Source organism: Scardinius erythrophthalmus (assembly GCF_964197995.2).
Source record: "Scardinius erythrophthalmus genome assembly, chromosome: 4".
In the NCBI taxonomy this organism is placed as follows: Eukaryota; Metazoa; Chordata; class Actinopteri; order Cypriniformes; family Leuciscidae; genus Scardinius; species Scardinius erythrophthalmus.
This window is the reverse complement of record NC_138224.1, coordinates 44000719-44072807: the sequence shown is the minus strand read 5'-3', so window position 1 is coordinate 44072807 and position 72089 is coordinate 44000719. Positions and strand designations below refer to the sequence as shown.

Below are 72089 nucleotides of genomic sequence, written 5' to 3'. Positions count from 1 at the left end.
GTTGCAATTTATAGGATGATGCACCAGGGTCCAATGAAGAGATTGATGTGCAACTTTGCCATAAAAACCCGTGCAAATTCAAGAAAATGCTTTTTTAATAGCTGTCCACTGTAGTGACCACTATGCGTGAGTTAATATACCGTTTTCATTGAAGCACACACACACATGCATACGTCACTCTGAGATCGTGCTGCATACAAACATAAACATTTGGGATCACAGAAACTTGTATTAATAAAATAGGTTTACTATTGAATTGCTACATAATATTTCTCAATAACTAGGGGATAAAATCACTGGTTTTGAAGTAATTAAACAGGTACGCATCTCAAACCCTGGTGCATCCTGGCTATATATATCAAGTGTCCTTGGGCAAGACACTGAACCCCTAATTGTTCCCAGTAGTTAGGATAGGACACATGGCATGGTAGCCTCCACCACTGGTAGGTAGATATGACTTGTTAGTTGCTTTGGATAAAAGCATCTGCTAAATGATTATGTGCAAAATAACCCAAATAATGAGCATTAAGTATCCTTCCTGTTTTTCTGTGTGCTGTTTTAGGAAGCCATCAGTCGTCAGTTTGATGCGTATCTCTGGGACAATGAGAAGACTTCTGAGGCAAAATGTGAAAGTCTTATGTCAGTTCTCTCTGACCCAATGACAGAAAGAATCAATCAAGGATTTTATGCCAAAGCTGGTGGTTACGATCTCTTCTGCCAGGACCTGGAGGACATTGTGAATCAGTACAATACACTGGCCTTCAAAGAAGTCAAGGTCATAAATGTTAAATCATACAAATTATGACAATCGTATTTTCAATATTATTTATTAGTTCAAATGCAGCAAAGCCATAATTATGCAATAACAATATTGTGGTATATATTTTGAATGTAAAGTGATATTATATTTTTAACACCACTTTTACTCTTCCCTTGTGTGTCCTCATAGATTGCTGAGGTGTTGGAGAAGTTTCTACAGGAAAAGGTTGCAGTGACCACAGCCATTCTGCAAGCTGATGATAAACTAACTGAAAATGAAAGAAGGATTTGTGGTAAAAGCTTTGTGTTTTCAACATAGTAGACACACATGATGTGATGAATAGCACCATCCCAGTTGTACAGTTGTTGTTTTCAATAAAAAACTGCTCTAAGTAAAAACAGTAAGCTATATAAGCTATTCATGCATCTAGTAGAAAGGGGAAGATGCCAGTCAATGGCCAAGAGAATCTCGGGCAATCTCGTTCCATATCCACAATGTTTTGAGTTCTGCAGTTTTCAGTGTACTCATTGTAAACATGTGGGATGACACTGTAGAGTTTATCTATGTTAGATTGTCTCCATGATTGGACTCTTGTCTCTTCTCCATCTTTAATTCACCTGTTTCCTTCCTTCTTTTTTGGCTCCCAGAGGAGAGAGAAAGGGCAGTCCTTCTGGAACAGGAAATTATAGCCCAGGAAGAGAGGCAGCGTCAACTGGAGGAGAAGATGGAGACTGAACAACAGAATAATGAAGAGAGGGTGAGACAGGTTATTGAAAGGATGGAAGAGGAGATGTCCCGCCAACAACAGGAGACAAAGCGTGCAATGGAGAGTAAGCTGAGGGAGCAGTCTTCCCTGATGGAGAAGGGCTTTCAGGAGAAAGCTGACAGGATGACCTGGGAGATAAATGAGTTGAAGAGAAAGAATGCAGAGGTAGAGGAGAGTGCATCGAGAAAGTATGCACAGATGATATCAGATCAGCAGAGAAGAAATGAACAGAACATGGAAGTACTGAGGCAGCAGCACAATCAGCAGATGCAAGCAATAAATAGCAGACCCAGACCCGCATCTCGATCCCGCTGTTCTATACAGTGAAATGTGTTGAAAGATGTAGATCAGGGGTGCCCAACCCTGCTGCTGCCGATCATCGACTGTCCTGCACAGTTTATCTCCAACCCTAATCAAACACACCTAAAGCAACTAATTAAAGGTCCCGTTGCATGCGATTCCATGTTTCAAACTTTAGTTAGTGTGTAATGTTGCTGTTAGAGCATAAATAATATCTGTAAAATTATAAAGCTCAAAGTTCAATGCCAAGCGAGATATTTTATTTAACAGAAGTTGACTACAAAAAAACGGCTCGATTGGACTACATCCCTCTACATCCTGCATTAGTGACATCACCAGAACCGTTTCTTGACTAACCTCCGCCCACAGGAATGCTCCCTCAACTCTACTGGCTACTTGCGCACTTCTTATAACTTAGCCTACTGTGTTTACTCAGCTCTTACGGTGATTTTCTGAAGTAAAACTGACGCTTGATCTTTTGTGTGATGTACAATAAACTTTATTAAACTCATCAGTACATGTTTGATCATCATTCAGACAGCAGACTTGTAGGCTATTAATAAATAATGGATACATAGCCTACAAGCAGATGACAAATACGTTATAATAACCGTAATTAAACTACTAAACCATACCTGTTTCATCTCTATACAGCACTCTGACTCTGTAGGCATTATTGTCCGACTCGAAATGAACGCCGTTACTGAGAGTTTCTGATATTATCATCATTCCGTGAGATGAATTTTTCCTGACAGACTGAGCGCGAGCTCATGAAGCTCCGCCCCCTGTGTCGTCCAGCAGCACCTCATTTGCATTTAAAGGGGACACACTGAAACGGCTCGTTTTTCTGAGCCCCAAAAAATGTCAATTTAAACATGCTGTAAAAAATGATCTGTTGGGTATTTTGAGCTCAAACTTCACATACACACTCTGGGGACATCAGAGACTTATTTTACATCTTGTGAAAAGGGGCATAGAACGGGACCTTTAACGTCTTCAGGATCGCTTGAAATTAACGTCTTCAGGATCGCTTGAAAATTAAAGGCAGGTGTGTTTGATTAGGGTTGGAGATGACGTGTGCAGGACAGTCAATCGGCAGGAGCAGGGTTGGGCACACCTGATGTATATCACTGCTTTTACAGATTTCTGATTTTGTAATTACTATAATCTCACTGCATTTGATGTGACTTTTTGTTGTTTTGAAATCATAGCTATAAACTTTTAGCTGTTTCAAGTTCTGCGTTTTGTCAATTTAATACGGTAATGTTTTATAGCTGATCATCCATTTATGTAAATTACATAGTCTGTTAGGCTGATTTTGGAATTTAGAATCTGACAGAAACATATTTGATAGCATTGGCATTGTAGCCACTGTCTAAATGATTACGTTTAGCTTGATAAGTATTAGATGTATTAGATTTAATTTAGCAGTGAAAACTTCATAGACAGAACCCTCACATTCAGCCTAGTTTATATGTTGGTTTGGTGACAGAGCTCTGACACTCCCGGGCCCGGTTTTTCAAAAGGTTTAATCCGGATAAAATTGATCCGGATTTAGTAATCCTTTTTTTTGCGATCCGTGATCACGTAATCCAGCTTACTTTTGAGCCAGTTTTTCAAAGCAACATCGGATTGGATCAATCTGATCCGGATAGGAACTTTTCAGGATCACCAAATCTGGATAACCAGTGCTCAAACAGGATAGGAAATCACAATGTAGAACTATAGATATGTAAAGAGCAACAAGTAGAATAGCCAGTGTGGGGTCAATATAAGTTTATTTTTATTTGAAATGAAAACACACACATTTAAAAAAAACTAAAAACAAGAAAAACCCCACCCCATCCTCTTCCAGCAGTCCGCTCATCTGAGACCTACAACACAAACACTGTACATTGAGGATATTTATAACAAGTTTCAAATATAGATGTATTGAATTAAAAAAAAGACTTAATGTCAAATACTCCACAATAATTTCAGACTTCCTCATCTGATGTGGAGAGACCAGCTTGTCTGAGCGTAGCCTTTAGGAGGCGGATCTCAAGTCTGGCCTTGGTTTGCTGCAGTTTGGTCAGAGTCAGTTGTTCCTCTGCCAGACGAAGCTGTGCTTCTGCCCTTTCAGTCTCTTTTTGCAGAAGTGCCTTGTAATCATCATCTTTGTTTGATGAAGGGCGCTTCAAGCCTTTCCTGTGAGATCCTGTGGCAACTACCACTGGCTCAACCAATGAGGATCCAGCTCCTTCCTCAGGAACAGAGCTGAGATTCAATATAAATACGCTCTCTGGATCAGCCTCAGGAGGAACGGGCAGAATCTCCTCCTCCTCCTCAATCCAAGGCTCGCCATCCCCTACAACACCTTGAATACCATGGAGAGCTTGCGACTTCTCACCTCCAATGATGTCGAGGACCACATCTGTGTAATCTCCCCTCTTAAATGGCTTGTTGCCTGTTTGTGGGTTTTTGGCTTCAGCATGGTCCTTTGTTGCCCTGGCCTTAAGATTCTTCCACCGCAATTTGATTTGGTCTGTGGTCCTCCTCTGGCCAGACCCTATGGCATTCACATTTTCTGTGATTAAAATCCAAACATCATTTTTCTTTTTGTTGGTATCCTTAGCACAATTAAAACTTCCCACTATTGTTCCATAATGGCACCAAACACCCTCTAGTAGTGCATTGGTTTCAGCAGCAGTGAAGTTACAGCTTCTTGAGTCCATGGTTCCGTTGCTTTACTATAGTGAACATTGTTCATCACAGCATCAATGTCCAACTTGTGTGTGATGCTGACCTCATCATCACCAACTGCGTTGTCAAGTGGCCTGGGTCTGTCCATGATGCACGCATCCTGAGGGAGAGCGCTCTATATAGAGACCTCCAAACCAACCGACCGGATGGCATAATATTAGGAGACAGTGCCTACCCACTCCTACCATGGCTGATGATGCAGAGCAAGATGTGCAATTGAGCGTTTAAATGGAGTTCTTAAGAGGCGCTTTGCATGCCTTAACTACCTGAGAGCGGAACCACAGAAAGCATGCAACATAACCCTTGCCTGTATTGTCCTCCACAACATCGCTACTAAGCGCAATGTCCCTCTCTGTGCTGACAATGATGCACCTGAGCCCCTTGGAGACCCTAACCAATATCCTGCATTCTGCCAGAACGAGCAAACAGGACGTGCAACAAGGGACGCAATAGTTAGACACTATTTCTGATTTGGATTTGTTTTGGATTTCAAAAATCAGTGATTGCCATTCTTTGCATTTTTTTTGGTTATTCTGTAATCATTGCATGCATCACTAATAAATTTTCTAAAAACAAAAATATTTTCGATTGTGATGAATATATATATCAATTAGTGACAGAATAAAATGTATTGTTTTTGGTCAATTTTGACAGCTGTTTGGGGGATTATTTTATGAGGCCAAACTCTTTCTACTTTGCTGTAGGCCTATACTGAAAGGCTGAATACGTTAAAGCCTACCTAATCACTGTAGCCAGACGGATGAACAAATAAAATTAAAACCTTATGAATAAATAGGATATCTTGTAAGATACTGCATGATCCAAATATAGTATTATTTGATACATTTTTAAAGTTTTCATTACATTTTGGGCATGAAATACACGCTGAATCCACCCTTCTGATGGGATCAGATTTTTTGGTCAAAGTGATCCAAATCCTACAAAAAAGTTCTGAAAAACCCAAACTAAAGGTTTGATCCGGATCAAAACCAAGATTGGATTACGTGATCTAATCCGATTATGTAATCCGTTTTTTCTTTTGAAAAACCCATTTTCAAGATTTGATCCAATCCGTTATCCAAAATCCTAGTGGATTACTTTTGAAAAACCGGGCCCCGGTTTGTCATGTGCTTGTGTTATAGTCCTGTTGGTTGTGAGCACATGGCTTGTCTTGTGTTTCCTTGTGCCATGTGCTCTCTTGTCGATTGTCTTACCCTTTCCATCTAGTTACCTGATTATTTATTAAATTGCCCCACCTGCCTTCCCTCGTTACCCTCTTTTGTTTGCTTCCCTATTTATTCTCCCTGTGTTTGCAGTCTTGGGCTGCGTTCCAGTCCACTTTTAGACACGCACTTGCAAACTTCCCTAAGCACTTCCCCTCGGGGGAATCCCCGCCACCATTTTGAAGTGCGTTCCACTTTGTGAAGTGGATGAGGGAAGTTTATATGGACAGACCCTCGTTCCCTCGATTTTGACAGAGGGAGCGAGTCTACTTCACATGTACACTTCAGGCACGTATATGTCCCACAATGCAGTACGATTGTGACGTCCCCACAGATCTCATCTAATCACCACCACAACAAAAAACTCTATGATATATTAATTCAAATTTTTTTTATTTAAAAAAACACACCTATAAACATTTGGATGCTGCATTAAACAAATTCTTAAAGGGAAAAATAAATAAATCAATCAACTCCATAGCTGATTCCAAGTGATCAAGGGCTTAGGACGTTCCATTTCAGCAGTTTTTTGCAATTTCTGCCAGTAGTGGGCACTCGCAACGTAAGCAATGACGTACATCCGAGTGAACGAGACGGAGGGAAGTTAGCGAGTGAAGGGCATGACAATTTTGGACTGGAACGCAGCACTGTGCTGGTTCGATGTCTATGTTTCCCTCCTGTTTCCTGCCATAGTTCTGTTGAGCTTGATGCCTGCCTTGTTTTCCCCCACGGGGAGTTTTTGTTTGTATTTTTGTTTTATTTTTACCACTCAATAAATACCCATTGTTCCTGCACTTGAGTCCTCGTTCCTTTCATCAACCCAGAACGTATCACAGGGGGTGCTTCTCAATTCTTATTTGTGCATCCTTGTTTCCTTTCCTCGCGTCACAAGGAGGAATTGAATGAAAGCTTTTTTTATACATTGGAATAATTGATCACTCGAGCGTCACTTCACAGCGTCATCAGCAGGATGAAAAGGATCTGCCCCATGTTGTTGAAGTTTAGTTATTTAAGAAATTCATAATAAATAACAGTAAATCAAGATACCCTGCTGAAATATGTGAGATGTGTGGTTTATATAAACTGCAAAGGTAAAGTATAAATGAAAAAGATTGTGACCGATGTGAAGTGGGAGGAGAATGTATATGTGCGTCACGTTTAGTGGATAAAACTCTTCCGCATAGGATTCACCTGTGTATCCTTGTTCATGACTCCTCGGGAAGCCTCCTCACTCCTCGATCCTCGAGGTGCAATTAGAGAATTGAGATGTCCTTCAAGATGGCTGAGCTCGATCAGTTTCCGGGTCATAGGATGGAGGACGGAGGAGCGAGGAGACGAGGAGGAATATTGAGAAGCACCCTGAATGTCTCAGATCCTCACTGAAGTGAGCATGTGAAGCCTTTGCCAGCTGCAGCCAACCTTCGTCCTGGATCAGTGAATCACAGCAGTTGTTTGGGGGAATGTTGCCTAGATCTTCAATGTTCTGTAAACATTAGATTAGACTGATCAGAGCAACATGATGCTTATGATAATCAGAGGTAAGGTTGTAAAGGTGGAATAATAATATAATATGAGCAGGAGGAGAGGACATTTCTGTGAGTTTCTGTGGTGATATTTTGCTGCAAGTGATTTAATTATATGGTGCTTTATACAATACAGATTGTTTCAAAGCAGCTTCATAGTAATAAAGTAATGTCAATGTTGCAAAAGTTAAGCAATTATGAAAAAAGTAAAGTTCAGCTATAAAGCCAGCCCGATCTGCTGGCGATTTGATTTCGCCCTGCAGCTCAGGCTGGAAACCTGTACATTTATTTCTCCTGCTTCGGTTACAAATTTGTGGGAACCAATCACAAACTGGCTAATCCACCTGGCGCGCTATTGGCGGGTTTAACCCAATGACGATAGAGAAGCGCACACTCTATCTGATTTACCTGTCTCTCGCACTACGAACGTCAATCCAATTCCTTTTAACCTCTTGACGATGCTCATGGCTTCTTTAGTTTAGCAAACAAATCGCTCGATTGGATGTAAATACCACTCACTTTCATGTTTTTTTTTTTTTGCCGTGGCTTTTAAAAGCCCAGACCCGATGTAACCCGACACATCAACATGAATTATCTGCCCGAACCCGGCCCGAGGGCCCAACGCTGCGGCGGAATTTTTTTTTCTCATACATGTATTATCATGACCAGCAGACGGGAATCCAAATCAACCTTTAATGTTCACGCCTTTTAACAATACAAACAATACAAACAACTGGAACAATAAACTTTAAATATATAAATAGGCTGTAGTAGCGACGGTGAATTCACCTGCGGCAAGTTTACTTTTCACCAACTCCATCTTCTTCTCCAGGCTAAAGGCGTGCACGCAGCGGCATCAGGTCTGCCCCCGCCCCTCCCCATGATGCACGTTGCACGCAGCAGCCAGACTTTCTTTACGGTGAACAGCAGCGATGATTAATTAATGTTTATTTTTATGTTTTTCACTGAGCGGAAAAGATTAAGCCCGAGGTCCGACCCGAGTCATTTGCTTATATTTTCGACCCGAACCCGCGGGTCCCATCGGGTTTGTCGGGCCGACCCGACCCGTTGAGAACTCCACTATCCAATTGCGTACAGTCATTTGAACTATGCCCGTTGATCACGCCTCTTGTGCAGTAGAAAATACAGAGCAGATTCCCCAGACTGTTTAATTTAAAAGATTGAGCGTAGTCTGGTGATAGCCAGACTATGTAGGAGGAGCACACACTAACTAAACTACCTACTTATCAAAGTTTCATGTTTAGTTTAAAGAAACAAAAAGTTCATATATTGCTTCTACAAAGTGATATTAGTTAACATTTGTGCTACATATGATGCAGGCAAACATATGATGTTTAATAATCAGAGGCCCAGATGATTGGTAATGTTGTAAAGCTGGTATAATAATATAATATGAGCAGGAGGAGTGGACATTTCTGTGAGTTTATGTGTGGATGTTTTGCTAAGAGATATTTGCCTAATCACATGTATTTATATGGTGCTCTATAAAATACAGATTGTTTCAAAGCAGCTTCACAGTAATAAAATGCCAATGTTGCAAAGGTTTAGCAATTATGAAGTTAAGCTATAAAGCAAGTAAAGTCATATGGCGCTGTAATACTGTTTATACGGTGATAAAGTTATGCATGGTATCCAAAGAGCCCTGATTTTTTTAGTGACAGTAAAATAAAATACATTACATATTCTAAAGATGATCTTCTTTACTGGTGCTGACACACGTCTCACGGTCAATGACTGTCACAATCCTCTACAAGCCTTTATAACAAAACTCCCCCACTGCCTGTAGGAGGAGCACACACTAACTAAACTACACTAAACAAGAAACTTTGATAGTAGTTAAAGAAACAAAAAGTGTATATATTGCTTCTACAAAGTGATATTAGTTAACATTTGTACTAATATCTACTCAGTTGGACTGCTCCCTAATGTAAATCACTTACATTAGCTTTAATTTGATATCTTCTTGAACAGTTGTATGTGATTTTTTCAATATGTCAACACTGCTGAAATCACAGAAAATTCCCTTATACCTTTCTAGAGGAAGAATCTGACAGAGAATGAGTCATTCCCTCACTTACTTTTGACCATTAAAAGGATCTGCTATCATGAGTTGCTACAGGCACGGTTTATTTACTCTTTCATATGTTTTTTTATCCAAACTATCTAATAATTTTTTTCTGGTAGAAAGTGTTTGAGTATAAGAGCTTCCTGGACATTGGACTCTTGACCTTTGCATTGTTTTAGCATCAGGCTCTCCTGATTGAGTCACAGAGGTAAACATATTTCCCCAATGTTTTCATGATGTCTGATACCCAGGAGAAAGTCAGATATTGTTGGGAATTCCCAGTCAGTTTCATTTGGAGGGAGAAAAATAAAAACACCACAGATTAACAATGAGAATGTGGTTGCACATTCTGGGAAGACTCCAAGTTCTTGTATTTGCTAACACATGTTGCAGTTGAAACATGTTTTGTAACTTATTTTGAAAGTGAAACCAAGTGTTAAACTGCACATTGTTATTTGCTCAGTCAATAAAAGTGGATGTAAGTCAGTCAGGGAATAACCAGAGATAAACTGAGAGACCAGGGAAATCCCCTAACTTACTCTAGACCAATTAGCCTTAAGAGGCCGGACCTGAAGGAGTGTCTAGGATATACAGATATAATGTGAGGAAGCTACAACATGTATACAACTCAGATCGAGCTGCTGAAGTCAAGTAAAGCAAAAGAGTAAGTGATGTTCCTTCGGAAATATCGTTAGCTCAGGTTAAAAGCTATTACACATAGGAAGAGTCACCATAAGCCATATATACATTTGTGTGTGTGTGTGTGTGTACTTTAAAATTTGTGTTTTAACTATACACTCTGACATGTCTTGATAAAGTTTAGGACCATATCTTGTTACAGCTTCAGATTACCTTGTTCATGAACTAAACCCAGTAAAGTTATAGACCAGAGGAGTTTGAATTGGGGCTGATATTTTAGCTGGACACAAACAAAGCTTACAGCATTTTAGTCTCATTCAGTGTGCTTGTGTCATTTGTGGTGAACGTGTGTATGTGTGCATTATGTGATTGTGGATGTCTGGATGTGTTAAAAGATGTGGTTTATATTGGACTGTTTATAAATGTTTATAAGTCAGTATATTCTGTGGCTTTTGTCTGTTTCTCTTTCCACATGTGTTTGTGTGTGTTAAGATGACATGAGGAACACTTTTACACAAACTTTCCCAAACAGAAAAAAGGAAAAAGCTGCTCATCTGGGGAATCACTGTATTGTGTACTGTAGATTTACTAAAATATTTCTCAACCTACCTTAATATTTTACTTCAAGTACACTGCAGTTATTTATTTATTTATTTATTTATTGGCATTTTAAATGTGTGTATCTGTTGTACAGCTGTACTCTCCAGTGATCATGGATACACCAGTCTGCTTGATTGACACTGGGTCAGAAGGGAAGCTGTGTGTGCAGGAGTCAGCACTACAGATCCTGCAGCAGATCCAGGAGCCAGTGGTGGTGGTGGCCGTGGTGGGTCTCTACCGCACCGGGAAGTCCTACCTGATGAATCGCCTCGCAGGGAAACAAACAGGTTAGAACTATACAGTGCTGAGAGCATCCTGAAGCTCAAGATAAACATTGTGCAGTTATATGCATATAAGTCTTTGTTTTTTATCAGGATTTGCGCTGGGCAGCACCATCGAGTCCAAGACGAAGGGCATCTGGATGTGGTGTGTGTCTCACCCCACTAAAGCAGGAACCACTCTGGTGTTGCTGGACACAGAGGGACTCGGAGATGTGGACAAGGTGACGTAAAAACCAAAATACTGAACAATGTTGGACAAAACATGATTTTCGCATAATAAGTCAGGATACTAAAAATAGAGCTGAAATATGGTAGTGTCCCGGGAATAATGGGGCGTCTGGTCACCCAACTTAAAGACTAATTTGCACTGATTTAACACTGTTAAATAGACCAGCTTTCTTTTAGATTAATCTCCAGTGATTGTATTTCTCTTTCTCAGGGAGACTCAAAGCATGACACTAACATCTTCTGTCTGGCTGTGTTACTGAGCAGCACTCTGGTCTACAACAGTCGAGGGACGATTGACAACAGGGCTGTAGAGGAACTACAGTATCCTTCTGACAGTCTAGATAACTATTATGTCATTTAGCTGATGTTTTTACAAATGAAAACAAATACAGCACAACTTAGTAGTCAAAACAAGGAGACGTCCCTTTTTGTAAGGTGCTAAAATACATTTTATTTTCATCTACTTACCTATATCTACACCTACTTATCTACATCTAACTGCTTCCTTCATAGCTAGGCTATGAATACATAGATATTAAAGTATTTAGCACCGTTGTTGAGAATTTGCTTAGTACTTCATTGAATGACAAACTTTTGTTAGTTTGTAAATTGTGTTGTTTGACAGTCTCTTTGTGTTCATACCTAAACAAACTGTCAGATATGTTACTGAACTAACAGAGTGCATTAAGGTCAAATCATCAGATGCCGATGAGGATGCCGACGATTCAAGCGAGTTTGTGAAGTTCTTCCCTAGTTTCATCTGGGCTGTGAGGGACTTCACCCTTGAGCGAAAGATCGATGGCAAAGACGCAACAGAGAATGAGTACCTAGAGTTTGCTCTGAAGCTCAAACATGGTAATTTAATAATAGTACAAAAATATTATTTTAAGAGTCCTCACAATCACTATCATAATGAGTTTGTGTGACTAGATTTTGTCAACAGATCTTTTGTTTTACTCTCTTAAAATTCATAATTTTTTGGATAATACTTATGGTTTAATTATACTTGAATTGAGAGGAGCTACAGCATGTGCTTATTTGTTTCAGGCACATCAAAAAAAGTGATGGAGTTCAACTTGCCCAGGGAGTGCATCCAAAAATTCTTCCCTTCCAGGACGTGTTTCACTTTCCCGTTTCCAACCGCCCCAGAGAATGTGTCTCGTTTGGAGAGCTTGGATCCTGCTGATCTTTCCTCTGAGTTCCTGGAGGTCACAGATCGTTTCTGCAAGTTTGTCTTTCACGAGAGCCATGTGAAGAAGCTGAAGGATGGAATCACAGTCACTGGCAGAGGTTACTCAAAAATAAATCTGTTTAGAGTTTGCATGTACTTACAGATGACTGTCTGTTGTTCAATACCTTTCCCATATCATGTTGTTTGAATTCTTTCCTTTTCTGAAGTTCTAAGTCATTTGGTGAAAATGTATGTGGACACCATCTCCAGTGGGGCTGTGCCGTGTCTGGAGAATGCTGTGATCGCCATGGCAATGATTGAGAATGAGGCTGCAGTGAAGGAGGGTCTTGAGGTTTACAAGAGTGTAATGGAGAAGCTGAAGGGATCCTTCCCTCTGGAACTGAAGGATGTGTCTTCAGAACACCAACGTCTCAGCAATATGGCGACACAAACCTTCATGAAGCGTTCCTTCAGGGACACTGACGGGAAGTACCTGAAATGTCTAGAGGTAGACCGAATCTCTTCACGGATTTTCAGTTTCAGTTAATTTAGGATGATGTGGTGAACTGTTGACTCAGTAACACTGGGTAACCAACTTAACAATGCAATCTCTCTTCTGGCCCTTTGTTGGTTCTGAATACAAACCCAATAATCAGTGTGATTATTTCACTGTCCTCTCCTGGGGTTCAATGGTATGAAGAGATGTCAGAGTATACGTAGATGAAATCTCCTCTGGTGCATGTTGTGTTTTTTAGGAAAACATTAATAAACTCTTTGATGGATACCTGTGCCAAAACGAGCAAGCTTCAAAGAGACGATGCGAGGATTTCTTGTCATCGCTCTCTGAAACAATGACAGAAAAACTCAAGCAGGGTTTCTATGCCAAACCTGGTGGCTATGATCTCTTCTGCAAGGATCTGGAGGACATTGTGAAGAATTATAAAAATCAGGCCAATAAAGAAGTCAAGGTCTTGCCCATATTACACTTCTATACACATACTGCACAGTACAGACATATGATCATCGTCATAATTATCTTTTTTTTTTCTATATGTGTCTGTATGTAATAGGCTGAAGAGGTCCTGGAGGAGTTTCTGAAGCAGAAGTCTGTGGAATCAAAAGCAATTCTGCAGGCTGACAAAAAACTGACCGAGAAGGAAAAAATTATTAAGGGTGAGAGTCTTAAGCCTTTAAATCCCATTTTCCATGTTTGTAAGCTCACACCAGAGTCCTTGTGAAAGAGGTGCTCAAAGATTTAGGTACTTGTGAGAGTGCTGCTGGACACTGAAGGACACATGGACAAGATAAAGTAACAGCCTCTTATTTTGGTACAAGCTGTTTCAAGGGTCCAAGAATTGCACCCTGCAATAACAACTGCAGCCCATGTTTTTGAAAAGAGTGCAACTTAGATGAAAATAATCTCTTTGGAAGTTGAAAGTGGAATGAAGTGTTCCTCTTAAAAGGAGTATTTGTATGTGAATCATATATTAAAACAATATCTTATGTCTTACACCAGAATACACTCTTAATCACATAGTTTGAGTCTCTATAATACATCTCTTTCCCTTTTTTTCTTTTTGTCAATGAATGACCAGAGGAAACAGAGAAAGCGACCCTCCTGAAGCAGGAAATCAAAGCTAAAGAGGAGAAGCAGCGACAACTTGAAGAGAAGATGGAAGCAGAGAGACGGAGTAACGAAGAGAGGATGATACAGATGAAGGAGAAGATGGATAAAGAGATCAGGCTCCAGAGAGAGGAGGCTGAGCGGGCCATGGACAGTAAACTGAGGGAGCAGGCTGATCTGCTGGAGAAGGGCTTTAAGGAGAAGGCAGACAGAATGAGCCAGGAGATGGAAGAGTTCAAGAGACAGAATGCTGAAGCTGAGAGTAATAGAGCTAGAGAGTTTGCAGAGATGTTAGAAAACTCCAACAAGAGACATGAGGAGTCTATGGCTATGATGATGCAGCAAAGCAGACAACAGATGGAGGCCATCCAGCGGATGAATGCACGCTCTCCAGGCGGATGTTGTATCTTGTGAAATGCTTAAATTCTGTGATCACTCATCAGAATTTACTTATCAGAGGCATATAATTGCTCAGTGAAATCACAGTATATATAGAGCAGGGGTCGGTCTTTGCGGTTGGTCTTTTTGACCAAAGAGCCATTTTTTTCATTTTTGGTTAATGCATTTTTCCAAAAGAGCCACAGTAAAAAAAAATATATATATATAATTTTAGGTAACACTTTATATTACGACCCGCAAACAACTGCGTAAGTAAACCGAAATTACGGTGTACGTTTCTGTAATTATAGTGTACTTCCGTGTAGGTATAAGGGAACAATATGTTAAGTTTTGGGTAATAAAGGGGTACAACCAGATATACAAGCAAATTATTTATAATGTAATTATTTTAAAACTAACAGGTACCTATTCTTTTAATATATTCCAGGCAAAATTTGTACGTCTGTTGTATATAAAAGGTTTTATCACATTTCTGGCAAAATATGTTCTTGTGCAATGTAGTTACAGGGTAATTTTGACATTGGTGGGTTGTAAATTAAACTTATATATATATATATATATATATATATATATATGGCTGTATGTAAGCACAGTATGATAAAAATGTAATCTGAAACAATTTTATAAACACCTGATTTCGAAAAAATATATATAATGGGTGGATATAATGTGTTACGTTGTTGTTTGAGTATACTGTAGAAAAGACGATGTTTTATTAAGATGAATAAGTGTTTTGAATTTTTTTTGTAAAATAAAAGTCAGAAATTAAATGGGATCCTTTATTGTATATTTACTGCACTTACCCTGTAACTACACAGAACAAGGGGGTAAAAAGCGCCACTTTTAATTTACAGCCCGCAGGAGTTACACTTACCCTGTAAATACACAGTTGAAACGGGTAACAAACACTACTTACTATGTAACAATACGAAACAACACTATTTGCACAGTAATTACAGAGAAAGGTACTCTTATTAAAAAAACTAAACAAAAAAACTTTTAATTACACAGTATATTTGCCCTGACATTTAAGTGTCATTGCAATACAATGTGATAAGGTAAGTACTAAGTACTACATGGTACGTTCTAAATTAAAATCATAGCAGAAACAAATATTTTTGGCTTAACGTTAAGTAGTTTAGTAAGAAAAGCCAATAAATAGCATTGCCCATGTTTTTCGAAATCAGGTGTTTATAAAATTGTTTTAGATTAAATTTTTATCATACTGTGCATATATATATATATATATATATATATATATATATATATATATATATATATATATATATATATTTATATTTATTTTTTTAATTTACAACCCACAGATGTCAAAATTACCCTGTAACTACATTGCACAAGAACATATTTTGCCAGAAATGTGATAAAAACTTTTATATACAACAGACGTACAATTTTTGCCTGGAATATATTAACAGAATAGGTACCTGTTAGTTTCAAAATAATTACATCATAAATAATTTGCTTGTATATCTGGTTGTACCCCTTTAGTACCCAAAACTTAACATATTGTTCCCTTATACCTACACGGAAGTATACTATAATTACAGAAACGTACACCGTAATTTCGGTTTACTTACGGTGTGCTTTTTTTCAATAAAATTTCAACAGTAGTAATTATTAGGTCCATAGACAACTAAAAACAAACAAATATTCAGCAAATAATAAATAAGTTGCAATATGGAATTAATTGTGCACGGCTTTCACTGTGAGGTTGAGTTACCAACTGATGAGCATAAATCCTCTTTAGTGTGCGTGAGAGAGAGAGAGACAGAGAGAGAGTGAATGCACACAGTACTTACATCTACTGTGTTTACGTGAATACTCGACTTTGTATTTTGATATATTTCTGTGTTTATTTGGCCGATTAGGCGCGCAACCGAAGACAAAGGCTAGGCCTACTATGCTTGTCCGTGTTGCGCTCGGAGCGCGCGCACAGCATCCTGTCAGTAGAATTCAGTTCTCTTTCGCGACTTATCTTTTTTTTTTTCATCATTTTTTCATCTTTATTTATTTTCAATATAAAGCACATCCTGCTCTTTTCTTTCTCATTCATTCATGTTTGAACAGAATCAATTGAAATCTGCGCGGATTATCAAAAATACGACACATTTATAGGACATAAAGGGTCTCTGCGGCAAAAGTGAAAGTACCATCGGGTGAAATGTTTCGAAATGTCTCTTTGCACAGCAAAGCACCCGTTTCAATAAAAGGATATATTAAAGTTTATATAGCCTACTTTTACATTTTCGCTGCTGTTCTAAAAAAATGTTTTCGTTATTACTTTAAACAAGCTACAGCTGCTTGAATCCAGTGCAGGAGCTGTAGGTTACCACAGAAACGTAAGTGGTTAGTTGATTGCTGTGGTGACTCGTGACACTCGCGAACAGCACTGAACACGCACTTTTTCTGGTACAACTTGAATATTACTATTATCATAAACGTTTCATTGACTTCGGTAGGCTGTAGGCTACAAAAAGCGAATTGTAATTGGCTGCTTTTTCTGCAGAGACATTTTTTTTTTTTATCGATCGTTTGTTGGTAAAGGGTGAGAGACCTCGCGAGCCACATGATTTTTGTCAAAGAGCCAGGTGTGGCTCGCGAGCCATAGGTTCCCGACCACTGATATAGAGGTATAATCTAACAATAAAACAATACAATTGTTCTCATTCTATCTTCGCACAAACTTCAGTGATAGATTAGGAAAATTACATTTCATTTTAGTATGTTTTGTGTGTCCAGTGCACTGTAAAACCTGATGAGTTAGTTCAACTCAAACCGTTTGAGGAAACCGATTGCCTTAAATCATTTAAGTTTATTAACTCAAACAATTTAAAATATTAAAATATAAAAAAATATTTGATTTGTGTCCAAGTAACTCAATAACTTATTGTTAAGATAACTTGGGTATTTTGAGCTATTGGATGGTGGGAGGGGGAGATCATGTAAGGGGTTAATAACGGACAATATCTTACTGTATACTGTTTATGATGTTTTATTCTGTATTGTCATTGAAAACCAATAAAAAAAGATTTGGAGTAAGATAACTTGGGTAAATAAAGTTAATAGTACTAAGTCCATTCAATTAATGTAACTCAAATCTATGAAGTACACTGTAAACCCGAATAAGTTGGCAGAACTAAAAACATTTAAAGGGGGGGTGAAATGCTCTTTTTCACTCAATCTCCTGTTAATCTTGAGTACCTATAGAGTAGTATTGCATCCTTCATATCTCCAAAAAGTCTTTAGTTTTATTATATTTATAAAAGAAAGATAGGCTGTACCGAGTCTTTTCGGAAAAAACCGAGCGGCTGGAGGCCGGCCGTGTGGGTGAAGCTAAAGCTGTGCTAGCGTGCCGAGCTAACAACACACAGAGACAATAGAAGCAGTTTTACTCACCGTCCGGTTCCAACGCACGACCGCGAACCTTTATCATTGTGACTGCTCAATCCTTAAGCATTAGACGATCTGCAAATCCGTCAATCTGGGCTTTGTTTATAAAACAAGCATTGTCGAAATGCAGAGAACAAACAGTCTTGCACAACCTCCGTTGATGCTCTGAAAAAACAAACTCCATCCACTGCTCCCTTAACGCTGGGTTCTTTGGGAATCTGTGCAGGGTTGTCTTGCCCTGGCAACCAAAAACCCACTTCTTTGGTGACATTGACTTCCCTAAAGCCGAGCATAGCGCTTTGATGGGCGTACTGCTTTCGCTCTCTTCTCTCTCTGGTCTACGAGTGCGCGCGCGACCGCGGAGAAGTGCCCTTAGGACCCGTATAAGGACATTCCGCTACATCTGACGTCACACATGCCCATACTCGAAAAAAACTTTCCGAAACTTGTGACAAACCGGAAGGAGCATTTTTGGAACAGAAATACTCCTTCAAACGTACAATTTAATTTTTGAAACTTTGTCCATGTTCAGGGTTGCCAACTTTTGAGTTTAGCTCGGAGTGAGACTCGGAGGGGGAGGGGGGGGGAGGGGGGGTATTCCAACCCAAATTTTTTTGGGGTATTTTTATTTAAAGGAATTAATTATAAAAGCGATTTAAGGGAATAAAGAAAAAAAAAGCTATATTGTATAAGTGAAATAATTGTAACTGTTTTCAAATAATATTTTATTTTTAGTTATGCATGCATTCTCTCTAAATGAATCAAAGAAATTATAGCATATTTTCAATTCAAAAAGGCTAAATTTAGTAAATAAAAAAAGTTGAGTAACTCGCGTCACCAGATACTGTCGGTAGTTGAACATTTCTATTGTAAAACAGTCAAATATTAAATGTTTTCCACTTACATTTTGCCAGGCATTCGTTCACTTCTTTAATCATTCTGACATTGAAGAGCTAGACCGCTGAACTTTTAGTCATCCTAACACCAAACAGAGCGGTGCGTAATGGAGCGCATCAGAACAGCATCAAGAATATCAAATACATTGCAGTGAATCTTTTATTTGCATCTTAAGTTTATAGGCAATAATAATGACAGGTTTGCGAAAGTGTAGAACTCGGTGAGCTCGCGCAAAACACATCCTCAGCACAGCGACTCATTTAAACGCCTCTGATTGGCCAATGCGTTCAACAGACATGTCAGTGATTGGCTACAATGCTCAACGCTGCCGTACGCCGTGCGTGCGCTACGGTTTTGTCTCGCATGCGTGCTCGCTCTAGATTCCGGGAGATTTTAACTAATTTGCGCCATAAATAGTGGTCCATCCAGTAGTTAAGAGCCTGAATTGTTTATAGTAATTCTGAAATTTAGTGCACATGAGTGAAAAAAAATGCAGCACAGAAGAATGTCTAATTTAGCGTGAGATTTCTTTGTTAAGCGTGAGAGCGTGAGATTGAGGCTGAATGCGTGACTGTCACGCCAGATGCGTGAGAGTTGGCAACCCTGCATGTTTAGCATGGGAATCCAACTCTTTAACAGTGTAAAAAACTCAGTATGCATGAAATAGCATTTCACCCCCCCTTTAAGGCAATCAATTGCCTCAAATTTTTTAAGTTCTGAAATTCAAAGTTTAAGTAAGCAGAACTAGCAGATTTTTATTTTGCACTTAAACATTTCAAGTTAAGAACAATTATAATGTATGAGTACATTAATTCATACAATTAACTTAAACCTTTCATGCAATCTCAATGTGAACACTTTTAGTAGTATAAATTTAGTTAGCTTTTAAAAGCTAATCTGCTAACATAGTAATTTAACATATTAGCAATAGTATGTTATACAGACGCACTTACTGTATGAGCGCAACAATATAAAGGGATCCTTTGCTCTCAAATCAAGCTGCATGCACCACTTGTCACCATGATATTATAAGCCAACATTAACAGAAATTCTTCTAAATTAGCATAACAAAACATTGATCACTACTAAATCTCACACTTAACATTAATCTTACACAAAAAAACCCCATTATATTACACTTAATTTTAGCATTTACTCTCCCTTTTGAGTGCCATTGGCAAAGCATGCTGGCAAATAGACATCCCAGCTATTTCAGTTAAACTTAAGTTTGTCTAAATTAAAATAATTTCATAAAACTCAAAACAATTAAACAGTTCAGTTTACTTAAAATATATCAGTTATGTGAACTTGAAAGAAAAAGAAAGTGCTAAATACTCATAAAAGTTCATTTGACTGAACTAATTAGTTTAATTTAAGTTTGTCCTACTCAAACCAATTAATTATTTTGAGCGTTAGGGTTTACAGTGAATGATCCATGATCTATGATAATTATATGTTTATTTGACATTGCTAAGTAATTATAAGCAGTGACAAATTGGTTAATTAGTGATTCAACTGTTTATCTGGCATTCCAAGTAAGCATCAAATAAACAGATGGTATTTGTAAATAAAATATAAAAAAAATAAACTGTGTGTGTGTGCTTGTGTATACTGTATGTGACAGAGGAGTGGTTAAAAATCTGAGTACTACTAACTATTAATATTCAGACAAGTAACTGAGACAAATAATGAGGTAATTAGATTTGTCCATTTCTCTTCAATGAAATTGTGCCATATGTATGCCCCACTAAACTATACAAATATTTACATTGCAATAGAGAGGTGTAAATAGAGTCTAAAATGTTTTGAGCTTGTCCACTATCGACCACTTCCAGAGGTAGTCAAAAACACATTTGACAGGATTGCTTTCGTAGCGTAGATGCTCATGTGGTTGAATGCATTCGAAGAGCCACAAAAGACCTACTCTCCACCTACTGGCCAAATGAGTAAACATTATGGGCAGGGCTGTAGCTAGAGGATTTGGGACCCCCTGAAAAAATACTGATGTGGGCCCCCACCACCCTCCACCAATATCATATACTGTACAATAGATGAGCATGCAGGCCCACATTTAACTGAAGATGGTGATGTTGTTGTAAAACCTTTATTGTAAAAGTTAAATGTATATAAAAATTACAACTAATAAAAAGAAATTGTTAAATAATTGTTACGTCCCAGGACGTAATGTTATTTCTTTTATTATTTATTTGATTTTGTGATGTGATTTGTTGTTGTGCAGTTCGTTGTCTCTCTCTCTCCCTCCCTTTCCTTCTGTGCAGGCTTGATTGGGTTCAGCTGCAGCAGATCACGTTGATGAGCGGGAGTGTTGATAAGCTGAGAAAGACGGCAATGCAGGAGAGCTTCTTGGGCGTGCGTCGTAGAGCGCCGTTGTCGTTCTGTCCCTCATCCTCTGCCCCAGACATTTAGCTTCTTGTTGGAGTTCTAAATGTTGGAGTGTGTTTTGTTCAGTGAGGTTTTCCCTGTGTGGGGTTGTCACCGTTGAATTATGAGGATATTTGTTTTTTTACTTTGGTATCGTAAGTTTCTCTTTTGTGTTATATTTTATTTATATTTTTTTGTTTACTTAAGCTGTTACTGATTCATGTTATTAAACTGATGTTTTATTAGTTTCTTTTGGAAGCCGTAGGGAGGAGGTTGCCATTCTTGTTTTCTTGAGTCATTTTCTCCTGTTTATGGTCAGTTAGGGAGTAAGGGAAGTCTTTTGTATTTTCTTTGGGGGTTTTCTTTTGTTAGGTAAATTACATTTAATTCCCTTTAGTTAAAACCATTTTTGTTTGTTATTTTGGCTTGGACCCCTCCTGAAGATTCACGCTTCCTGTTATTCATTCCTGTGTTAATAAAAAGCTTCCTTTTGACACATTTCGTTTTGTATTTGTTTGTGAGCTGGGACAGGAGAAGGGATAGATGTATCAATATAATTGATGCTTTTGTTTGTCATCGGCATTCCTAACCCTAGATGGGGAGGTCGTGACGTAATAATAAAACCAATTTTAAAAAACAGCAAAATAATGTTTTTTTCCCCATCAGTCTAATGCACAACTTCCTTCTCCAAGCCAATGTGCTCTCATTCAAGATGGAAACTCCTCATTCTACATGTGTGATTTACCACAGACAATGAAGACTATATCAGAGTGCACCTTCAAAAGTCTACCTGCTGCAGCTGAAACAGTATTCAGCACAGACACTTACAGTGACTGTCTTTATTCATCAAAATCAGCTGAGAGAGATCGCAGAGGTTGTGGTGAACGTTTTATAGTTAATGGGCTGAATGTTCATCACACGTTTTATATAATGTTTTCTCACAAATGATGAAAACAAGAAGCCACTCATTCATTTACTTCTGGATCACTGGAGCTCTCATGATATAATGGAAGACATTATCAGAAGGCCTGTCATTTTCATAGAGGCTGGTCAAGCTTTCAAGATAGAATGCTTTTTGCCCCAAGATAGAATTCTTTTTGCCCCTTAACTGGAAGTTATCATAAACATGTTATCAAGACATTTGTCTTGTCAGTCTGTCAGAAGACACTGTTGTTGTCAAAATCTAACAACTATATATTGGTGGAAATTTGTCAGAAAACTGTAACTCAAATGTTTGTGCTGACCATCTGCCAAACTTTCTCTAGTTCAGCAAGACTGTTATTTAATGTGAAATTAAGCACATAAGTTGTCACAACCTAAATAAAGCACTACTCAATTTGCCAAGGAGGTTAACAAAATATTTTGGTGAACAGTGTTCCATGTTTCTTTGCTCTTTCTCTCTTTTAGGATTTGCATTGGGCGGCACCATTGAGTCCAAGACGAAGGGCATCTGGATGTGGTGTGTGTCTCACCTCACTAAAGCAGGAACCACTCTGGTGCTGCTGGACACTGAGGGACTCGGAGATGTGGACAAGGTGACGTAACAGCCTGTATGAAAGCATACATCCGAACCTTTGATGAGAAAACTAAAGTTAAAGTTTTCAGCATTTACAATTATAGGTGTTGGACATATTTTGAGAGACCAGTTCACAGAAAAGAACCAGTTCAAAAGAACAATTTGTCCACAAACCAGACATCAATAACCATTCATGTGTTAGTTTCTGACACATTTTAACCACCAGGGTTTGCACAATTCCACTATATACTGTCAGGGGTTTGTGTATGATAACAATCTTGTAATGTCATTCTTTGTCAAATGATTGAATCCAATCTGTCTCAGGGGGACTCAAAGCATGATACCAAGATCTTCTCTCTGGCCGTCCTTCTGAGTAGCACTCTAGTGCTGAACAGCCGAGGAACTATTGACAACAGGGCCATAGAGGAATTGCAGTATCCTTTCATTCATACATTATACAATTTTCGAGTTGATATTTCATGGATTAGTACAAAGAAATGTTGTTTCCTCTGAAAATGTCCAAAATAGCATTATTCATCGGGGAAAATATATGAAACTCAAAATTCCATCATTGTACTTCTTACCTTATACTGCTAATTCAGTAAGAATTTAACCACTATTTATATACATTAAAAGCAGTTGAACCAGGTTCTAAAGACTGAAGAAGCCCATGTGGTGCACTTTTGCATTTATTCATTTTATTCAAAGTAAGTTGCAAATGAGGAATATAAGAAGCGATTCATCTCAAGGAGACAATCAAATTACCTTGATATTTTGACATATTAATGTTCATTGTACTATAAAAACAATATAAGTTTCAGAACTCAACTTGATCTACTAGACTCCCTCATTGCCCTCTACAGACCAAAGATTCGATCCAAAAAGTGGTATCAATGAGTGGTCTTCCACATGTTTGATTTTGCTGTTGTTGAGGCCTGGCTCCTCTACCGGTGTTACAAACTGCTCCGAGACACAAAGGTTGAGATCCAAATGCAGTTTTAATTAAGGGGCAATCCAGACACGTAATCCAAAATACAGGCAATAGGTCAAAACACAGTTAGGCTGTCCAAACAACAAATAAACAAACAAACAAAACAGGCAGGGGTCAGAGGCAAAAGAGTAATCCACGGAACAGGCAAAAAAGCCAAAAATCAAGAGACATGAAACCAGGGAAAACGCTCGGAAATGCAGTGCAACAACATACAAAACTTTGCAGTGAGTGAACATGGTATAAATAGGCTGAGACTAACAGGGTAATGAGACACAGGTGAATGCAATCAGCGATGATCAGTCCGGGCAGTGAGTTATGGGAAATGTAGTTTGTGAGGGAGTGATAATAGTCTGATGTGGAGTGCCCTCTGGTGGCTCTCAAGGGCACTCCAGCTGGTGACTGTTACAACCGGAGAGACAGCAGAGACCAGGGTTGGACTGGGACAAAAAATCGGCCCGGGCATTTTGGCCCAGACCGGCCCACAATAGTGGGTGGACCTTGGTTCTTCTAGGGGGGTTCGGGGGCATGCCCCCCCGTGCGCAAATTTTGTGCATTTTAATGTTAAATTCATCAATCTGGGGTGCGTTTCCCGAAAGCATCGTTAGCCAACTATGGTCGCAAGTTCATCGCAATGTCCATTGAACTCTATTGGTAACGACGGAACTTGCGACCATAGTTGGCCAACGATGCTTTCGGGAAACGCACCCCTGGTGCATTTGAGAGTTCAAAATTAAAAGCTCCAACCCATATTCAGTGTGCAAATTAAACAAAGAAAAATTCAAACCTCTTTTAGTTACAGTGTCTATTTACATTACACCTACTACATAATAATAGTTATAATATTAATCCAATGACAGTAATAGCCATATTTTGTAAAACAAATGCACTAAAAAATAAAGGAAACTTTCATAATTAGTGTTGTACCCATTTCTATACTTGAAAGAGATAAGCACATGATCTTTTATTTTGATGCAAACAGCATCAAGCTTTTATTTTGGCGGAAAACATGGTTTACAAACGCCTCTCATTAAATTTCTAGTGAATTGCGGTAATCGTCAACTATGCAGATGTGGAAATAATCTTTAACTGGGTTATGGGTTCCTACACTCATGACATAGCCTAAGTGCTTTGAAAGTAGTTCTGCTTACCTCGGACTCTACACTCTCTCATCTCTCTCCTGATCCTCCTCACTATCATCATCTGCCACAGGAGCTGATGAAGGTCAGAAAACATATATTTTGACACAGTTTACAGCGTCTGCTTTAAGGGCCTGGCTCTATTTTTTCACGCTTTTTCTCTGCACATTCCTTGTGTTTCTTCTCCATCTCGCTGACTATTTTGACAGATACACACTGACACTGCTGCACGCTCGCTCACTCGTTTAAAGTTGTGATTGGGCCAGCCCAGTGTCAATCAAGAAAAGAGCCAATGGGCCGCTGATCTACGTGTTTCATGGGCCTGTCTGTCAGAAAAAAAAAAACTAACACTGACTTTTTTTGACCAATGCATTACACCGGCACAAACCCAGCGCCGCCAATTAAGCAAAACAAAACAAAACGAATGGGCCGCCAATGTACAAATTTTATGGGGCGTTAAAAAAAAAAAAAAGTATTTATGAGTATGAGATGTATCGGCCCAAAAAGCACGTCGGCCCACCGGGAAAATGCCTGGTATGCCCTATGGCCAGTCCAGCCATAGCAGAGACTGTGGCATCCCCCCAAAGGATGTGAGCAGCCTTGCAAAATTCAAAGCTGAAGTTGCAGGATGTCTCTGTATGGAGAAGAAGACCTTGAAGAGAAGAGGGAGACCATCACAGCACATTGAGGAAGAACAGCCTGAGAAGCGCCCAAAGACCACTGTAGAACCACGACCATCAACGCTGGTTCGCTTTGATCAGACCGGTCATTGGCCTGTTTGGGTTGAAAGAAAGGGGAGATGCAAATACCCAGGTTGTTCAGGCATTGTAAAAGTGCAGTGCTCAAAATGTGTTACCTACCTGTGTTTTTCTGTTGAGAGGAATTGCTTTCTCAACTTTCACAAGCAGTGAGGTGCCATTAGTGAGGAAGGAGATTTTGTGTGTATGTGCATGTTTGTTAGGATAAGGTTCATATTAGGATAAGGTTATGATGATTGTTTTAGCTTGAAACAACACCGATTGTAATGTTTTGATATGATAACTTGATGATATGATGGTTTGTAGTACTTGCGTTCCACGATGGTATAATGTTGAGGGCAACAGCTGGATTATAAATGTTTCTTTTTATTAAATATGAAATGTGTAATTCATTAAAAACTTGATAAATCTGTTGGTTCAAGTGTTTAGTTAAAGAAATTGATGATTTCAATAAATATATATATTTTTTTCTTCATGAAAATGTCAAATGTTTCAATTTGTCCATTGTGGTACAATGTTGCCTTGAGGCAACAAACTTTTAAATACATTTAAAAATAATTATAATGTTTATTGATATTGTATAGTGTCCAATTTTAAGCAGGAAAAACATAAATATTTTTTTCCTCACTGATATCATATTGCGTACCATAGAGGGTTAAAGAGCACCAATAATTCATATTTTTTTGATGACATGATGACATAATAACGTCAATATATCCTTGTGACAGTCAGACATGCCCCTTTGGCATCTGTAATGTTTGTTTATTGGATTAAACTTGATCTGTAGTTACTTTCAATGTATACATTTGTCTCAGTTTATGTGTTACCTGGGAATTGAACCCAATTGAACCTATGTGCTGAAATGCAATGCAATACCAATTGAGCTATAGGAACACTTTCAGCTCAGATGTTTTAGAAATATCTAGTTTTTCCTTTTGTGATATTGTTTTCAGACTACAATACCTTACTTTTTTCTCCCTTTTCCTTAGACTCCTCATGATTAAACTCCAAAGCAACCTTGGGATTTTTGAGGGCAAACCTGGACAGCTGCTCTTCAGCTATGATCAAAAGTCTCTAGCTGAAAATAAATTGTATACAGCAGGAAGACTAATGGCCTGGTCCATAATTCACAATGGGCCAGGCATGAAGTGCATAAACAAGGAGCTTTTCATCATCATGTGTGGCCAGAAACCAGACCTCACCATATTTGATCGTACTAATTTCCTGTCAAAAGTAAAAAGTTAAAAGCTGTCAAAGTTAACTAAAGTAATTTTACATGCCACATAATGTAGTTATGTGCTCATTTAAGGAGAACAATGTATTCAGTAACTGTAATAATATTTTACAACGCCATGTGTTTTTCTATGATTTTAGGTTGTTAGGTGCAGCACAGCAGAGGAGCTGACAGAGCTTAAAAGATCCCTGGGGGATGGGTTTCAGCCCCTCCCATCCACTTGTTATTGGCATGAAATATTTCCAGCAATAAGCAAAACAAATACATGGTGGCAATGACTCAATTTGTAAGTGTGTAATTTTTCAAAATGTTTTTAGGTTAGAAAACATGAAATGGGGTGGGCCAAAGTTTCCACACTTGACAGACACCTGCCTCACAAATTTGAGACCTTACCACCATGTATTTGTTTTGCTTACTGCTGGAAATATTTCATGGCAATAACAAGTGGATGGGAGGGCTATTCGAGTCTGTTGTGTTACTTCGGCTGTGCGTCTTGCGTCATCAACCCGGAACTAGTTCGACTGAGTTGTTGTCTTTCTGTGTGTGTATAGATGACCGGCTCATTCTTCACACCCTATATCTCATTACTAAGCCTGAAAACCAGTTGCACCTGTTTTGTTCTTTTCTTGTTTCATGTATGTGGTGAAGTAGGAAGCATCGAGTGGATCTGAGACCGTTAGAGATCTGGCAAGTACCTTTTATCATTATATTTAAATCAATAATTTATGACAATGACTGGAAATTTAAAAACCAAGTTAATATATAACTAAAAAGCAGAATCGTCTGATTCTCAGTAGCAAATTTACTATTTTATTTCTTCATTGGATGAACTGGCTGGTGAATTGATGGAATTTTAACCTCCACCAATAAAGAAACAATAATGCATCTTTTATAACACAATTTTTAGAAAGATTATTTTTAATATAGACAAATTAATAAGTCTTTGTATACACAAGGAAGCTTTTCCACAATCATGAAAATAATGTGATTAAAATGATGTGATGCAGCCGCTCCGCCTCAGACCTATGTAGATCATCTTACATTATATAGAGCTGATGGTGACGAACATGAAGCAGGGCAACAACTCACTGCGTGATGAAGCCTATAGAATGCAGTTAGAGTGACCCTAAAATTCAAGATATCAGGGAAAAAATCCCCTGTATGAGTTTTTGTCTTATATTTATATCATATATTTCAGCAATATCACACGAGTGCTGTTTTTGTCCCAAATAGCATGAGTGCACATGTGATATTGATTTCATACAACAGGTCAATAAATAAGAAGTTAATATTGTGTTATTTTACACACAACATTGTCTATTTTTGCTCTATTTTGCCAACAAAAGCCAGAGCAAAAGTGTGCATCTCCGAGCGACAAATGGAAATGTTTTGTTTCTGAATGGATCCGCATTTTGAGCGAATCAATCGGGTGAACCAATGATTCAATGGCCCATTGATGAAGAGAGCCATTTACTTCATTCCTGAATGAATCAGCCTTTTGAACATGGTTCTTCATCCTAGGTTTGGTACGCAATAACTTGACACTTGCACTGGGGGACATAACTCTTGCACAGAAGTGCACAGTAACTCAAGTAATTTAAAATATATATATTATAATTTTTAAATGTGTTATTTTATGTTACTCCTGTTAAAAAACAATAAACATTCATTTGATGCTTTTCTCATTTTAGTGGAGCGGCTAAGTGCTTATGTTTGGCAGAATCGTTCAGTTTATGATACAAGCGTGAAAATTGGCATGAGCAGTCTCTGTGGGTCACTTGACAATAAAATTGAACACTTGAAATTTCAAGATGGCGGCAATTTTTCAAGATGGCCGACACCTTAGTGGAGCAGTTAAGTGATATAGTGGTTTATTTGGTGATACAAGCATGAAAATTGGCATGAGCAGTCTCTGTGGGTCACTTGACAATAAGCCACCTACAGCTACTTGAAATTTCAAGATGGCCACCACCTTAGTGGAGCAATTAGGCTTAAGAAATCATTTAGTTGGTGATACAAGCATGAAAATTGCCATGAACCTAATTGCTCCACTAAGGTGGTGGCCATCTTGAAAAATGGCCGCCATCTTGAAATTTCAAGTAGCTGTGGGTGGCTTATTGTCTAGTGACCATCAGAGACTGCTCATGGCAATTTTCATGCTTGTATCACCAAATAAACCACTATATCACTTAACTGCTCCACTAAGGTGTCGGCCATCTTGAAAAATGAAAAATCTTGAAATTTCAAGTGGCTCGGACAATTTTCTGGTCAAGTGACCCATGGAGACTGCTCATGCCAATTTTCACGCTTGTATCATAAACTGAACGATTATATCACTTAGCCGCTCCACTATTTAACACAATGACATCATATTGCTCAGAAAATCCAAATGGCTTGTTTATTGAGAGTGTTTAGGCTTTTTGAGGATTAAAAAAAAGGAGTGAATGGATTTTTTTCATTGTATGGTGGTTGTGTCCACACACTGCAAAGACACATTTATATGCAAAACATTTTTGCATCCGATGACCCCTTTAAAAAAATGGATGAATAATAACTGGTACATATCAACAAATAGAAAATTAAGCTGTTTTATTAATCTTGCAAATTCACCTTTTACTGTGAAATCATATCTATCCAATTAAGCATTACACAACACTATAAATATATTGGATTAATACATTTGATACACGTTTGACATACAAAGCACATTTTCACAAACTAGTAAAACTACTTCTGATCAAGTTGAGCAGCATTCCTGAGAATGAAGGATTCATTTGAAATTACTGAATAAAGAGTGTCTGACTGTCATTCTTCTCATTCTCACGTCTGGTAGAAGTGAAAGAAATTTCAGAGCTGCTGTTCAACAACTGTTCAGAGGAGGAAAAAGAAAGATTAACAAATAGTATTTGAGGTGAGTGTTTCATCTTTCTTTAGATGTTTTTATGTATATGTTACATCTTATAATGTGTCAATTCTGAGACTTTAATGCTGAGCTGAAGTAAATTGGATGATTTTATTTAAATTATTATCTATCAAGCACTGAGCGCACCTTTCTAAAATCCATGTTTATGGTAAGGGTTACGCGCTGTGGCTTCGTTCCCTTTGTATGTGGCATAGACCCCGGTTCCTCACCTTGGGTCCCACTCTAGATGTGTGTTGTCAGCGCAAGATGCTAATGACAGACACTTCCCGTACGGGCTGGGGAGATGTCTTAGGTGGATCCCAGTCCAGGGGATCTGGTGAGGTCATCATCTCGATTGGCACATCAACTGCCTCGAGTTGATGGCTGTATTTCTGGCCCTGAAGTACTTCCTCCACCAGTTAAAGGGGTCATATAATGGTACATGCACTTTTACAAGTTGATTGTACTGAAATGTGTGTTGGCAGTGCCTGTACACAACCATTATAAAATGATAAAAATCCATCCAGTTCCCACTCTAGTGCTGCGTTCCAGTCCAAAATTGTCATGCCCTTCACTCGCTAATTTTCCTCCATCTCGTTCACTCGGCTGTACGTCATTGCTTACGTTGCACGAGTTCCACTACTGGCAGAAACTGCAATGGGCTGAATTGGAACGTCCTAAGCCCTTGATCACTTGGAATCAGCTGTGGAGTTGATTTATTTTTTTTATTTTTTCCCCTTTAAGAATTTGTTTAATACAGCATCCAAATGTTTATAGGTGTGTTTGGGTTGTTTTAAATTAATAAAATTAGAATTAATATATCATAGAGTTGTTTGTTGTGGTGGTGATTAGATGAGATCTGTGGGGACGTCACAATCGTACTGCATTGTGGGACATATAGGTGTCTGAAGTGTACATATGAAGTAGACTCGCTCCCTCGGTTAAAATCGAGGGAACGAGGGTCTGTCCATATAAACTTCCCTCGTCCACCACGAAGTGGAACGCACTTCAAAATGGTGGCAGGGATTCCCCCGAGGGGAAGTGCTTAGGGAAGTTCGCAAGTGCGTGTCTAAAAGTGGACTGGATGTGTGTTGTCGTCAAGACTAGCTAACGACAGACACTTCCTGTACGGGCTGGGGAGTGGTCTTAGGTGGCCATCCAGTCCAGGGGATCTGGTGAGGTCATCATCTCGATTGGCACATCAACTGCCTCGAATTGATGGCTGTATTTCTGGCCCTGAAGTACTTCCTTAACTGGTGGAGGAAGTACTTCAGGGCCAGAAATACAGCCATCAAAATTCAATGGAACTTGCAACCATAGATGGCCAATGATGCTTTTGGAAACGCACCCCTGTTTTATGCAGGCTACCGTAGTGTTGTCCGCTAAGTGGACTGTGTTCTGTCTGAACAGGGGTGCGTTTCCAAAAGCATCATTAGCCATCTATGGTTGCAAGTTCCATTGAACTCTATTGATACTGACAGAATTTGCGACCATAGTTGGCTTTGGGAAACACACCCCAGGCTAGCAGGTTTATGACAAGTTCCTATCCCTTAAAGGAACACTCCACCGTTTTTTTAAATAGGGCTTATTCACCTTCTTTCCTACATTTAGATAGGTGGGCAAATGCATTTTTGTCTCAGTGCATGCATTGTTTTAGTTTGACAGGGTCGGCGCTAGCTTAGCTTAGCATAATGAATGGAATCCTTTGTTGCCAGCTAGCATGTCCTGAGTAAAAGTGATATAAAATTTTTTAAAAACCCACCTAATTACTTCTTGTGGCCTGCGTATTCACAACAAGTACAAATAGTGATGCAGATTAACACTAGGCGATTTCCTAGGCAGATATTGACTTATATATTAAGGACTATATTAGGGGGAAGCACAGGCGAAGCACTGCTACTTGGGCGTGATATCTCTGCGCCCAAGTAGCAGTGCTTCGCCTGTGCTTCCCCCTAATATAGTCCCAAGTCAATATCTGCCTAGGAAATTGCCTAAAGTTAATCTGCATCGCTATTTGTACTTGTTGTGAATACGCAGGCCACAAGAAGTAATTAGGTGGGTTTTTTTCATTTTTTTTTTCACTTTTACTCAGGCCATGCTAGCTGGCAACAAAGGATTCCATTCATTATGCTAAGCTAAGCTAGTGCCGACCCTGTCAAACTAAAACAATGCATGCACTGAGACAAAAATGCATTTGCCCACCTATCTAAATGTAGGAAAGAAGGTGAATAAGCCCTATTTCAAAAAACGGTGGAGTGTTCCTTTAAGGAGATTTACATCATTGGGTGCAGTTTTGGGAAATACTTTACAAAGCAGAGGTGTCCTCTTTGCCTCTCAAGGGACAGTGAAATGTCCCCTTTGGTTCGCTCTTAATCACCCAGCACCGGTTAATAGAATTGTCTATAAAATGTTAATGTAAAAAATTACTAAAACTGATCCCAATCCAGCCCGATTTTTGTCCACCTGCCCAATCCACTTTTGACCAGCACAATCAAATCCAAAACCGCACAATCTGGCAATATTACTCAGAAAGGGAAAATTATGATAACTGTGGGAATTATGTGGAGCTCAACTCACTCTATAGCTCATTTGGGCAGATGTAGTACATTCAAACTGCATTCATAGTACACACACAAGCATGCTTGAAAATACTGTATGTTATTCATACTATATACATGCCGTAGATGAGTAGAGAAAGGCCACAAGAAAGGACAGCTAAAGGCCCAAACAAAGGAAGAGGTGCAAAAAGTTATGCTTGTAGCATCGAAGGGGTGGGTTTCGTTATTCTGGACTCAATTATACCGACACCGTCCAACACCGACTACGCCACCCTGGGAATTTCACCCAGGGAAATAATGGTCTAATAAGGACACAGGTTCGTTCCCACAAAGATACAGCAAAGACGTGAATATAGAAAAAAATAACAATAATACTTTATATTATGACTAGAATAAAAGCTCCACACACAATTCCGTCAACAAGGGGTTAATACGGCTTCAAAATCAAAACTAAAGGAAAATAAACAAAACCAATCAGACAATCAAGGGTAACATGTCAGATGGCAAGGAGAAATAACAAACCTACCCAATTCCACTTCACTACGCACTTCAAATGTACACTAATGTACTCACTTCACCACAAGCACCAGCCCGGTCTCACCCCAAAACGTCATGTACTGACGGGTCTTGACCATACGGCAACATACGACGAAAAGGGTACCCCTAAAACGTCCATATGAGACGACGACATAAGCGCACCAGCAGCGCCTCTTAGCGGCACCCTAACGCATACCTAAACCTACCCATAACCCGAATCGTCACATATGGACGTTTTAGGGGTACCCTTTTCGTCGTATGTTGCCGTATGGTCAAGACGCGTCAGTATGTGACGTTTTGGGGTGAGACTGTGTTACAAGCACACGTGCATTCAGGTGACAGAAAATTTAAAAGAATCAAATCACTCAGTGAACAAGGGTAGCCTACCCATTAACATGGACCTAGAGTGGTCAGCACTCCTTCCTAGCCAGTCCAACAAAGTTAACAAATCAACATCAAATTGTCACAAATCAAATCAATAAATAAGGGAAAAAGAAAGATACAAAGTTGATAAAAAATAAATAAATAAAAAGCAACAAAATAACAGATGCAATCACATTACACATGATCCATTAACAATATACACACACAAAAGATACACTCCATAACATCACGCAAACATTCACACGCACGCACGCACACACGCACGAACACACACACACACACACACACACACACACACACACACACACACACACACACACACACACACACACAGCGGCAATGCGCAACAAAGAAGGTACTCAATACAACGAAGGTAAAGACCAAAAAGGAAGGGGAAGCCAGGTCACGGTCCCAATCAGCTCTGTTATCACTCGGACATATTACCAGCTCTTGGCCTCTTCAGCTAAAATAGAGGGGAACACGATATAAACAAGTCCTTTCATGGATATTCACCCATTAAATCAATAGTTTACCCACCTGATTATTAGCAAATCAGCCCTTCCAACGTCAGACTACGATGGATAAACACAGCCCAGGATGCATACTAAAACAAACAGAGCACATACAGCCAACAGCCCGCCTCAAATTAAATATTTCTTTCTCCATGGTAACATACCTAAATGCTGTGTGGCTCAGCTCAAAGATCCCCATGCGGGAACAGCTTGGAAAGACGGCGTCCAAGTTTGCAGCAGTCAACACGCTTCCCAACAACGCAGAAACATTCCTTATACACACTCATGCACCTATAGCGCACATGGATCTAATTAGATGATTATCATTCAGTTAGTACTCAGGTTGTTACCAAAATTAACTAGGCAGCTATGCCTGCTACACTTAGAAAAGTTCAGATCTTACATGAAATGTTCTGTCTCTGCCTGAAAAGATTATTTTCAGATGATCGGAGTGAAAGGGTTAGTTCACCCAATAATGACATTTCTGTCATTAATTAATCATGTCATTCCAAACCCGTAAGACCTTTGTTCATCTTCGGAACACAAATTATGATATTTTTGATTTTTGACCTTAATGTTATGAAACGACAGGAATACTTTTTGTCTCCAAACCCCCCCCCCCCCCCCCAAATAAAGACTTTATTCACAATCTTTTCTCTTCAATGTCATTCTTTTACTCTGATGACGTCGTAAACACAGTGCAATAATATCTTAATTTGTGTTCCGAAGATGAATGAAGCTCTTACAAGTGTGGAATGACATGAGGGTGAGTAATTGACAGAAATTTCATTTTTGGGTGAACTAACCCTTGAAGGTTCAGATAAGAAAATATTTTACAGTAATTCAGATTGAAACAAGATTATTTTTCTTACCCCATTGGCAGATAATTTTGCTTGTTTTGAGCAAAAATGTAAAAAAAATTTTTTTGGGAAATATTGACATAATATCTTGTCATTTTACTTGTCTAGTAAATGTTTAGATATTTGGACTGGAAACAAGACAAAAATACATTACAAAGCATTTTTTGCCGTATGAGCTATCACAAAAGTACTTTCAAAATGCTCAAAGGCATTGCATACTAAACATACATTACATCGTCACTATTGTTGGTAATTTGATAGATATCAGTTGTTTGATTCACGTCATTCAGGAGTTGGGTGTCGAAGTCTTCTACTGACTGAGGAGCACACAACACACGTGTATCATCGACACTTCCTAGAAGAACAATAGAGTGAAACCCTATGTGGTTATAATAGTCACTCTGGTAGGTGTGTACCATTTACTGCTTCAAATCAATCTAGAAACCACATATGACCTCCAAAGCAGCATTTCCTTTTGGAATGTGAATCATGTCTTTTGCAAGAATATCCACAGTGGCCTCAGAAACCTGATACAACAATACAAATGTAGATCATAGTACAGGTAATGTTAAATTTCCACTCAGTAAGAAGAGTTTTGGTATTCTTTAATATTGCATTCTTTCTCTATTGTCTCAACTTTCTCACTTATTGCTTAGAAATGTACAGAGTAGAACTGAGATGGTTTACAATTTATAACTTGGCTGTGTCGCCTGCATGGAGCCGTGTGGTGAAGGAGGGTCGCCGGCTGAAACGTGAGTGAGGACGCGAATGCACAACCAAGACCTCGTCCAAATCAATCAAGAGGCAAGAAGCCATATGGTATTGTTGGAACTTGCCCTGAGGGGAATATACAAGCTGTGAAAACAAAGCGGGTGAGTGTTTTTGCCACAAAGTTTTTGCCTGATCTTGACGCTGAGACACTGACTAATTATTTGAAGGAAAAACTCCATCATGATGTTACTTGCCAAAAGATGGACACTGCTCAGAATCGATATAGCTCCTTTAAAGTAACGGTTGAATGTGATAAGGTGGAAGATGTATATGAGCCACAGATTTGGCCTCATGGAGTATTTGTACGTCGATTTTTTGAGCCACGCAAACCCAGGGCACATGCAGGCCCAGTGGATGTAGTAATAACTAGTAGCTTAAGAAGGGTGTCGGCATCTGAGGCGCTTGCGTCTACGGCTTTGAAGTCATGAGAATGAACGATGTATCTTAGAGTTCTGTCATATAATTCCAGAGGGCTGCGCTTGGGTCGGAATATGAGTGATAAAGCACAACGGATTGTTATTGACAAACTCTTGGAGAAAGCGGACATTCTATGTTTACAAGAGACGTTTTTATCTAAACAAGATCTAGATAAACTTAATTCCTTGCATGATGATTTCCATGGAGTTGGTGAATCCACAACTGACTTAAGTATGAGAATATTGCGTGGCAGAATACCTGGGGGTGTGGCCATTTTTTGGCATAAGAAATACGATCCTCTGATCACTGTGATTAGGCTAGAGGTAGACTGGTGTATCGCAATCAAAGTGGAGCATAATGAGAAGGTTTTTGTGATTCTGAACGTGTATACTCCATATGAATGCAGCCAAAATGAAGATGAATATATGAATTTATTAGTTAGAATATATTATTTTATTAGTGCTTTTATCAAAGACAATGTATGTACAAGTATATTTATAATGGGGGATCTAAACGCTGATATATCTGATAATAATTCTTTGTTTGGCCAACAGCTAATCAGGTTCTGCCAGGATAGCAAGTTGGCTCTTTCCAGTCAATTACTATTGCCAGCAGAAAGCTATACATATATAAGTGAGGCATGGAGTACAACATCTTGGCTGGATCACTGTATATGTACAGCAGATGCTCACGATTCCCTAGATAAACTTGAAATATTATATGACTTAGCTACAACAGATCACATACCAATTTCTATTATGTTAAATGTTGAAAGTTTACCTGAGATGACTAAATGTGAAAACTCCATAAAAAGTGGCAAATTAGACAGGGCAAGACTCCCAGTAAATGACCTTTGGAGATATAAATTATTGACAGAGGAAAAGCTGAGCAATATAAAAGTGCCTACTGAGACAATTGTGTGTGTTGATGCGGGTTGTAAGAATCCAAAGCATAACGATAAGCTATGTAAGATGTATGATGAAGTAGTGGACTGCTTAAATTATGCTAGTAGACCTTTCTGTCAAAAAAGGGTTAAAAAATATAATTTTAGGGCCGGATGGAATGAATTTGTTTCTGAATTACATCTGAAGGCCAGAGTTGCATTTAAAAACTGGGTTTTAACAGGTAAAGCTAGGTATGGTCCAGAATTTGAGGAAAAGAAACTGGCAAATGCTAAATTCAAATATGCTCTGCGATATATAAAAAGGAATGAGCTGACCATGAGAGCAAACTCAATGGCTAAGAACCTGCAGCAAAATAATGGCTATGACTTTTGGAAAGAAGTTAAGGCTATCAGCAACAGAAAAATACCACTGCCGACTTGTATTGATGGGGCTGTTGGAGCCGAGAATATTGTTAACCTGTGGAGAAAACATTATGAAGCTCTTTTTAATTGTGTTGCGAGGAAAGAATTTGAAGTTGGTCATGTGTCGAATGAAGAAGATATGATTATTACACCTGATGAGGTTAAGTTCGCAATTGATAAACTCGCTGTGAATAAAGCATGTGGTCCTGATCGAATAACAGCTGAACATTTGAAACATGCTAGTTCAAGGGTTACTGTATTACTTGCTTTGTGTTTTTCAGGTTTTTTATTTCATGCTGTGTTACCTGATTCCATGATAACAGTATTACTATTGCCTGTTATTAAGGATAAAACTGGTAAAATAACTGCGACAGAAAACTACAGGCCAATTGCATTGGCAAGTGTGCTTTCTAAAATATTTGAGCAAATCCTCATGGATAGGATCAAAGAATATTTAATAACTACGGATAACCAATTTGGTTTTAAAAGTAAGCTTGGCACTGATCTATGCATATATTCATTAAAATAAGTAATTAGTAAGTATAATACTCATAATTCCACAGTTTTTATGTGTTTTTTAGATGCTTCCAAGGCGTTTGATCGAATAAATCATTCTAAGCTTTTTTTAAAATTACAAGAAAGAGGAGTTCCCCCTTATATTATAAGAATTTTACTCTTTTGGTATATACATCAAACCTTAAAAGTACAATGGGGTAATTCCGTTTCGGAACCGTTCTATATGACAAATGGGGTTCGGCAGGGTGGGCTATTGTCACCCCTTCTTTTTAATCTCTACATGGATGGTCTTTCTGTGGAGCTAAATGACTGTAAGACTGGATGTCTGATAGGTGATAGTATTTTTAATCATTTGATGTATGCGGATGATGTTGTCATTATGTCTCCGTATAGTGTAGGCCTACAACAATTGCTTCGAATTTGCTCAAATTATGGTAAGCAGCATGACATAAAATTTAATATTAAAAAGAGTGTAATCATGATTGTTAAAACCCAAGAGGACCAAAAGATTAACTTTCCTTCTTTATATTTAGATGATAAAGTTTTAAATGTAGTAACTAAAGTAAAGTACCTAGGCCACATCATTAAAGATGATTTAAACGATGATGATGATGTGCAGCGCCAGTGCTGTAAATTGTATGGGCAAGCCAATATGCTGGCTCGTAAGTTTTCTATGTGTTCAGACGATGTGAAAATAACTCTATTCAGAGCATACTGTACATCTTTCTATACAGCCCACCTGTGGTGTAAATATTCTAAAGCAAAGATGAGAAAGTTACAGGTAGCATATAATGATGCTCTTAGAATTTTACTTAAGGTCCCAAGGTGCAAGTGCAAGTCAAATGTTTGTGGCTAATAATATACTCACGTTGAATGCTGTCTTAAGGAAGTATATGTATAGTTTCATATGTCGGATGAATGATTCTAAAAATAGTATCATAAGAGACTTAAACAATATTGTGTTGAGTGAAACAAGGTATTTTCCCTGTTTCTGGAAGCATTGGAGAGAAAGCTTGTATGTATTTTAAACTATGTATGTTGTTTTTGTCTATGGATGTTGTAAGTTATTTATATGGACCCATGGGTCTGAAATAAAGAATTAATAAAATAATAAAAAATAATATTATATTGCAGTACTTTGAATTAAACAATAGTTGACACAAAAATGAACTCTAATCCTCTAGACATGGGTTAAAGTCACCTAAAGTAAGAACAAAAATGATATGATATACACTTAAATTATAACAGCTAAACTATTGTGAACTCTGTCAGTGATGATAGCAATGCTAGGATGAGCCCTTTCAAGCTGCCACTTTACTAAAGCCCATTTAAAAAAAAAAAAACTAATATCTAAATTAGCTATAGATATATCTATATCTAAACTAATAAACTAAAACTAATAAATATCTCTATGTTTGTTCAAGTGTGGGAATCAAAAATTGGATGAGTCTGAAGCACAACACAGCCATATCACCCTGTAGCCTAAGGCTGTTTGCCCCCTGAAGCTAAGCAGGGCTGAGCCTGGTTAGTACATGGATGGGGAGACCTCCTGGGAAAACTAGCTGAGGTGTTAGTGAGGCCAGCAGGGGGCGCTCACCCTGTGGTCTGTGTGGGTCCTAATGCCCCAGTATAGTGACGGGGACAATATACTGTCAGAGCACCGTCCTTCGGATGATCATCCAGGTGGAGCTGCACATTGGTGGTGGTTGAGGAGATTCCCCCTTCTATGTAAAGCGCTTTGAGTGCAGAGAAAAGCGCTATATAAATGTAATTAATTATTATTATAACACTCAGAGGTTATTACATGTAGCCCTCAATAGCGAGCGTTGAGGGTGATTCTGGTGTAACCAAGGCAGTCTTCACAGCAGCACTGGGCCCAGGACCCCAAGAAGCTAGAAAAGAGCACCAAGAATGACCATCAACATCACAGATAGCAGAGGTCACACACACTGTAATACGATAAAATATAGTTCCGGCCCTTCAGGCAACAATAGCGAGCATTGAGGGAGATTGGAGGATAACCACACAATCTTCAGGACAACGCCAGACACTGGAACCACAGGATGGATATTGCTGAGGCTAGAAACAAGCAACCACAATGAACACCGACACCACAGATAGCAAAAGAACACGAATTCACACTGTGTGGTAGTAAAATATAGTTACAGCCCTTCAGGCAACAATAGCGAGCGTTGAGAAAATCCAACTGCAGTACACCGGTGTTCAAGCAGAGAGGCCTGGGAACCTGGGCTTCATTTACAGAGCAGGAGTGTGCATTGAACACAATAACAGCCACCAAGCAACAGCCACCAAGCAACAGTCACCAAGCAACAGCCACCAAGCAAGTCCTTCTCTCTCTTCCAAAGGACCAGTTTTTATCTTGCTTCAACCCAGGCATGGCCAGCTGGTAAACAATTAGTCGCTAATCAGGGTTTCTGCAGGTTTCAGTAAGTCAAATTTAAGACCTTTTTAAGACATTTTAAGACCATAAAGATTGAAATTTAAGACCTACACGACGCATTATTCAAGTTAGATAGATAGTTACCTCGGGATCATTAGAGTATCTATCTATCTATCTATCTATCTATCTATCTATCTATCTATCTATCTAGGATTATCTGATGTGTGTGTGAGAGAGAGGGAGAGGTAGATTTTTTTTAATAGAAAATTGTACTTTTGCATATTATACTGTACAAACACAGTTATTGTTGATTTTAGTTGATCATAGTTGATAATAACTAGAGAGGAAATGATGAGATAATTAAAGTGACCAAAATTATCACGGTTATCACAGGGCGAACGTGTGTGACACGAACCATGCGATTTCAGGCCCAAATATAAATGATCACATTCATCTGATCTTTCCTAACAATCCGCTAGCTGCCCGCCCCATAAGCATGCCGTAAAGAAAACGCGTCTCTGTAGGCAGCCTAGGCTCTGAGATCTGCACACAAAAACAGTTGGTTTCACCAACCACTCAAAACCAAAATAAATAGTGTTCCAACCAAACACCAACAGGGGTGGGTGTTGTGAGGTTTTCGCGTGCAGCCGTCATAGGCAGCCGTGCACGAGCGCAAAACCTCACAACACCCACCCCTGTCGGTGATTGGTTGGAACACTATTTATTTTGGTTTTGAGTGGTTGGTGAAACCAACTGTTGATACAATTAGAATGCATCAAACAAAAATAGGGAAATGATGATAATATTACTAAATATTATTTACTTTACCAAACAAAACAGAGAATCAAGTAGGTAATTATGAGGAATTCATGTTTAGTTATGTTGATGTTATACATTTGATGTATGTATTCATTAAAGCGTTAGCTATCATGAAATCAGTAACACTTTACAATAAGGTTTCATTAGTTAAATTTGTTAACATGAACTAATAATGAACTGCACTTCTACACCATTTATTAATCTTAGTTAATATTAATTTCAGCATTTACTAAAACTATGGAAGTAAAATAACGACAAATGTTTTTGAAACAAAAAAGCTTGTTGAATTGCACTACTCTAAAAAATATGCATTGCTTTAACCCTGCTTTAGCATTTTAATGCATTGTATTTTCAGGGCTTGCATTTTTTATGGGCTGAAATTCAACATGGTTGTATATTTAAGCTGTGAATATTTCAATTCAAAACATTTCACACACATTTTCATTATTAAAAATGCAATAATCCTTATTCACCTTTCAGATTTCACTTCCAAAATGTTCATTCTGTTTAAAAATACAACCTATAATATTCGACCGTCAATTTTCGGTCCATTTTATTTCGCTTTATAAATTTGCTTCCACAAATTCAGTGGTTCAAATTCGACATTTGACATCCAGGAATGGCAGGAATATCAGTAGATTTCCGATTGATGATCTCCATAGCTGTTAGTCGGCCTCACCAGCAGGGGAGCAAGTGGCTGTTGACGAAGAAAACTATAGAGCAACGGGTGAGAGACTCATTCATTCGTTGAATTACAGAAATGGAGCGAGCAGTTGGTTATTTGTGATTATTATCAGGGCGATGAATTGTGATGATTATCATATGGAAAAGCTGATAAAGACACAAAAGCTGTGTTTACATTGAAGTCTTCACTGTTACTTTTGTACATGTAAGTGTTTCTAAAGGTAATATAAATAAGCTTAAGAATCAATAGATAAAACTTTAAAAGATGGATAAATGTGAGCTTAAATGTTCAATTTCTATATCAACTATATAAACAAACTTCATAACTTTTACTTGCAGTGATATAGCAAGATTTTTAGTTGTCCTCTTTCATAAACATCTCTTTTCTTCTTGTGTAAATTTTTTAAATTCTTATTATTTTTCAATCTCAGTATATTCTGCAGAAGAGAGAAGTGAATCGCAGTTTCTCAGCATGTGATTGGCTGTTCGCTACTGATGTCACACCTAAACTCATAAACTCACGATCAAAGCCTGAGTTGACAGAGAAAGTTGATGATCAGCGTCATGGTACCAACAAGCCTGGGGCTTGTTTCAGAAAGGAGGTTCAACCAACTCTGAGTTGAAACTTGAACTCTGAGTTGACTTACCCTAAGATGGAAAACTTTGACTTTTCGGTTTCAGAACAGCTGAAATTAGTTAGTTCAATCAACTCTGAGTTGGCTGACTCTTGAGTTAAGCGCGTGCACCACAACTATAAAAAGCCATTATCAATGGAGCGCAGATATTATGAGTCACCATGGCAACAGCGCCAGACAAAAAGAGGTCTGCATATTTCTCACCAGCAGAACTGGATGAGCTTCTGAAAGCATATGGAGAGTACGAACACATATTATTATTATTATTATTTAAATATCGGCTGCAGCAGCGAAGGACAGAGAGTTAGCCAGGGAGAAAATAGCCGCTCGAGTCAATGCGTACGTTTACATTTTAATTACTGTTATACAGTGATGGGTGTAATTAATTACCATGTAATCTAAATACTAAATACTCTTAATTCTTTTGTAATTTAAAGTAAAAGCTGATGTAATTGCATCATGTAATTCCTCTTTAAAAAAGGGGAGGAGACCGAATGAAACTCTGGGTTTCCCGAAGAAAACCTGCTCCCGACCAGGTTAGGTTCACAGAGTAAGTTACCATGGTAACTGACTCTGAGTATAAGTTACCTCTCTTTCAGAAACGGGCTTGACTTACTCTGCTTTCTCGAGTTTGACATACCTCCCATTCTGAAACAGAAAACCCTGAGTTTCCCTCATTTCAGGGTTAACATACTCAGAGTTTTCACTTAACCTCCTTTCTGAAAAGGCCCCTGTTTGGATTGGTTTGGTTTTGTGAACTCGAAAATAATCCTGTAACCCTGAGTTTGTTCAACTACCATCATGGTACGGTTTCAAGGTCTTATTCTAGTTGATGACAATAATTTAAAGTTAATAACTACTAAACTACTAGAGTTTCACCAACATGAAGATTTAATAAATAAACTGGAAAGTTTGTTTACATATAAAATCTATTTTATAATCATATCTATGCTCGGTTTACTATGATTTTGTACAGGTCAAGTTCAGATTCAGAAAGAAGAATGTCTCACACTGTCATACCCATGACCTCCTCAACGCTGGTCATCCAGTTTCAACCACCAACACAAACACCAGCAGCTGGAACTGGGACAAATGTTCCTGTGGCTGTTTATGGACAACAGCTAGCAGGAGTTTCACATCTTCATGGACTTCAGCCTTTTCTGAAAGGCCAACCAAAAGCCCTTGGGGTGAGAAATTGTTCATAAACCCAAATCATTTTTATGTGTTTATGTCAGTGTGAGTGTTATGATTTGGTGGTTTTAGTTGTTGTGGACAGCACTCAGAAACAACAGTTGAAAATAAAGCGCAGTTTATTAATAACACAACCCAAAGTCTATGGAAGTAAAATAATGTCAAATGTTTTTGATACAAAAAGCCTGTTGAATTGCACTACTTGAAAAAAAAAAAAGGCATTGCATTAACCATGCTTGCATTTTAATGCATTGTATTTTTAGGGCTTGCATTTTTATGGGCTGAAATTCAACATGGTTGAATATTTAAGCTGTGAATATTTCAATTAAAAACATTTCAAACACATTTCCATTATTAAAAATTCAATAATCCATATTCACCTTTCATATTTCACTTCCAAAATATCCAAACTGTTTAAAAATACAACCTATAATATTCAACAGGCAATTTTCGGTCCATTTTATTTCGCTTTGCAAATTCACTTCCACAAATTCAGTGGTTCAAATTCGACAGTAAATTCAACTGCAGGAAAAGCAGTAGATTACCGAGATACTCTCCATCTGCTGTTAGTCAACCTCACCAGCAGGAGGTGCAAAAGTGCTTGTTGTTGACGAAGACCAGAGCAACAGTTAGAGCAAGCCATTCATTCATAAAACTCATTTAACAGTAAGTGTAAGTGTATTTGTGATTATTATGACGGCGGTTTTATGTTAAATTCAGTGTCTTCACGGTTACTTTCCCTGTGTAGCCTACAAGCATCTTTCTCTACCGTGAACAAGATTATAATGTTATTCCCCGATGCGGATATACAGATCCAATATTACATTTTTGAGGTTGACATATATTTCTCTTGGTTGTTTAGTTGCCTTAACTTTATATTGTGGCGATGTGCTGCATGCAAGCTATTAGGGTTTCCCTCAATACTTAAGGATTCCCCAGCTGGACATATAAAACGCTTAACGTAGCTTAATGGACTAATTACAGTGATATAAAAGACCAAACTCGCAGGCAAGCAGATTGACTCAGAAAAACGCGCAAAGTTTAATGCTGAGCGTTTCCCAGTGATAGACTGGCATAAGTTGGCTTGACGTTGGACATTCGCACATTTAGTCTCTAAAGTGTATACGACTTTGGTATACACGTTTCTAACTTCAATAGCATTTGAATAGAACGACTTACAGTCATAAAAACAACTGTAAAGTGTTAATGTAGTGTCAGGCATACTGCACACCCTTTGGATTTTTGATATTTATTCAAATAAATTAAAGTTTGCTATTGAAGTTAGAAACGTGTATGTCAATGTTTTATGCAACTTTTGAGACGGTCCCTAAATGTGCGAATGTCCAATGTCAAGCTAATTTTACATTTATTAGGCTACATTTAGTCATTTATTTAGCAGACACTTTTATCCAAAGCGATTTACAGTTAAACTAACAATAGGAGGACAACAATATGCAAGTGCTAGACTCTTCCCAGTTTAAGCTAATGCAATACACGTAGGCATATACTGTAGAGAGAGAGAGAGAGAGAGAGAGAGAGAAGAGAAAAGAGAAGAGAAAGTGTTAGTATTGATCAAGTGTTGATTTTATGCCAGTATATCACGAAACGCTCTGCATGACACTTTGCGCGTTACCTTCATATTCTTAGTCCATCTAGCCTAGTAGCCTACAGCCTACATCCCCAATAAGGTGCGAGTTTGGTCTTTCATATCACTGTATTAGTCCATAAACTACGTTAAGCGTTTTGTCCCGACAGAAGGGGAATCCTCGAGTGTGAGGTATTGAGGGAAACCGATTGTAATCCTGTTCATGTAGAGAAAGCTGATGACATGTAGGCTACACAGGGAAAGTAACAATGAAGTTATTGAATGAAACATAAACACAGCTTTTGTGTCTTTATCATCTTTTCCGCATATATACTGACACAGATAATCATTTTCATTTTATGAATGAATGGCTTGCTCTAACTGTTGCTCTGTCTTCGTCAACAACACGAGCTTTTGCACCTCCTGCTGGTGAGGTCGACTAACAGCAGATGGAGAGTATCTCGGTAATCTACTGCTTTTCCTGCAGTTCCGTTGAATTTACTGTCGAATTTGAACCACTGAATTTGTGGAAGCGAATTTGCAAAGCAAAATAAAATGGACCGAAAATTGCCTGTTGAATATTATAGGTTGTATTTTTAAACAGTTTGAATATTTTGGAAGTGAAATATGAAAGGTGAATATGGATTATTGAATTTTTAATAATGAAAATGTGTTTGAAATGTTTTTAATTGAAATATTCACAGCTTAAATATTCAACCATGTTGAATTTCAGCCCATAAAAATGCAAGCCCTAAAAATACAATGCATTAAAATGCAAGCATGATTAACGCAATGCCTATTTTTTTTCAAGTAGTGCAATTCAACAGGCTTTTTGTTTCAAAAACATTTGACATTATTTTACTTCCATAAAAGTCGTAGTCCATTAAGCAGACAGAAGCTCAGAGCACAGTAAATCAGACCACACAAAGCATACAAATGTTTGTTTGTTTGTTTGTTTGTTTTTTTAAGTGACAATGCAAAAAATGTATAGTGTATCAGTCACAGAGAAGAACGATTTATGGATGAGCAAAATCTGTCCATTGCTTGCAATGAGAGTACCTAACTACAGCTGTTATAAATGTATATTGTTTATGTAATATTGTACCCCAAAGTGTGATACTGTTTTACTTTAAAATACTTTCTTATCCTTCACAGGTTGTCCAGATTATGATTGGTCTGTGGACTTTCCTGTTGGGAATCGTGTCTACAGTTTATGCAGATTCCATCTTTGTCTTCAGTGGTATTCCTTACTGGGGATCTCTCGTCGTAAGAAACACAATTATACAAAAAAGTGTTGTGTCTTGTATAACACAAGTTGCGTATTCCAGCAGAAACCTTGACTTTTGTCTTTCTCTCTGTTCTCAGTACATCATCGCAGGCTCACTCTGCATTGCTGCAGAAAACAAACTGAATTCACCCTCCAGTTTGTGTTTGGTATGTACACAACACTTGTTGTTTTCCAGGGTTTAACCAGAGGCACTGGAACCCTGTTGTGTTTGTACTGATTTTCTGTAGTGATTTCTTCTTCCTTATTTTTCTGCCCAAAAAGTGTATGGGCATCAGTGACCGTAATTTGTAGAGACCCCAAACTTGTCATGAGTAATGGCAAGAAACAGAATAATATTTTCCCATGAATCCTCGAATGTATATCTCTGAATTTATTTCCATCTATAAACATTTCACATTTCTGACATTTTTCATTTTCCAAAAAAAATAAAATAAAATAAAATAAAATATATATATATATATATATATATATATAATTTTTTTTTTTTTTTTTCTTCAAACTTCTAGGCCATTTGTCCAATCTGCACTAAAGTTTGCACATTGCAGCTGGGGATGTTGCTGGCAAAAAGTTATCAAACTAATTTTGATTAATTGAAGCATTGTGGCAATATAAGTGAATCAAACTGTCTCATTGAGCAACGCTCATTTTCCACAAATTTATATTTTTCTCCAGAACGCAACGCACAAACTTAAAGGAGCTGTATGTAAGAAATGTATTTCAATTAATCATAAAATGGCCCTGATATGTCACTAGACATTAAGAAATCATGTTCATTTCAAATACTTATATCACTGACAACAGTAGTACGGCCAGGATATTGTCATTTAAAAAGTGAAGTTGCAGCCCTCAACTGATGTTGATGTTGTCATCTTGTGTTTTGGCCTGAAGCCCCACCCTCCACCTATCTACCAATCACGAAGTCAGTAGTATTTCGGCATCCGGGTTGCCAGCTCTGCTCTAGTTACCACAGCTGCAGCTCCTTGTTGTAGCAGCCTACGTTCCTGCTGGATACTGCAGCATATCTGGCAACCTCGAGTCAGGGGGGAGGGGGAGGGGATACACCGCTCTACAATAATTTGAAAGTGATTGCAGTACCAGTTTTGGCCACAATCTTACATACAGCTCCTTTAATTCTTAAATCTTAAATTTAATAGACAAAGACTACAGGACACATCGAGAATTCAGACCAAATTGTGTCAAAGTTGGACCTATAGCCACTGCAACAGAAATTCTAACACTGTAACTGGAGGATCCGTAAAGTTAAATTAATATGAATCTAATATGAATTGGATGTCAAAACAAAACTTATAATATGACTCGGCTAAAATAAAAACATGTATGCTAGTAGCCAATCACATTTCAGCGACTAATAACCTCAAATTTGATTGGCCCACCTTGAAAATTTACATATTTGTATATAGTGTGAAAAATAGTATGTGTACCAAATTTTGTGGAAAAAATAAATGTAATAAAAATAACCTTTTGGGCTGATATTGTATTTCTTAAGGGGTTGCCATTACAGTTTAAGCCCAATAGTTCACACAAATACACAGTTTAAAAAGGTTAGAAGATGACATGCAGTTCATCTAAATTTCAATGTTTCACACAAGTTCAAATACACGCTTCAACAGACAGCGTAATGTCTTTGCCAGCTGTGCAATATGTGGATACATACCGCACAATTTTTGCCACCGAGAGGGTTTTCTTCAGCAGGAAGCCTTTTTCTGCCATTTTTCAAATGAACAACGCAGCCGCACCGCGCTGTACTGGATAAGCTAACATAAAAAAAATGTGTCAGTTATGAATATTTGATGAATATTCGAAATTCGAATTTTAATTTGAAAGCCCTACCAAATACTCTGAGATTCTGCAGCAGATGTCTTTGAATGTTTTCCTCTCATTTCAACGTGTCTGCATACTGTTGTTGGGTGTGGTAGAATACCTTTCCATCTATGTTAACAAGCTAAAGTATGTTTTTTTGTTTTGTTTTTACCTACAGGTGAAAGGTTCACTTGGAATGAACATTTTCAGTGCTCTATTTGCAGCTACTTCCTTTATCATAATTTCAATGGATTTGGGTATAGGGCCGCTCATGTACAGTCACTGCTGGGGTGAGGATTGTCGCTATCGTTTTGATGGAAAGTACAGGGTATGTCACCAACTTTTATCTTCACATTTTTTTAGTAATCACAATAAGATCACTGTGTGGTCAGAACTTGTCAAAAGTCAAGCTATAATCTGTCCAGTTTTTTTCCCAACATTTTAGAAGTAGTTTATAGATCTCTTGCTATTATTGAACATTTACAATTAAAGAAAGCATTGACATTATACATTAATTGTAAACTCAGTCCAGTTTGACCTATCAATATGGTTTATTACTATATGACCTCAAGGATGATAGATTCTGAACTTCTGAACAGCTTGTGTACTGATGTGAGTGCTAATCATCAATTATTTTGTCATTATTATTTGTGCTAATGTTGAATTCTCTCTCAGACTCTCTTCTTGGGAATCGGTAGTGTATTGTTGATATTCGCCGGCCTTCAGTGCCTCATCTCCATGTCTCTGTCAGCGTTTGCCTGTAAAGTCGCCTGCTGCTGTTCTCCACAGGTGAGTGATGTGTCAAGCCAAGGGTTTTTAAATGTGTTTGTCAGCTGAACTCCTCAGATATGCATATAGAATGGAAATAGTTACTTTTAAGGGTGTTCATACTTGGGTTCACGCTTTAAAAGAACCAACAAACACTAAAAATATTTATTTCTTAAATTTCTCCTTTAACCTGTTAAGCTGCAACCCCACTTTTGAAAAATCCCCAGAAATGACATACCCAAACTGAAACAGATACAGTTCATGAACCCTTTGCACTAAAAGCACAAGTATGATCTCATTTGAAAGCTGACACCTGGTAGTTTATTGTAAATGTAGAATTAATTATTGTCATAATGATTTTTTTTTTTTTTAATAGCTTCAAAGTTTTGTAAAGTTATTAGAATTTTTTTTTATGAAACATATTAATGAAAATAAAATTGAAGTTGGCACTGGAGCAATCTAGAAATGCACTACAGCTAAAGCCACATGTCTGACCATGTTATATTTAAAATATGAAGATAATAAGTCTAAAACTCTGTATTTAGTTAAATGTTTTTCAAGATCATGTCATGACTTTATTTTGATTAGGCTACTCTAAAAATGCTACTGATGTTTAGTCATCGTCTAAGCATCCATTCAGTCTTTTGTCTCTATTGTTTTGTGGTGCAGACGAGCCCCATTCAGTCTCAGTCTCCCCCTGCACACATTCACACCTCTCCAGGCTGGTTATGGCTCGAAATATGCATTTCTTTTGTCTGCATTATAGTTACTAACGACTGGCTATTCACAGGGTTTCAATCCCTAATTTCTTTTATCAAAGTTCTCACTTCACATTTGAAGTGCACTAAATAGTGGTCAAATGCACTAAAACATATCAGTAAGCATTCTTATTTAGAACAAAATTAATAAAAGAATAACCCCTGGTGGCAGGTGCACCTAGGGCTAGCTAGCATGTTAGCTTAGCACACCATCAATACACGACCATTTATGAGATTAAAACCATGTTTGTGCTCCAAACTTACTTCATAATGCAATCGAGTGTTTTAAATAATCTTCTGTGATATAATTTGGCTTCAGATAAAAAAAAAAATCAGACAGAAAACATTATTTATAGTTTTATGCACGATGATAAAGTCTATATCGATTAGCATTACATTATAAATATAATCTATTATTATGAAAATACCTGGCATGGCTTGAAGAACACAGGCAAATCAAATATCATAGCAAACATGTTTATTGTCTTCAAAACATGCATATTACAGCGGGATCTCTGTAGCTTTGTGTGTAGCAGTGACGTCCTGGAATGTCACATGATTATGGCTCTTCTTCATGTCCCATATATGGATTATTTTTTGTGCATATAGCGCCCTCAGGCTATTGGTATGAATTGAAAACACTGCACATCTCAGTAAGAAGCGATCATAATGATTACATCGACGCATTTGGGTATAAATTCAATAAATATTATTCCTGTCTTTAGAAATATGACGTGAATCTATGAGAATATATCAATATTTCTCCAAGTTTGCACATTTTTGAGCTAAAAGCCCTGAAGGACGTTGTTTTGTGAATCGCTGTCATGACGACAGCACGGGAGTTTTTTATGAATGAAAGCGGCTGACGTGCATAATTCATATTAAAGGTATCGACTCATTTTTTCATTTCATAACTCCTGACACAAATTAAGACATAACTGTCGCTATAAGTTTCTCAGAATACAATAGTGGTCAAATACTGAAACTTGAGTATTATATCTTTTTAATGATGTATAGTTTGTCAAGGTATAACATTAAATCTGATAGTAACTTTGAACTATATAAATAAAAAAACGCTTCAGTGCGCCCACGCACTGGTGAAGCTTAACAGGTTAAATGTTGCTAATGTAGCTGATATGATCCTAATGATCTGAGTGATCTGTTGGGTTTATATTCAGTGATCATATCTGCAATGTATTGAGGTCCTAGGCCATTGAATGATTTATATACCAGTAATAATACTTTAAAAGAGATGGGAATGCTTTGCAACATGTCACAGTTTGCAACAAGAGCCTGAACCTCGAGTCGAGACTCGAACTCGGATCGCTTTGTGCACAGCTGCGCTATATGACAGCACTGCCCTTAAGGATATCGCTACGACATAACAGATCATTTTTATTAGTTGTTTTGCCAATGGGTCATTAGATTTCTGCTCATTCTAAAGTAGTCCAGAAATATTACATTTATTTAAATGCATTAGTGAGAGGGTGATTGCCTGTTTGAATTAATACTATCTGTATATGCTGCGTCTCTATACTAATAATGAAGCTGTGGGTTTTAGTTACTTCAAAAATAGAAAGATACATGATAGAACTTTTCAATTTTTAAGCTGTTATTGATCAATCACAGGACAGTAAGTGTCTGCGCTCCTGAACCGCGATCTACACTAGATGCGCTTCTCTGTATGTGTGTGTGTGTGTGTGTGTGTGTGTGTGTGTGTGTGTGTGTGTATTACAATGCAGCATCACATTAGTTTAGAACAATGATTTAAATAAACTGTTTAAAACTTGCATTAACCCGATCAATACTGAGTATCCAGATGGTATAAACAAACATAACTTGTGGAGCGCACTCAGAGTATGCATTTATTTAACTGATGGAAACAGTGTAAAACTGGGCTTTAAAGATTTCTTATCCCGTGCCCCCCTCTATAGGACAGCATTAATATATGTAAAAAAGAAAGGAAACATTTGAAGCTTTGATCGTGATTGTTATACGAAAACCCTTAAGTGCGACCATTTAGAAAAGATTTAGCACACTAAGTCAGAACACTCTGAAGGTCTTCTGCAAGGCGGCCATGTTGTTAGTGTCAAAATCACATGATCAACGACTAGCTGATGTTAAGCTTAAGACAATTTGTTTTATAAACACTTTTTGTTAAACTGGTTGAAACTCTCTTCACATCCTGATATCAATCAATAATAGAAGTGGTCTCAATATTAAAACATGTACATATATCTTCTGTGGAAGTATCAGGACCAAACAATATCCGTCCAATATGCATCAAATTATCTCATGTCTCAAAGCACATAACATTACAATAATAATGAATGTAAACAACTTACTGAGACTGCATTCGGTCAGATTGCAATGTTACGATGTCCTACCTGTCTGTCAACATACTGTATGTATTCCCATACCTCCTCGCACTTGCTCTCACAGACATCACTCGTCATCAGTGCGTTCTGTAAGGCTGTGCACAGGGACGGACTGACAATCTGTGCGTTCTGGAAAAGTCCAGAACGGCCGTCCAACCGAGGGCCGTCGGCACAAAAAAAGAAAAAAGTCTAACAAAGCAATATGAACCGCCAACAGCAGGGGCACTAATACGATCACTTATATGCTACGCTACGTGTAAAAAACAACAACTGAGGAAGAAGAGTCGGCCTATAGCCACTGACAGAAAGTTAGTTTTATAAGGCTGCACTTTTAAATTTGCTTACATTATATTTGAATAGCAGTGTTCTCCAACGTGGTGCCTGTGAGTTGCCCGCTAAACACATTCTGTAAATAGCCCCAACTTGCCGTCGGAGTTCCAGACTTCGGAAAAAATGGTATAATTTTGCGACCTTTTCAACTAAACGTTTCAATTTGAACTTTTGCCTCTACAAAATTACCCTACTCTCTTTGATTATACGCTGTCATTTGCGTTGCGTATGTGAAAGATCAAATGGCAAACGCTCAAAAAGCGGAACAAAACTTTGATCTGAGCAGCGCATTATTAGCTCTGCCCAAAAAACAGCGATCGCGGACAAAGCAGCTGTGCGATCTCGATCACGCGAACATTAGGCTATTACACAGAGCTGCGCGATCCACTGAGAAGCATTTAAATTCAGCGCAGAATTCTCTATCTCTATTATAAACCCACAAATGACTATGTGATTTAAGCTTGTTAAAAGCCAGATGAAACATCGCTGATATTCTCAACATATTGACGCAAAAAAAAAAAAAAAAAAAAAAAAAAAAAAACAGGCGAAACATTGTTCCGAGAACAAACCAGTTAGAAGACATTTCACACCAAAACTTATGAATTAACTTTAGTAAAACAAACTTTTTTGGCAGAAATGTGCCTGTATTCATATTAAAAATGCTGTTATATTAATATAGTCATGTATTAAATGTAGCCTAATGCAGTAATGTTTTGTTTAGAAGTTATGGCAGTTTATTTTTTTTTATTTTTTTTTTCATTTATATTTATACTAAATGTTTGGGCTACTGTTTTTGATAACACATACAATAGGTTTATAGAAAATCAACAAAAAAAATCAATAAATATTTTCATAATTTTTCAGGAATTGTTTTTTTTTTGTTTTTTTTTAAACGCTTGTAAGTCTGAACCAGAATATCAAGATATTTTATTATTTCCCATATGATGGTGAAAAGTAAAAAAGCTTCACCATGTTATGTATAATAAATATTGGAGTATAACAAATAAAAATTCCTTCTAGATTATTTTATCCCTTGAGATAGCCCTCGCACACAAAAAGGTTGGACCCTGGTATATAGTAACTAGGCCTATATGTTTTATAATTACAAGTTTGTGTAATTTGGGGTTACTGTAGCCAGTGACATTTCATTATTTGTATTTTATGGCATTGTACATTTTTTGTTTTTATTTGAAGGCTGAGGCTTCATTAATAAACACAACCCCAATTATTATCATTTGTTTTGAGATGTTACTTGCTGTGAATACCTTGTCTGATAGGCTACAGTATTGTGGCATATAGTATCAGGACATCCTGGCTATAGTGTCTGTCGCACACGGCTAGGCGAATGGCCGGATGATGGGCCTATTTGGGAAAAAGTCCAGGGCTGTTTTTTAGCCCCAGTCCGTCCCTGGCTGTGCAGAGTCACCGAGCGCCACAAACAGACAGAAGCATGACACTGAAACAAGCAGCACAACTGACTATATGTGTAATTTCTACCGTTTGATGGATTTTATGCCCCCATGAATCAATTCTGCATATTTTACTGCATCATTGACCTACAGCCAAAAACATTGACCTAAAATCACCCGATTTGCAGCATATCAGTCACACATGAGCAGTTTTTAAGATGTATGTATGTGCATTAATTGTTGCTTCATACGTTAGCTGTAATGTTTATGGTCTTTTTCGGGATAAGGATAATATTGAGATATTGAAATTGAGATGGGTGTGTCTGCTGCACACTGCTGACAAGTAACTGAACTAACACAAAATAGATTTATTTATGTAATTATGTATGAAATATTATGCATGAACACACTGTATAGTATATCTGGGAATATAAGCAGAAATTGATTTGAATTTACATTAAATACATAAATACAATCCCCTATTACTAAATTGCACTATATTGCAATAAAAAGCATAATTTTGCTTGGAGCGAAAATATAAATGCTTGAAATAAAGCTTAATGTCTTTAAACCCATACACAGTCAGTGTCATTTTTCTCAATAAGTTGTGAAGCATGTAAATTATTGCTGGACGTCTTTTTGTTGACCATAATGACTTGACTTTAAAGGTCCCGTATTATGCCCCTTTTCACAAGATGTAAAATAAGTCTCAGATCATTTTTTACAGCATGTTTAAATTGTCATTTTTTGGGGCTCAGAAAAACGCGCTGTTTTAGTGTGTGCCCTTTAAATGCAAATGAGCTGCTGCTGGACCATCTGTAGACGTGAATACAGATACACAGAAAAAAACAATACAAACCAATACAAAAAAAAAAAAATTTTCCTGATCAGTAGTTGGGTGTGACCGGGCACGGCGGCCACCCCCGCGGTCGCATCTGATGGCATATTGGTTTATCTCCGTGTCGGTGGCTTTGTCAGACATGCGATTCTTCCTCACTGCTCCTGTAAGACATACAAAAAAACACACAAAGCAAAGAAACAAAGTAAATATTAGATTCAATATTCAAAGATTCTTTATTACATGAAATAGTAAAATGCTAGCACAAATAAATAATAAATGTGACTAAAGTGGTGTGGAATGAGTAGTAGGAAGGTAAAAGAGCAGCAAAACTCGAGAGCACGTAGATGTGAATTTGAGAATTTGTACAATAAATATTTGTACTTGTACGTGAACATATACAAAACATTTACATTGTTCAAGAGCCGTTTTATTTGTTGGCGCCTAGCCAATGAAATGGGACTTCTATTGTACGCGATGATGTCACAAAACCCTCATCCTCGGGGACGCTCTGAAACGCTAATGGCTTAATGCATTAGACTGATATTAAAATAAATATCAAACTCAAACGCCATACTAATAATGCATACTACAGAAAAGTAGATGATCACAGAATATGAAGAAAGCAAATTATGGTGTTTACTGAGCTTGATAATATCATTTATTTATTTTAATATCAGTCTAATGCATTAAGCCATGTTAGTATTTCAGAGCGTCCCGAGGATGCGGGTTTCGTGACATCAATAGAAGTCTCATTTCATTGGCTATGCGCCAACCAATAAAACTACCTTCATAGAGTAGTGAGTGAATGAATGAGAGAGTGGTGATTAAGTAAAAACTGAGTGAAAGGCATCTATAAATAATAGTTACGAGTCATAATGGCCTTGGTTGCCATCTCACTGAATTTTTTTTTATTGTTCATCCCTTTCCAATTTATTGATTTGGCTACACTGTCTGCAAAAATGTGTGCCAAAATGTTAAATATTATGTGTTTGGTATCTCTTCCCCCAATGGAGGCCAGCATCCCCACCTGTGGAAACAAGAGACTAAATTAGTGAGAAGTAAGAGATTGATAAATGATAGAGTTATGGGCAACATAGCAATGAGTGTGGGACATATCTCATGTCATGAATTACATCTTGAGGTAATAAGCTTTCAGGTTTATATGGTTGAATCAGTTTTCCCTTAAAGGGTTAGTTCACCCAAAAATGAAAATTCTGTCAGTAATCTTCGGAACACAAATCATCATCTTCAGAACACAAATTAAGATAGTTTTGATTAAATCTGAGAGCTGGTTTCTAAGGGATCGAAACTTGCCGGCCCAGAAAAGTTAGTAAAAACATTGTTAAAACAGTCCAAGTGACTACAGTGGCTCAACTACAAGTTTATCAAGCGACGAGAATGCTTTTTGTGCGCAAAAACAACAAAAATAACTTTTATTCAACTATTGAATTTCCGTCTTTGTGGGCCTGAATGAATTCACGTAATGTAACAGCGCTTCTGGGTTGTATGTCACACGCATCACACACACATGACCAGCGTCGGCCAATAGTGAGCCTACGTGGTGACGTACAACACAGAAGCGCTGCGCTGTTACACTACATGAACTCATTCAGGCCCACACAGACGAAAATGAATAGTAAATATCTATATCTAAATTTGTGTTCCGAAGATGAACAAAAGCCTTAAGGGGTTGGAACAACATGAGGGTGAGTGATTACTGACAGAATTTTCATTTTTGGGTGAACTAACCCTTTAATGGGACAGGCTAAAATGTGTTAGCTGTAAACCTTTACCATCTAAATCCATAAAATCCCATTCATTCCAATGGGAAAATGTATTTTGAAGGCAAATATATTAGGGCTGGGCAAGTTAACGCGTTATTATTGTGTTAACGCATTTATTAATTAACGCCGACAATTTTTTTATCGCACGTTAACGCAGTTTTTTTTTTTTTTTAAAGTCCGTTGCTCACCGGCTTAGTTTAGCGGGGATGCTCTGCCATGTGAATTCCCTCCTGTTGATGTCCTGATAACTATTTCGATTCTGGAAACTCACAAACAGCGAGGATCAGTCTCTCTTCCAATGATCTGTGCTGCGCGTCGTGTACAAAAAGTTCAAGACAATTCAACTTCGGCAGCGGGCGGGTGTGTTTATTGTTTATTGTTTTATTTGGATCCCCATTAGCTCCCACTATGGTGGTCGCTAGTCTTCCTGGGGTCCACTGAAATCACAATACAAAAATACAAAATTAAATTAATCCATACATCAGTAAGATCTATGAAAACTATACGATGTATTAGCTGCCATGACACACATTTAAAAGGACGGTACAAATTATGCAGTTATGCAAAAAGCAACATCTATTCAACATGCAATTTAAACAATTTAAAACAAAACATACAAAAATAAAATAGGTAATACTTTCACTCCTGTAATCTCTGTTTTATTGTTTTCTTAAAAGAAAATTGACTTTTGATTTCCCTGACGCTGAATGGAAGTGAGTTCCACTCTACAGCCCCTCTGTATACAATAGTTTTCTTCATAAAATTACATCTTGGACTAGGAGTAATCATTATCTTGTTGCTGACTGAGCGTGTCACATGCTCATGACCATATCCACTAAACAATATTTTTTCTTTTATAAAGTTATATGCTTCATTAGCCATGACCTTATGCATGAATAACAGAAGATTATATTTCACTTTTGCCTCTACAGTTAACCAAGATAATTTAATATGCATCTCACGCACACTAGCGCGAAAAGAACAGTGCACAGCTACTCTGGCTGCTCTATTCTGTGCAATTTGTAGTTTTCTTAGATGTTTTTGGGCCGCACTAGTCCAAACTACTGGACAGTAATATAAGTGAGACAGAACAAGACTTTGGACGACATTTTTCAATGTAGCAGTTGGACAATATACAGAGCATTTTCGGGACATAGCAATACCCCTGCCCATCTTACTGACAATGTGGTCAATCTGGTCTGACCAAGATAATAAATGATCTAGCCTAACACCCAGCAGTTTAAATCTGGTAACCTGCTCAACCACATTGCTCTCTATATGCAGATTAAGTGAGGTGATACTTGGTAACATGTATCTATTGCAAAATATCATACATTTAGTTTTGGAAATATTCAGTACCAATTTATTCTTTTTCACCCAGTCCACTACTGTATTTAACTCATGCTGGAGATTCTCATTGAGTTCAGGTAATGTTGATGCTTCAGTGAACAAAGTAGCATCATCAGCATACATAACAACACTAGCCTTTCTAAAAACATGTGGAAAATCGTTTATAAATATTGAGAATAAAAGTGGACCCAGGCAGCTTCCTTGTACTATGCCGCATGAATTTGTTAAGCAGTTGGAAAGACTACCATTGAAAAAAACCTGTTGCGTCCTATTGGAAAGATAACTATGCACCCAGGTCAGTGCTGAATGTGAAAAACCATATGCTTTGAGTTTGGCTATGAGAAGACTATGGTCTATTACATCAAAAGCTGCTGTAAAGTCCAAAAACACAGCTCCTACTAGTTTCCCTTCATCTAAACAAGTTAGCCACTCCTCTGTCATTTGTGCTAGGGCAGTGTTTGTGGAAAAGCCTTGTCTATATGCATGTTGGAACTTTGTCATCAATTCATTTGTACTGAAATAATCCATTATTTGATTAAAGATGATCTTCTCCAAAATTTTGCTTAACACTGGGAGTAAACTAATTGGTCTACTATTTGATCCAGTAAAGCCCGCTTTTGCATCTTTAAGAAGAGGTATAATTTTTGACTGTTTCCAAAGCTCAGGAAAAGTACCACTCAAGACGGACCTATTGAAAATGTGACTTATAGGTTTTGAAAGCTGAGTCGCAGCTACTTTAAGTATTCTTCCTTCCAAATTATCTATACCTGCAGATGTGTCAATAGATAGACCCTGTAGCAGCTTCTCTACGGCATCCTGAGTTACAGTACACACAACCGCGACAGTTTCACGGGAACGCACCCGCTTGTCGCTGCACCTTGTGCTCGACCACTTCACCTCACTCTACCAAACACGAATAGAGCGTCTGCCGCAAGTGATTTAATGTTAAAGTCAATGCAAAGACGCGTTTATGCGCGTCTGGAGGTCCTGCGGCGGGAATGAGGCGTTTAGCGCGGTGGACGCGAATTCGCCTCATTCGCGCGTCCAGTTCGTGTCAAACTTATGCTTTTTACGTGCGTCAATTTCGCTCTGGACGCGCGAATGGATTCAAAATGTTCAAGCGTCCAACTAGACGCGAATTTGACGCGCTATTCGTGTTTGGTGTGAACGCACAGTTCACAGACTGTTTACTGCTCCCTGATGAAAGATACTTGATACCTGTTCAGAAAAAAAAAAACAAGAAAACAGGACTCTGATGCTAACTTGTTTATTAACAAGCTAGATAAAAGGTAATGCCCTGGCAGTGGCAAATGGCTTTGGTTTAATATTTGATTTGATTACATTAATGTTTAAGTTGAGATTTACAAGAAATATTTTATTGCTACTGTGCAAAGGGAATACTGTTGGTAAAAAGCACATTAGGTTTTTTGTTTAAAGTTTTTGCAAACCACATGTTATTGCACTTTTGTGTATAGCAGTACATTTAGATCAAAAGTGTGCAATACACTACTTTAGAATTCATTATTAAATTGTGCGCGTAACAATGCGATTAATCGCAAGAAAACCGTGCGATTAATCGCGATTAAAATTTTTAATCATTGCCCAGCACTAAAATATATATAAAAATGCCCAACAGCACCCTCCCAAATCTTATTGAGATGCCCCTTAACAAAAAACAGCATGAATACCAAGTGTTAGTGGACTTAAATGTTATTTAAGCATAATACCAAGTGCAGTTTTTGGGCTGTGTTGCATGGGTTTTTCAACCACCCTTCAAAGTGATCAACCTCCTCGAGGGAGGTTAGGGGCAAGGAGATCTCCTCCGGCATCTCCACAACTGGCTCAGGGGCTGCCATTCTGGCCATGATCACGCTCAAATTCATTGAAAGCTGGTTCATCTGTTGCTTCATGGTCTCCATTAATGTCAGCATGTGGAGGTCAGCAGCTACAAAAACACCAAATTTGTCATGATATGAATTCTACATGTAGCAAAAGCAGACAAAACAAGAAAATACTACATAATTGAATTGAAATAATTTTTAGAAGCATTGTTTTTACAAACATTGAGAAACTCACTCAGAAACATTAAAACCAATGTTAAAATGATCTGTATGGTTTCATGTGATTCAACATTGTGCAAGCATATGTTAAGTTGTTAATGCTTTCTTTGAGCAATAATTAACTTACCTGTACAGATGATTGGGTCCTTTCCAGAACGCCCCATATTCAGGCTGGGCATAAATACTTCAGTGGCTCTTTCTCTGTAGCTAGTTGCCAAACCATCAGAGGACATCCCAGGAGGTGGATGGCGTAGAGACCTATCTGTGTAGTTGTTCTAAGATGAACCATTGTAAGGAGATTGGAATAACTGCCGAGGAGGTATAGACAATGACGGGGGCCTTGAAGGGGAGCGTGGTGGAGGTGGACAAAATGAGGATGGCACTGGAGGGGGTGGTAGTGGAGGTTGGGCGAAGTAGGATGGCCCTGGAGCTGGTTGGTTACTAAACAATAAACATAAAACATAAGGGAAGGGTTATAAGGGAGATATTTCAGTGACATTTGGAACTGAAGAGTGCTAAAAAAAAAAACAGCAATTTAATAGTTTAACAATCGATTTCCACAATCGGACAAATACTGGTTATATTTACCATCGTGACGTTAATGAGGGTCCTGAAGATGGCCGATGTTGAATCGATGGTATTGGTGCCTTCTTGGGTGCAGGCTCTCTATCACTGTCTTCAGTATCACCATGCCTAATTTTTAGGAGAGAGACATTTCACTTGACTGACACTTGCACTTTCACACGGAACACACACAAAACTACATAAATCACATCACTTGGCACTTGCACCTCTTACACTAACACTGTGGACACTTTGCAATTAAACTCCCCTCTTTTGCTATTTATTAAATTACTTTCCTGATCCTTCTTTCTTTCACCCCATCTACAGAAAAGTTGGACATTCAAATGCTAATTCAGTACATGTCTTACATTAGTATTTCTATGTACGTGACAAATAAAATCCTTGGATTATATCCATTTAAACCTGACAAATACAGTATAATAAACATGATCCTCTCTTACATTGGTTTAGGTGTTCTTTTGCCTCGACCAACTTCCTCATTTTCATCATCGGAGTCTAGCTCCGATGTGTCACATATGTCAGTGACTGTTTCATCCCTTGCCAGGCTGACAGGAAGTCACCTAAAAGAACATTTGCATAGGTAAATCAGTGGCATTAATCTTGACTCGAGATATTAACAAAATAGTTACTGCTGGCTATCGGAAGACACAGTACAAGGTAATAACAACAACTAGGTGATTCAAAAATGTATACCATATGTCTTCAATAGTCTGACAGGATGCTTCAACCAGTTGTGGCCTGGCACCTCGGCGAACTTCACAGCTTTGTTGATCCTCTCATCGCTTGTGTAATTTGGCCAGAAAGTAAAACCGTCATTGTGCCATGATTGAGGGACCACAGACACAGACTTCTTGCCATCAAAATATTGCACAACACAGAACATTCTAGAGAGAGAGGAGAGAGAGTGAGAGAGAGAGAGAGAGAGAGAGAGAGAGAGAGAGAGAGCGCGAGAGTTGTATTTGTATTTCTTAAAATAGGAAAAAAGATACACATTACATATACACAATATAATATACATATATAGAAAACAGTGCTTGATTTTTTCAGCTACAGTAGATGTATTTAACAGTAGCATTCCAGGAAAAAAAAATGTAATGAACAATTATAAAAATAAAACACCATATACACTTCACTTCACTGTATAAAATATACATTGATTTTCATTAAAGCTAGTGTAGGCCTATAGAAGGGAGTCACTTGCGCTTCAGCCTGGTTGGCGCTCACGGAACAGGACACAAAATTCAAGAAAGGAAACCCAAGGTCTAGCTAGGACCAAGGAAACAGAACCGGAGTGTAGTGTGAGTCTAGGCCTATTTAAGTTCTTCAGTCAAGAGTAGTGAGTGATTTCCTCTTTTGTTGTTTTATTAACATTAAAGGGATAGTTAACCTAAATGGAAATATAACACGACTGTTATTATGTCTGAAAACAAACACAAGTAATGGAGTTCATAACAAAACTGTATCGCACGCGTGCTACAGTATTCATCGCACAGACCAATTTTTTCGTAGCACGGCCGGTATAATACAGTGAGACTTGATATGGTAACTTACCAACGTCGAACTAATTAATGTATTTGGACGTGGGAAGTAATTCATTTGTTATTGGTGCAAGGCGCTAGCAGTAGCTAGCAGCGGTCACCGCGGTAGCGCTAACATGGCTACGAGTTTGCAGCTAACACACAATGGACACGATATTCAGCAATTTTGGTGAATAATAAGCAAAGACCACTGATTCAGCCTTTAAAGCCTATGTTCACATTAGTTGTGGATGTTTAAAAGAACCTATACCAGCTAACCGTAGCCTAAGCGCAGGTTGTCAGTGTAAACGTTTGAAACTTTTATTTTTAATATAAATATTTAACAGACTAACATGACATCAACACATACTTTTATAATGCACTTACTAAATTTTACTTGTATAATGCACTTACCAATTAGCAAAGAAGGTGCAGCCTGCAGTCTTCCACTCTTCTGTCTGTCAGCTTATTTATGCGGAAAAAAGCATTAGCTAGCGCCGGCGCTTCCGGTCTGAGCAGCTCGCGCTGATCCCGCCCACACGCAGGGCGGACTCAATTCAGTTGTGGCGCGTCAGTTGTGGCGCGTCTGCTAAAGTTTATTGTACATCACACAAAAGATGAAGCGTCAGTTTTACTTCAGAAAATCACCGTAAGAGCTGAGTAAACAAGTTTTTAGAAGTGCGCAACTACATAAACGAATTTCGGTAGAGTTGAGGGAGCATTCCTGTGGGCGGAGGTTAGTCAAAAAACGGTTTTAATGACGTCATTAAAGAAGGAAGTAGAGGGATGTAGTCCAAACGGGCCGTTCGATGTAGGCGACTTCTGTTAAATAAAATATCTCGCTTGGCATTGAACTTTGAGCTTTATCATTTTACAGATATTATTTATACTCTAACAACAACATTACACACTAACTAAAGTTTGAAAAATGGGATCACAAAGAACGGGATCTTTAATGCTCAGCCATGACGCTTTAAGCTTGACGTCGACTAGTCGCTGGATAAGAAATCTTTGAAGTCCACTTTTACGGTCTGCTCCTAGAGCTTTAAAACTACAATGCCCCTCAGAGTAGTTTGTAATCTCAGAAGTTTAACTATTATATCACTATGTGCTTTAAGTCAACATAATAGTTCAATGGAGTCAATTTTTCCCTACTTAGAAACATTGTTCAAATATTTTCTTTCAAGACATTTGTCAGGTTTTTGACCTTAAAGCACCATTTCTTGCAACTACTTATACATCCCTTATTCCAAAACATGATTTAGTACTGGAGGTTTGACTTATTGATATTCAGAGATAAATTAAGCGTGTATAAATAAAGTGGTGCGTCTCATAACTAGGGCTTGGGCAAAAAAAATGATTTTTCGATTAATCGTTTTTTAAAATGTGGTCGATTCAAAATCGATTCTCAAACGCCACAAATCGATTTTTTTCCATATTTATTTATCTATTACCCAAAAGCCAGTATTAGTTTTCCTCCACTGTTCATAGGCTTGCAAACTCCATTTTATAGCTAATGCTTTTGTTAGCTAATAGCTAATCATAAAATAACCTAAACTAGTGCTGCACAATTAATCATATCGCAATCGCGATGTCAAGCCTACGCAATTATATGATGTGAATGTCCCGTGTGACACACAGAAAGACTCGCGCTGATATCGTGCGGGCGCACAAGACAGCCCAGAATACAGTTCTCTTCCGCGCTTGAACGAACAATAACACACAATTATGCCAAAATGTCTTTTTGTCGAGTATCGTCATAACATAAGAGTAGTCCCTTGTGAAAAAAAGTGCACTTAAGTGTACTTTTATAAAGTGTACTTATTACATAAATAATATACTTTAAATATATACACTTAAGTGTGAATTAAATGCCATCTTTTCGGCGCACTTAATGCACATTAAGTGTAATTAATTTCAAATATATCATATATTAAGTTGAAATAAAATGTAATAAGTTGCCATTAAGAGTGATTTTTTGCAACAACTTAATTGGTACTTTATTACAACTTTATATATACTTTCATAATTGCTTCTAGTGTTTTTAAAATATACTTAAAGTGCACTACAAAATGTAATGACACGCAATTAATGTGATTTAAAATATACTTTAATGTCAGTTAACAATACACTTAAGTGTGAATTAAATGCAATGTTTTCGACACACTGAATGCACATTAAGTGCAATTAATTTAAAATATATCACATATTAAGTTGAAATAAAATGCAATAAGTTGCCATTAAGAGTGATTTTTTGGAACAACTTAATTGGTACTTTAATACAACTTTTTATCTACTTTCATAATTGCTTCTAATATCTTCAAAATATAGTTAAAGTGCACTACACAATATAATGACATGCAATTAATGTGATTTAAAATATACTTTAATGTCAGTTAACAATACACTTAAGTGTGAATTAAATGCAATGTTACAATCACAATCAATTTACTGACAAAATAATCTCTAAAAGAATTACATAAAAACCTTTCTGTTGATGCACAAGAAAACCTGTTTCAAACCTGTATGAATTTCATTCTTCTGCTGAACAGAAAGAAAGATATTTAGAAGAATGTTAGTAACCAGACAGTTTTTGGTACCATTGACCATTGATTTTTTTTTCCTATTATGGAAGTCAATGGTACCAAAATCTGTCTGGTTACTAACATTCTTCTAAATATCTTTCTTTCTGTTCAGCAGAAGAATGAAATTCATACAGGTTTGAAACAACATGAGGTTGAGTATATGATGACAGAATTTTCATTTTAAAGTGGAGTATCCCTTTAAACCTTTACCAGCACCAACAGTAAACAGGACCAAATGCTTACTCCAGCATTACAGTGAATCTAAGTTTGTCTAAAAAAAAAACTGAAGAACTCCAAAAGCACAAAAACCAAAATTATTTGGCACCCAATTTTTTAAGTTGTTGGAAAGTGCTGTTTATGTCAATGTCCCAGATGCTCTCCAGAGTAGATGTGAATGGAAATGTTTCAAAGATGCAGGAAAGTCAGAAAAAATGCCTTGAGGAAAAAAAGAAACACAAAAAAGCAGAAAATTTGTTTATAATGCAGATCCAGTCCATTATTATATTTGGCTCAATTGAATGAAAGAGATAGATATACAGTTGCACTTCAGAGTTGATATACACCTTGCAGTATCTGCAAAATGTTAACAATTTTAGCAATAATAGGGATCACAAAAATGTATACGTTTTATTTTCATTTAGTACTACCCTGATGAAGTAGTTTATTCTGCAAGGTGTATGTAAACTTTTGACTGTTAACTGTTGATGAATGTGTGATGTGATTGATTACCTCAGTCACCAGGGCCACATCGTAGTAGAAAGCTGGGCAAGGTTCCTTCTATTTCCCACAAACACCAGGATTCCACTGACTACGCCATCTTCACTGACACTGGGCTTAAAGTGATTAAAAATAGAGAACCTTTTTATTGCTACTTTACAGGGAATTAAGCATAACTTTATCAATTACACAAATATAGATGTATGACCCATGCAAACCCAGGACCAATGCAAATTAAGAAAGGTATTCTTACATTTTAAGCTTGCCCCACATAGCTATCTTCATGAAGGATGTTCCTGTTCCTGTATTTACCACGGTTGACACAGCAATGCTGCAAGCCTTCTTCCTTTGGTTTGTTACCTATAAATATATATACCTATAATATATGATGATTATAGGCGCATGTGTAAATGCACAGGTGGGAATTTATTACTTGCACATGCAAAAGATTCAAAGCATTTAAAAGCTATTAGTGACTTGAAAGTAGTGTTTTAGCTTGATCAGGATGTGCTGTCCTGTCATGATAAATCTTGTAACATCACCTCATCAATACAGGTCTGTGATTCCACACCGTTTGCACTGTATCTCCAATAACAAATATGAACTGATCCTGCAAAATGAATGTTTAAATCCACATAAACAAAAAAATATTACATATTCCAAAACAAATAGTAACTGTATAGTAAATAGTAACTCTTTAAATACAAAATGAAATTGAACACATTACAAGCATTTTTTTCTAGAGGTGGGTAATATATTAAATATTTATGGTGGTTATAAGATTGATTATTTGTATTAAATGTATATAAACGTCTTCGAGTGTTACAATATTGTATCAGCATTCAGCAAATTTTTAGTAGCTTGTTTAAAATCATTTAAAAAGTCAGCAACCAAATTCCTCGAACACGACCACACACGCCTTCCTCACATTACAATGTAAGACATTATTAGAATGCAGTCATATATAAATTATTGAAAACATGATTAATTCACCTCCCGAGTCTATTGAGTTTATAATATCTGCGATTAAAATGCACTCAGCAACTGACATGTTACGGTGAAAAAAAATTAAAGGGTAACTAAACCCCTGGTCAGAGCCTGACTCCACCCACTGGCAATATTTGAAAAATGCTAGAAAAGTGGGCAGACCCCAGCGGAGATACAGGGGACGAACCGTGAGCGGGGGGGCGTGCACCTGAGAGTCCTGCTGTCAGACTGTCTAAAATGGAGAGTTTGCTCACAGGGTCGCAAGACGACGTAAATATGCATCTGATGAGTTTTATCGAGTTGATGTCAATAGCGCGCGCTTTCTATATGCATATTCATATTTTGCCGCTGCTATGTGAAAAAATCCAGCAAAATGCGCCGACGCGTTTGTCGACCCCAGAGGATTAACTTTAGCCTAACCATAAATTGTGATTAAAATATATATGATCACTCACATCAAGACGCAGCTGCGGTGGTGGAGTCCATGCAGGATCGAGGAGCAGCGTTTGGCACTGCGTCGCTGTTCAGCGCGAGCTGTGTGGAGAAGCCCATTTCCACCTCTATTGCGTTGGAAAAGCAATTCCGCGTAAGATGCAGGTTTTACACTCACGGTCTTCCAGGCCAAGTGCATACAAACACTGGCGCCTAATTTCCAAGTCTGCTGGAAAGCTATGCAGTCCAGCAGTGCTGTTGCACCCAGCAACACTACACCATAGACTGTACTACACCTACCACTGTACTAAATACAGATAAATCTACGCTAGCTCATCCAAGGGCGTGGTGAGCTCGTACCAAGGGTGGGCGTGGTGAGCTGGAACCTGCCTACGTCACGCAGTACCGCTTACGTCACGCAGTACCGCAACATCCAATAGGAAAATTCGACTGCAGTAGCCACCGTTCAACCTGAAGAGGGCAGCACTCAGACGTTTTTACACCATATATTGTAGAATTAAAACACTTTATACCCAAATGTCAAAAAAGTTACTCGAATCAATGAACAGCACTAATAAAGCCCCATTCTTACAGATCATTAACTAAAAAAAGTTGGTTTAGGGTTTAGTTACCCTTTAACTAAAGAAAGCATCAAGATATACTTACTTGACTGGTTATTTGCTGTATAACGTCTCATCTGCAAACAAACATTCAAACGTGGTGCTCCTTTTGTTCTCTTGTTTGGCTAGCTTCAGTATCATCACGCATCGCAAACGGATCGCAAAACATATCGCATTTTTCAAACTCTAGTGAAGTAGTGCGTCATAACGACGTAGTATTTCTCGCGCATGCGCATTAAACAACATATTCATATATCATGCATGGTTAAATGTTATTTCAGCTTTTCTGTTTAAGTTAAAGTTGTTCTAACTCATTATGTTGTTAAACTCTGTAAGTTCACAAAACTTTCATTAACCTAACTAAAAGTCAATCTTTTTTTCAATGTAGTGTAGTGTGATTAAAATTAAATGTATTTTAACTGAATTTAAATGCAAATTCATTTTGTTTACATTTGTTTAACTTTTGCTCGCAATTAATACAATTAAATGTGTGTTTAAAAATGTGTTATAAATAATAATTATTTAAAATGTATGTTTAAGTAAAACTTAGTAGACATTACAAAGTGCAGTTTTTAAAACATGCACTTAAGTATGTTTATAAATATTGTCATGAAAGTGTTCTTTCTTTAAGTAACATTTAATTAGACATTATTAAAAAGTGCATTTGTAAAAAGTGCACTTAAGTGTGTTTATAAAAATTATGATGAAAGTGTACTTTCTTTAAGTTAAGCTTAATTAGACATTATTACAAAGTGCATTTTTAAAAAGTGTACTTAATTGTGTTAAGAAATATTGTGATGAAAGTGTACTTACTTTAAATTAAACTTAATTAGATATTATTACAAAGTGCATTTGTAAAAAGTGCACTTAAGTGTGTTTATAAATATTGTGATGAAAGTGTACTTTCTTTAACTTAAGCTTAATTAGACATTATTACAAAGTGCATTTTTAAAAATGCACTTAAGTGTGTTTATAAATATTGCGATGAAAGCGTACTTACTTTAAGTTAAACTTAATTAGATATTATTACAAAGTGCATTCATAAAAAGTGCACTTAAGTGTGTTTATAAATATTGCGATGAAAGCGTACTTACTTTAAGTTAAACTTAATTAGATATTATTACAAAGTGCATTCATAAAAAGTGCACTTAAGTGTGTTTATAAATATTATGTTAAAAGTGTTCTTTCTTTAAGTAAAACTTAATTAGACATTATTACAAAGTGCATTTTTAAAAAGTGTATTTAAGTGTGTTAAGAAATATTGTGATGAAAGTGTACTTACTTTAAATTAAACTTAATTAGATATTATTACAAAGTGCATTTGTAAAAATTGTACTTAAGTGTGTTTATAAATGTTGTGATGAAAGTGTACTTTCTTTAAGTTAAGCTTAATTAGACATTATTACAAAGTGCATTTTTAAAAATACACTTAAGTGTGTTTATAAATATTGTGATGAAAGTGCACTTACTTTAAGTTAAACTTAATTAGATGTTATTACAACGTGCATTTGTAAAAAGTGCACTTAAGTGTGTTAATAAATATTGTCATTAAAGTGTATTCCCTTTAAGTACACATAAGTGGTCTTTAATTTTAATATATTATCTGCAAGTGCACTTTTCAAAAAGTATACTTTTATTATTTTAAGCACACAAAAAGTGTGCTTTCAATACAATTAAGCACACTTCTTTTTCACAAGGGGTCTCGTGACTCGTGAGTGAATGAGGCGCGTGTGAGATCCGTGTCTCTGTCAGCAGTGGTTGGTCTCTTAAAGGGACTGTACACAGTAGCCACTTATTATCTCTGTCGTTAAAGTTAATCAAAGAACAAAGGGAACAGATAAAACACTCACTGCTCTTGACTAAATAACTTTTGTAACTTTAATAAGGATAAGTCTATATATACTTTATAATTAATGCATTGCAGACTGTTTGATAACTTTATTCAATTTCTGTAGGCCTATATGTCCTAACTAGACAGATAAATATATGCAAGTTTTTTTTAATGGGTTTATGTGAGGATTGTTAACATGTTTGATCAAGGCATGTGACTGTACAATTTTCAGCATCAATTTTTCATCTTGCATCAAAATCCTGTCTATTCATTGTATGCATTTGAAATATAGAGTTGGGTTCTGTTTTAATGTACCCAAGTGTACCTAAAATAAAAAGAGTTTAATATACAGGTTTGTAGCTCTTAATTTCTTTTTATTAATTAACCACTTGTAAACTTAAGTTCACTTTTATTTTTTTATTTTTTTTATAAATTTCGATTCGCAAGCTCTCAATTCGATTCGATTCTCGATTTGATTCTCGATTTTGATTCTAAATTCGATTTCGATTCCACTCAATGAATAGCCTATATATTTAATACAAATCCTTTCTGTTTGTATTAAATATATAGGCTATTCATTGAGTGGAATCGAAATCGAATTTAGAATCAAAATCGAAAATCAAATCGAGAATCAAATCGAATTGAGAGCTTGCGAATCGAAATCGAATCGAATTGTAAAATCTGAATTGATACCCAGCCCTACTCTCAACAGTGTTCAACAGAAACGTCTCTACTAATAGTTTACAAACTCAAAGTTTACAGGGATAGTTCACTCAAAAATTAATTCTTAGTTTTTGGGTGAACTATCCCTTTAATTGCTTCAAAACAACAACATTAGAATCTACTGGGAAGTGTCATTTGTTTGTTTTGTTTTTTTTGTTGTGAAATTATTTTAAAAATTCCCGATGAAGGTTTCACATGAGGACATTTCAGTTCTGATTTCATTTCAGGATTTCTGTTTTTTGCTTTTTTCTACTCCATTCAAAGTATATTGATACCAGTAATACTGAAACTGTCTGCCAGTGTCATTGCATGTGTGGCATTTCACAGTTTTATTCATTCATAAAACTCTACGTGTGTATTATTCCAAAGGTGTCGTCTGTTCCACAAGTTATAATTCCACAGGCCTGGGATTTTAGGCCCAATCAAGATCTTTACAACTCAGGGGTAAGAGAAGCTTTTAACCCTACTCCCCAAAAAATTCCACAAAACAATGGATTATTTGAATTTAGTGTCACTATATATGAACTGGTATTGTGTAAATCATTAAGTAATGAGTTAATTAATTGTTTAATAATATCAATAAATAAGTCTTTACGCTAGGAAGCTGATCATATATAATTTTTCTTGCAGATATCTGTGGTCAGCAACCCTGCCATGTATCACCATCCTGCAGAAAATCCTCCACAATACAGTCCACAATACAGTGAATTAAAAATTGTTGAATATTAACCGTCGACAGAGTTGAGGTGTTTTCCTGTCCATTATCTATAAAGTTCTTTCATTCAAAAGGGAACATTAAAGCAAAGAAAGAAATCACTTGATCAGATATTAATTATGTGTAACAAATGTGTAAACAATATCTATTAGGCCATTAGATAATATTTTCTTTCTTTAGTTAAGTCAAGAAAGTTGCCTAATCATTAATGAAAGTGGATAGATTGTTTTGAACAACTTGCTTAATACAGTATAACCTTTAAGAAGAAAGTATACAGAATAAAACAAATATTCATGTCTCTTCTTTGTTACACCTATGTTTAACCAGGCAAGTCAATTAAAGTGTTAGGTCAATGAAAAATTTAAATTCTGTCAAAATATTTGTTCCCCTCATGTTTAACAAACAATCAAGATGTTTTTGATGAAATCTGAGAGATTTCTGTCCCTCCTTTGACAGCTACACAACTACTACTTTGACGCTTTAAAAAGTTCATAAAGAGATCGTAAATCTAATTTATATGATTTGAGCAGTTTAGTCAAGATTTTCTAAAGAGACACGATAACTTTATGATAAACACATTGAATTTAGAGTTCCTACTGAGGCTTTGATTTATAGTGTTTCAAGACTTTGAGCAAGAACATACCACAGAGAAGCATTATCTAAAACCTTGATTTTCCACAAAATCTTGTGTAGCCAAAAGTTTCTAAAGTGTTAAAAGATATTGCTCTATCCTATCTAAAAAGATTAGGCCAACATCAAACTATTTCATTTTAGCAAGGTCAAAAATATCACAGATAAATGTGTTGCAAATTAGCTCAAAAGGGGAATGTTATAATAAATGTACTTGTAATATATGTAATATATGAACTTGTTATAATTAATTATTAATATTTAGATCAGTTAATAGAACTGACTTATTGTAGCTGAATTAATATCACAATCAATAAAAAAAATAAAAATACAATCAATTAATCTGTTAATCCTGCAAACACTCAGTATTGATCATCTATCAACTCTTAGAGAGAATATTTTGTTTGTGGCCACAGAAAAATAACACTCATAGCATGTACTGTAGCTGTGATCGCATTGTTAAAGTGACAAACAGGGACCAGAATCAACTTGCATGAATGTACATAAAAGTTTTATGTAACTAAATAGTGAACACATAACTAATCTAAACAAACACATATACACAATCATGCATACATGGGTAAAATGGAAAGTGAAAGTAAATTAATCCGAAACAGAAACTAATGAAGCTATGGAGAAGTCATTTAACCATCTGAACAGAACCATTCTGCAGTTTATGCTAAAGCTCTGTTTAGTTCAGTGTACGATACTTGTAATGCCTTAGCCGTTGAACGAGCGCCCAGATGCAGTCTCAGGAGAAAGTCTTAATTGTTCATTAAGTCCATGGTTTTGAAATTGCAATCAATTTCTTCCGCGTTAAATGAAGAAATGATAATGAACTTGCGACGTTAGCCTGACTCAGTCATTGTCGATAGTTACAATAGTTACTTCCTACTCTGGAGGAAAGGACCGGTGGTTGGACTGGGTGTCTCCAGACTTTTCACATGAACAGCAATCAGAAGAATGAAGAAGAGGAGAAGGGACATCACTCCAACAGTGACTTTATCTTCTGTAGAGGTCACACCTCCAGGGGTCAGTGAGACAATGGTAACTTTGTCTTAGAGCATGCTGTTTTGCATATGTAACTGGATTGGGTGTTGATGGAGAAACTATTAAAGATTCTTGTAATATTAATATGTTGCATAAGTATCAACATATAACATAAATGAACATTCAGATAATTAAAATAGATATTCATAAGATACCAAACAATGG

The 72089-nt window shown here is 37.4% G+C and overlaps 3 protein-coding genes across 3 annotated transcripts in view; all 3 read left to right on the top strand.

Moving 5' to 3' along the window:
* The window catches only part of LOC308689465 (guanylate-binding protein 4-like), an 8408-nt gene extending 6071 nt beyond the window's left edge, over nt 1–2337 (top strand). Inside the window, exons 8-10 of the mRNA XM_081363177.1 lie at nt 563–775; nt 950–1052; nt 1408–2337. Coding sequence (XP_081219303.1) covers nt 563–775; nt 950–1052; nt 1408–1853 — 762 coding nt within the window. The 3' untranslated portion in view covers nt 1854–2337. The remainder of the gene's footprint in view (nt 1–562; nt 776–949; nt 1053–1407) is intronic.
* A 7637-nt stretch (nt 2338–9974) lies between these two features.
* LOC308689464 (guanylate-binding protein 4-like) lies at nt 9975–14357 on the top strand (the record flags this gene model as incomplete). The annotated part of the gene is made up of 10 exons (XM_081363176.1): nt 9975–10064; nt 10734–10926; nt 11014–11141; nt 11360–11469; nt 11807–12003; nt 12196–12438; nt 12547–12827; nt 13075–13287; nt 13390–13492; nt 13915–14357. Exons 2-10 carry the CDS (start codon nt 10752–10754, stop codon nt 14355–14357), a joined length of 1893 nt encoding a protein of 630 aa, XP_081219302.1. The 5' UTR covers nt 9975–10064; nt 10734–10751.
* Nucleotides 14358–29499: 15142 nt separating this feature from the next.
* LOC308689318 (membrane-spanning 4-domains subfamily A member 4A-like) lies at nt 29500–51033 on the top strand (the record flags this gene model as incomplete). Its single annotated transcript, XM_081362970.1, has 7 exons — nt 29500–29584; nt 42952–43156; nt 45901–46011; nt 46111–46179; nt 48033–48182; nt 48530–48643; nt 51010–51033. Exons 2-7 carry the CDS (start codon nt 42971–42973, stop codon nt 51031–51033), a joined length of 654 nt encoding a protein of 217 aa, XP_081219096.1. The 5' UTR covers nt 29500–29584; nt 42952–42970.
* Between the last annotated feature and the right edge of the window lie 21056 nt (nt 51034–72089).